Source organism: Erigeron canadensis, chromosome 5 (assembly GCF_010389155.1).
Source record: "Erigeron canadensis isolate Cc75 chromosome 5, C_canadensis_v1, whole genome shotgun sequence".
Classification (NCBI taxonomy): Eukaryota; Viridiplantae; Streptophyta; class Magnoliopsida; order Asterales; family Asteraceae; genus Erigeron; species Erigeron canadensis.
In genome coordinates, this window is record NC_057765.1 from 14245236 (window position 1) to 14317324 (window position 72089).

The window sequence follows — 72089 nt, forward strand, 5'->3', positions numbered from 1 at the left end:
CGTTCAATGTAATCCATGAACCTTTTCTTCCAAAGTCCATAATTACCACGGTAAAGAACTGGTGGTCTTGTATCAGTACCCAGAGACAATGCTTCACGAGTAGTCATTTGAATTTGATTTGAATTGAGAATTGAATTGTTTTTGAAGAAATTAGAAAATTATGAAACGATCTAATTTGGAATGAAATGTAACGATCTGAATTTGAAAAGAAAAAAAAAACGATTTGATTTGGTGTAAGTATGAAACGATCTGAATTGGAGTGAAAATGAAACGATCTAAATTGAATGAAAAATGAAACGATTTGCTTTGGAGTAAGAATGAGACGATCTAATCTAGGATTAAAACGAAACGATCTGAACTAGGATTAAAATGAAACGATCTATTTTGAAGTAAGAATGAAACGATCTGATCGTAAAACGATTTTCAGTAGAAGGAAAAATTCTAAGTATTCTGAAATGATTTGGGCAGAGTTTTGGTATGAACTGGAATGTAATGAATTGAGCAAAATCAATCACGAAGATCAGTTACCCAAAAGTAGTATGATTTCCAAACACAACTCTCCAGGAATTACTTCAAACCAAAAAAATTCAGTTGATACTTGAAACGATCTAAAAGAGATCGTTCTAGTTTCTAAGAGAACTGAAACGATCTAAAAGAGATCGTTTTGGATTCTCTTCAGAATTTTTTTTTTTTTTTAATAACTTGTTTATCTTTCAAGAATTGAATTGACCAAAACCAATCCAAAGGATCAGTTAGCCACAATCAACTTTTATCTCACCAACCACACTTGTCAAAATGATCAAAATTTGAATCGTTTGACACTCCACAATACTGATATGAAAGTATGAAGAAAAGAAAAACTGAAACGATCTAATTAAGATCGTTTTAGCTTTACACAGTCGTCTTCAACCTCTGAACATGAACAACTCCATTGACGATATTTAAAACTTCAATATCTTTTGATTTTCTGAGAATTTGAACATGAAACCACTTGCAAACAGTTTGTTTTCACCTCAGCAATGATCCAATTAATAAAACTTAGCTTATAACACAACAGAATCAAATCCCAAATTTTAGCGCCAAAAAACTCAAAATCTGAACTTTTGATCCAGATTGAATTAGAACATGAAACTTGAGAGGATTATGTTATTAACTATGAGGAATCGAACGGTGAACAAACATCTGTGATTTTATGTGATTTTAGAGGTTAATTTCTGGATTTTCAGTGAGAAAAAAAAACGACGAACAGAAACAGAAAACAAACAGAATTAAAGGTGATTTGTGATGAGATGTGATTGAATTCAGTTATGGATCGAGATCAGAACGATGTTTTGCTCTGATACCAAATGTAATCAACACGATTTTATCAACCGAATTCACATCAACAATGGTGTTTGGTTAGTGTGTGTGTTCTTGGTGTTTGTGTGTGTATTGAGAGAGAATTGTAATCAAGAGTGTAATATTCAGGTGTAATGGTTGTTAATATATTAAAAGTTATAATTTCTAAGGAATTGAGGGCTATTTATAGTCTAAACTATCTAACTATGCTAATTAACACTATTAGCCCCTCAATCTTAGAAATTATCAACTCATGACTTAACAACAAATAAGTCCATAACTAAAAATACAATGTATCACTATTTTTGGATTTCTAACATGCTCCCAGTTTGGGTCTTTGGTATCCCAAAGGCTCAGGCTTAGATCTAATGGGTTATTCAGATTCAGATCATGTAGGTTGTCAGATAGACAGGAAATCCACTACTGGTGGATGTCATTTCCTTGGTGGCAAACTGGTGAGCTGGACCAATAAGAAGCAAACATCTGTCTCTCTATCCACTGCTGAAGCAGAATATGTGTTCGCAGCTAGTTGTTGTGCTCAGATATTCTCGATGAAGAATCAGTTGCTTGATTATGGTGTTAAGTATTCAAAGACCCCTATTTTCTGTGATAATACTAGTACCATTGCTATCTCAAACAATCCAGTCATGCATTCCAAGACGAATCACATTGATGTCAGGTATCATTTCATTCGTGATCATGTTATGAAAAATGATGTTGAAATCCACTTCATCCCCACTGACAAACAACTCGCTGACATATTTACAAAACCTTTGGATGAGAAAACTTTTCAATATCTTGTCAGTGAGTTGGGAATGCTGAACCCTTAATCTGGAACCTTGTTATGAACGCCTTTATGACACTGGCAGGGTTCTTTGATTCCAGATTTATAAATCTATACCAGTAAAGCTATCAAACGCCTTTGTGATACTATCTTTACACTGATAGATTTATGGATCACCATTCCAGGGGGAAAGACTCAGACCACATTTTTTTTTATCTAAGTTTCAGGGAGAATTTATTAATTTATTTTCTCACTAGACAAATTTTTTCTGGAAAATGTTTCTAGTACCTTGTAAATGTGTCCCTCTCATTAATACTGGATAAGTTGACGTGCATGTTTGAAGTGACTTCAGTCATTTTGTAAATGTGTCTCTCTCATTGGTCTATATTAGTTGATGTACGTGTTTGAGGATTACAGGAATGGTCTAATTTGGGTATGTACTGGAGTGTCCCTCAGGGTACCATCAGTGCATATTCTACTGGCCTAATCCACCAGTGAAACTGGAATGTCCAGTCAACCTCCAGATGCATTGAAATGAGTCTTGGTGTGTCAAGTCATAATATTTTAATACTTGATGCTAGTGCGTGCCATCCATACAAACTTTTTATCTGGACAGTTACTGTTCACCTTACGTGGCATGACTTTTTCAACTTAAAATGATGGTTTTGTTACCTTGGGAAGACAAAAAGTGCAAATTGGTAATTTTTGTGGGCTGTCAACCGTCATACATTTATGTGTGATGGGAAACATTAAATGCGGATGCCAAAACCGATCAAAACTGTTTTGAAAATTTTCAAACTTACCGTTTTGAATTCCATTTTCTCTTTCCTCTATAAATACCGATACTAATCTCACTTTTCAGTTTTATCTCGAAAATCATTTAGTCCCAAAATCTTCAAATTCTTTCATTTATTTCCTTCTTCATTTACTCTCCAATCACCATCATCTCTCTTCTTAAATATTTTCCTTATCAATTCTAAATTCTTTCAATTTCATCATCATAAATCTCAATGGCTCCCAAACCATCTCCTAAAAATCTTCAAGCTACTAATTATGCTCCCGTAGACACTGTTAAAAAGGCAAATCACATCTCTCTCACTTCCGACGCCATCAGAATCAACATGAATAACTGGATGGCTAAACTCTCAACCAATCATTTGGCAACATCCATTATTGGCAGGTTAAATACCTTCTTCTTGAGCAGTCCTTTATATAGTGCCCTAACCTTGAATGTGGGCAAGATGTACCATGACTATTTATGTGAGTTTTGGTACACTGTCGTGTATGTAGAAAGTGATGAATCCATCCACTAGACACTTAAACAAGGCACTAAGAAGTTCACTATTACTGTTGATTCTCTCAGAGATTCCCTGAGAATGAACTATTTTGATGAGAATGAGATGCCTATTGAAATTCCTTCTGGCATCAATACCAGGGAAGTGTGCAGGTAGATGGGGCACACTAAAATTGTAGATGAGAATTGTCAGCTGCTCAGGAAGGGCACTATTTATATGAGCAGGCTTACTGATTCTTGGAGATACTTCTTCACACATCTTGTTGAATGCTTGGGTGGCAATTCTGGAGGCTTAGAACAGATAAATCAAACGCAGCTCCATATTGCCTATTGTTTTTAGCATGGGTATAGGGTGGATTTTGCCCAGATATTCTTTAATGATTTGGTGCACAGGTTGAAGGTTAAGAGCAGGAAAGCCTTCATTCCCTTTATTCGATTTTTGTCTATTATATTCAGAAGGGCTTTGAAAAATGAGTATACTGTAAATACAACTCATTTTTCATTATGTGAATATCTGAGGAATCTCAATCAATTGACCTCATCTCCTACTGAGGTTGACATTCCATCGATGATGATGTACCAATTCAGAATACAAGAAGAAGAAGCCAATGCATCATCACCAGATGAAGAGGCTGCAGGTGAGCCTCAAAACAATGAAGAATCCGTTGAAGTTGTTGCTGCTGAAAGGGTGCTACCCATTACTCAAGTAGCCCCTAATCCCACTAGACCAAGGAATAAAACTCGTCGTCTTAGGAGAGATAGAGTTTTGGTCTCATCTCTTCCAGACTCTTCTCAACAGGATTCTGAAGATATTGATCAGCAAATTCCACAAGCAACCACTTCCAGAGTCCTTGTAGAAAGAAGTGGTGAAGAAGAAAGAGGGTCAGGCTCACCTCTAATTATACCAGTCTCAACTTTTGGAAGTGGGGACATCATGACTGCTGATGGGTCGTTAATTGTTGAAGGAGTTGAGGGGGAACAAGCTGAGCAGGTTGAAAAAGAGAATCTGGAGAAAGGTGCTGAGATTGACTTGAATAGATTGGTTGAAAATGTACAAGTAGAGGACCAAGCAGGTGGAACCGGCCCAGATTGGGATATGGTTGCTTCTCCACTGTCTGAAGACAATGATTTTTTGATGTAAACATGAGTTTTCTGGGAGAAGAAGAAGTTAATCGCACTATCCATTCTGTCTCCTAGTCAATTCTTTCAGAAATGCCTCCTCCACCTCCAGAAAATACAACAACACCAACAATTTCTGAATCACCTTCTGCACCAGAGAGTCAACCACTTCAAACTTCTGAACCACTGGTAGTCACCCAATCAGCTGAAAATATCACAAGGGTGTTGCCAGTATCTTTTATCACCAGAATCACCAATACTTCCAGTGGTCTTTCCTCTTCTTCTTCAACCGAGATCCAAGGCCTTTTTAATATGGTGGCGGACCTGGAGAGATCACTCCAGTCTTCTTCTCAAGTTATTTCTGATTTTAAATCTCTAATTTACAATAATCTTAAGTCAGAAATGAACATGTTTGCTGGTAATGAGAAGATGGTCTTTGAGAAGCTATATGAACTTGTTGTGGCAACAAATAAAAACACTGAATTTATACAAGTTGCAGTCTAGGGATTAAAGGAGGATATGGTGACATCTGTTCAAACTGCCATCAAAGTCGAAGGTTTTCAACCTTTGGCGACTCTGACTGGTGAGGTTTAGAATTTGACCACCAGAATAAGCTCTCTGGAAAGCAGGCCAACTCTTGAGAAGAACTCTGTTGTCAGCACCCTCAGTGATGAAGTTGTTAGAATATTTAGGGGGGATATGTTGAAGGAAATAACTGAAAAAGTTTTTGAAACACTCCTCATAAATCTTCGTGATGGGTTGCTGCCTGAAGTAATGAAGATGATTGACAACCAGTTACCTCGCCACTTTCCCCAGGACCTTGAGATTATCAAAAAGGAAGTGATGCAGTTGAGGAAAACCGTGAACAATATTGCTCCAGTGTCTAGTAGAACCTTTGATTCTTCTGACAGACATAAGTTGGACCAGGTGTGGAATCATCTTCAGTCTGGAGATGCTTCCAAGGGGGAAAGTTCTGGAAAAGAAAGTGCTGGTGATCTTCAAAAGAAAGTTGAAATGTGGAAGAAGATTGTTGGAACAAATGTCACTGTTACTGACGCCAGTGGTCAGGTTGAAGAAGAGGCTGTTGGTACTGATGCGGTGAGCCAATGTTTGTAAAAGAAAGTCTGAATTTTCGACGGAAGCCGGCTCGAAATATTTGATCTTAGGTGCATTTTCCTCAGGAATCTTATTGTTTAGGTACGACCGGATAACTACCGATATCCATTGACGTTGAGAAGTGCATTGATTGACTAGTTGAAAACACCAATAACGGGTAGCTAAAGAATAACAGCCTCACATTTAAGGCCCTTTCAGGTAGTTTTCTTTGTAAGTTAGCGGGGATTTACCTATTCGTCAAGAGTGGACTGAAGGAGGGAAAGAGAATGAACTAGAACAAAGCAGATTTTTTTTCATTCCAGCACTACAAGCATTTTGTTACATGGGAGTACATCCAAGAATTTCGAGACATCCCAACCACAATGAAAAAGATCAAGAGAAAGCATGTGGTGTCTGGTGAAGTAACAGGAGAAGCAGAAGAAGAATATGTATCTGCTGATGAGGCCAAGGCAAAAAGACTGGAGCAAGAGTGCATCATGATTGAAATTTTCAAGAAAAATATAAAGGATGACTTAATTGCTCACAAGTTAGATATGGCCGGGCATGGGACTCTAGATTCTTATAACGCTGGCAGGTTGGGCGTTCAAATTGAAGTTTTTAAAAAGATGAAGGATGATCCCAAGCTTAAGAAATGTCTGGATGCCTTGGATGATGTCTATATTCGATCCATGTATGCTCAAGATGAATAAGTTTATGATTCTGAAATTTATGGTGTAAGCATACTGGATCTCATTGCCCAGAGAAAAGAAGAATTGAAAGATCTCCAGAATCAAGGAGTAATGCTACTACTCTGGAGAATGAATATAGAAAGAAGATCAAAGGTTTGCCCAAGGCACCAGCCAGAAAATCAAAAGCTGCCAGAGATGCAGATCTTAGCACCTTCATTCCCTTGAACACTTAAGAAAGAATTAACAAAGCAAAATTTCAACAAGCTACTAAGCAAAGAAAGGTGTCCAGGGAAGTTGATATGGTAAAGAAGGCTCAGACAAAAGAAAAGTACGAGCATTTGTCAAAATTCAGAGCTGATGTCCGACCAATACTGGGTGCTGAGATCCATCTAGCAGAAAATCATGATAATTTCTCAAAGTTCCATGTCAAACTCTTCAGATAAGGGAACTTTACTGATGAAAGAAAAGATACGTCAATCAAGGCATTTAGATGGTCAGAACTTAGAGAGATTGGCCTTTCCTACAAAGGTAAAGATGTTTTATGAAGAGGATTGGCAAGGAATGGATGAGGAAGGAACTGATGGAGACGGAGCTGGCTTAAGGACTACACTAAGTTCATCATCATCTCTAGGTTCAAAGAGGAAGGCCACAGAAGAGCCATCTGGGCATGCTGAAAAGAGAAGGGCCTGAATCTGATATTGTACTTGTATTTATTTTTATGTTGATAAAATTGTAACTTTCCATCAGTTCATGTGTGTAAATAGAAGTTCCAATTCTTATTTTTTTACATGTACTTATCCAGATTAAGTCTAGAAATTAAATTGTATAAACTGGAAACACTGATGATCTATAAAGAAGCTCTCCAGTAATTCAAATTAGACTTTGTCAAATTTTCAAGAATTTTTCAAGCACAAACTTGTATAGATAAAAGCTTGAAAATCCTTGCATAATTTCTAAACAAATAAGGGGAATTTGTTAGGTCCAGATTTACTGGACTCGCTCCAGACATGACTACTGGAGCCTTCTAAAGATTTGTCCAGAAATTATGTGAAGATCAGTGAACAACTTACTTGTATAGGAATCTGGATTCCACCAGATCTGTTCACTGGACTTCACTACAATCAAGATCTTTCCACTGAAGTCGAAGATTGAAGTCTGCAGAAAGAAGTCTGACAAATAGCGGAGCTCACTGGCAGACTTACCAGATCTCCTGACTGGAGTCCTTGACAGTGTTCTAGACCTTACAAGTCTGAACACTGATTACGTGGAATTGACTTTATACCTTTACATGCTTTTACCCGGACAATCCATTTGTCCTTTGTTAAAAGCTTTACACGCATGTAAAGGTGGTTGGTTAATTAGAAGACAAGTCACTATTAAGTGACTTTATTCTTGTACTTTAATCAATGCATTAAGGAATTAAAGTAATTTCCTTAAATGCATATAACCATATTTGTACGGCAAAAAGAATATTATATTTGTTCTTTTTTCCTATAAATACCAAGTCACTTCCCTCATCCAAATTACACTTTTGCAATTTGGTGCTGTTGCTCAAATACTCTCGATCTAAACATTTATACTTCACAATTTTAAGTATTTCGATCAAGGAGTTTATTTAGCAATATTAGATCACTTGTAATTCATAGGTTGTTTAGATACTTACTTTGTAATATCTTGTTTCGCAACAACCTTGTATTTTATTTAACATCAATAAATAAAATACACTTGAAAAACTACATTTTGTCTCACCACGCAACAACCTTGTATTCACTTCACTATATATATATACTCTTGCATTTATATTTATTGTAATACTAGTCCAATCTAGTGCTTACTTGACTTGTCGCATTCATACTAGACCTATCTAGTGCTTACTTGACTTGTTGTATTCTACACTTGTGAGTTAAACCATTAAGTGAGGGACTTTACACTTCTGATTGTGTATCCCATTCATAAGTACCATCTAGATTTTGGACAACAACGGCCCTGGACTCCATGAATGGTGAAGAACCTGGCTGTTGTGGAGTAGCAGGATATGTAATAATTGCTTGGGTCTTATTATTATTTGGAGGAGTAATACCGCCTTGATTGTAATTTTGATGACCATCAACGGTATTATCTATCCTTTTAGGTCGTTGACACTCTCTTGCAAAGTGACCAAATCCATCGCAATTGTAACATTTCACCTTGGATTTGTCAAAGCCTTTCGTGCCATTACCTATAGGTCTTCTAGTTCTCTGGGTGAATCTTCTGACCTTATTGGTAATCATAGCTAGCTGCCACTGTAGATCCATTTCTTCTAAATCATCAGGATCTATTTGATTGTAGTCCTCATCGATCAATGCAGGATCAGTTCCTTTCCTCCAATAAATGATTCATGAGCAGTACAAAAGCTGATTAAACACTCGTTCTACCTTCTGCAGAACTCATACTCATTGGCATAGAATGGAAAGATTGTGCATTGCTCTTGACATTCGAATTTGTATTGTCATAAGCAACACATCCAGCGAAATGTTCTGCATCTACTATTGGTGTAGCTTCAGCACTACTTAGAAATGCATTATTCCCTGAGCTAGTGCTTGCCAAGTGAACAGAATTGGCATAATATAGAGACGGATCTTGAGAAAAATCTTAGTGAGTATCCTTAATTTATCTCTTCATATCTCTGTTCTTAAGTTTGGATACTACCATTTCAAAATCCCACGAACTATTCCTTATCATCTTGTAGATGATGAACATAATCAGTCCATGTTTTAGGTAGTGAGTCCAAAAACTTATCAACTAACTCAGTATGAGGATAGAATCGAGTAATAATCTTATCAAGAGATTCTCCTTTCAATCCATTGAAGGCTTCATATTGGCGCTTCATAAGTTTGGTATGATTTTTCTTCAAAGTTGCATCACCCTCACAATATCTTTCGAGGGCGTCCCATAAGTCCTTTGAAATAGTGTGCTTCTTAAACAGATGCACACTTTCCTGAGGTAAGGCCATAGTAAGAGTGGACAATGTCTTTCCCTCAATAGCGTATCTCTTCCTTTCTTCAATTGGCATATCGGTATAAGTATATCTACCGATTACTCCATTCTTCTCATAAGTAGGCCAATCAAAACCTTGAGTTATCACTAGCTACATGTCCATGTCATTAAGACGAATGTAATCTTCAAAACGTCTTTTCCACATCCAATAGTTTTCCATACGGAAAAGCTTTGGAGGTGTATTTCTATGACCAACCTCATGACCGTGCATGATCATCTGGCTGATGAGTAGGGCATTTGGAGAATTCGCAGCAGCTGGTATGGTAGTCATTTCGAGTCTTTTATGAACAAATCACACGAAATAACAAGTAGGTCGTGTGGCATGAAGTCACACCAGGAGCACATTACACGAAGTGGCACACGAAGGACACTTGTCATGATCTAAAGCACGAAAAGCAATTCGCACTAAAGTGGCACGAAGTGGACACGAAGTCTGTTGGGTGACGTAAGCACGAACACGAAGATCACCTCGTGCTGACGAAAGCACAAGGTCACGTGAAGTAAAACACGAACTTAAAGATAATCACGAATTTCAAATTGATTTTGCAATCAATAGCAAATCAAACGATCTTACACTTTCTAGTAATCAACCTTAGGGCTCTGATACCACTTGTAAGTTCCTATGGTTGCGTGGATCGTAGTAAGACGTGATTCGTTATGTCAAGAGTGTGGAATCCTCTTGAGATACCTAGATTGCTATTGCCTTTTGTCGATTAACAAGTAATTAACCAACCTAAGGTGTTGCATGAAGTAGTGATTCGTGTAGAAGAGCACACGAACAACAATTCGACTTAAATTCGTAATTTGTAAAACGTTCATTAACCAAACGTTTACCTAATTTTGTAGATTAGGTGTGTATTTATACTAGTAGGGTATTGGTTCGTGTGGGCTTAGGCCTTAATCGAAGTAATTAAACCCGATTAATCAACCAACCGATCTGCCTCGTGCTGATGATGTCAGCACGAGGTTTATCCCTTTGGTTCTCGTTTGACTTTGTTTGACCTGTACATAACATCCAACCATCTTTTAAGTATTCTACAACACTTATAAACCTTTGTTCTATGTTCTTGTACCTGCAAAAGAATATATAACACACAAACACAATATAAAACATAAACATATATAATATTGAAGTTCAAACGTAATCATTAAATACCAACAAGAGTTCTTATTTATATGATTACAAACATAGTTCCCAAAACATAAATGATAATCAAATTTATGTTGCTATTGTCACACAAATATGCATCTACAGGTAGGCATAATCCATCATGTATATGCAGCAGCAAGAGGTCCCATGCACATAGAGTGTGTTTTAGTTACCTGAGAATACATGCTAAAATATATTAACATAAAGTTGATGAGTTCCATAAGTTTTATTTTGAAAATATAGATGCTCAAAATATCAGACTTTAGAGTGACCATTGCCTTACCGCAATGTCAGGTGGTTATGATACAATATAAAGTAAGGAGTATCATATTTTTTTTATATAAAACTATGGAGTATGAACCACAAGATTTCCAAGTGCGACCATTGTCTTTCCACAATGTCGTATAGCCATTTGATCAAACGCAATATATCAAATATAATGTAAGAGTAGATCCTGTATACATCAAGTTCTAAGCTCATGAACCGATACTAGACAAGTGTGTGTTTGTTTGCCTCTAAGTAGGTACCTTGTTCAGGGTACCCTAAGTTTTCTAGATATATATGCATCCGTTTATTTGGTTGGCATGACTAACCCGGATGGGGGTGCCTACCCCAATAGTACTATTCAATATACCCACGTTTATATTTCCTTAATTAATCGTTCATGATAGAGAGGACTTTGGGTGAACAGAGTAACTTAGAATCAACCATGTATACATTTCTAGTATTATTGTGTTCATCAAAAAAGTAAAGAGTTTGTATTTTACCCCAACGGTAAAACAAAGTGTAGTTACAAAATATATAATATAATATATAATTTTGTAAATATACATATAAGTAAATTACATATAATATGACTTTGCAAATATACATATAAGTATAACAAGTAGTTTTTATGCATGTATCTTAGTCCCCAAATAAGTGTATAAATAACTGAAAAGGGCAATATGGAAATTCACCTTAAAGTATAGCAAATTCAAGTAGTAGTACCGGTACACGCATTAATAAATTCACACGTGATTCAACGTTCAGGTTTAATCCAACCTTATAAGTGCGCTTAATCAAAAGGTATGATCAAAGATGATTTAATCAAGATTCACTGAAATTCCCAGCCTTCTATTCCAGCCTTGTAATTCCACTTTTAGACAACTTTGGATAAATTCATCGGTTGAAAATGTTGGTCTATTTGTTAGGAAACGACTATCAAAAAACCATATTGATCCGACGGTTCTATCTCCGGGAATCGTTTTTTTTTGTCTAGGCTGTTGTAATGAAAAATGGAATTTGAGTTGTTTTGGTATTTTTCTTCACAAAATCACTTATGGCTTATCAATGATTATGAACTGGATTTTACTTGTTGTGTGTGAATTTGTATGTGTTTATGTGTGTTAAGATTGTTCAAAGTTTGTATGTTATTTATATCACAAATTCAATGATTGTGGCTTCATAGTGGATCACGGATGAAGTTTATTAATCATCATAATGAAAGTTAGGCCACATAATTAATACAGAATGCATTTAGTAAACCAACTACATTCATTTTGTCAACTTTTTCTTTGTCTAGAATACTTTATATTAAATAATATATGTAATGTTTCTTTTTAATCATAAAAGGAGAAAGACAAAGTTTAAGATAGTTAGTACTGAACCATTGTATGCCGACACTAGCTAAAATATTATGACTGGCTAAGTGGTGAAATATTTAGGTATGTATCTAATATTATATATATATAGATATATTTTACGTAATATAAAATTAACTATGATGATAAATTTTAGTATTGTAACTAAGAGCATATAGTTAATAAATAATATATTAATATTATAAATATGCGAAGTAGTAGTTGAATTAGAAGATCTACTAAAGTTTAAGTTAATGAAATTTTCTTACTTGGATCTATTTATATATCATTTGAAATTTTCATAAAGCATGCTAAAATTAAATGTCATTTTATGTTGGAATTTTCTAGGCTACCAACCATTATACTTAGTATGGATCAACTGCATAGCTATTATGATATTACAAATAATAACATAAATATCTAGTTTTCTCAAAAATAATATTATCCATTCTTTTATTGTCAATCTTTATTATCACCTATTTATTTAGCTAGTTTAGTCTTGTATTATAACTTAAACACAAAGTGTTTCATATAAGCAATTATAATAATTGATCTTTGACAGTCCACATATTGCACAACTTGTATTATAATTAAGCTAGACAAAAAAATAAATAAGAAGGTAATCAACAAGAACAATAACAAGTTAAAATGTAACACATATAGGCAAGTATAATCATATGTACCATTGATTAAACGATGAATATTTGGTCGATATTACAAACTTGACTTACAAGAATACAAATGAACAAGGTAATTACTAAGTCTAGACACACTACAAACTTATACAATTACAAGAAAAGTGGCACACACTTTTTAAAGGCGACTAACATGCTTTCTATTTTGCGGTTGTGTTGCCTTTATAGAGGAGAATTAGGGCAACACAACCTTACACTGATAGTGACTCAATGGTGGTTGTCGGCGTTCCATTGGCTTGAAGTACTTGCAAACATGAGCCTTTGTCTTTTTTACCAAATCGAGTATGAAAGAGAGAACCCTTGAACTGGTCCCAACTATTGCCAGTTCATTGTTTTGTATTTTAGTGGCTGCAGCAGTGTTATCTTCTTTTTCTTCAAGTACCTTGTCAGCTAAGGCTTTGTTAACTGCCTCAGTGACAAGGTTCAGGATGGCAACATCTACTTTCAACCTCCATTGTTGCTGTTGGAGTTGCCTGTTGCTGAAGAAGTTGGGACAGCATATGCTTAATTTCCCCAACCTCTTGTGCTAACTTCTCTTGGCGCTTACTATCTTCCTCACTGAATGATGCTTAACGAGGAGGAATACTGGCCAATTGAGTTTCCAAGGCATTTATGGCCTTGGTGTTGCTTTCAACCTGGGAGATGAGAGGAGAAACCAGGTCAGCAACCTTCTTGACTTCAGCAGCAGCAGAGTCAATGCTGGTGGCTACTTTCTTCGCTGAGTAGCGAATACTGTTTCCAATTTTGCACAGTGATCGAGTGAAACCTCGGATGGCCTGCTGATCTCTTTTGATGACATTAGTGTAAGTGCGCAGCTTATCATGATCAGCAACCATCGAAACTGATTTTTCTTTAAGTGTCTCGATGCTGGCAGTGTTGTCATTCTACTTTTTATACCAGCTTTCTAATATCTTCACCAAGCTGTCATTTTCATGATTTTTGATTTGAACAACAAGTGTGGCAGCCTTGGTGAGATCATTTAGTTGGTTTTCCACCCTGGCCAGCCTATCAGAAGAGTGAGTGGCGTAAGAGATACCCAGCTCTTTGGCAGTTTGAGGTTCGATAGGCATGGCAGCAGATGAGCAGCCAGGAACACTTAGGAAGGAACAGGGCATGCTAAGGGAAAGCATAGTGTTCACTGGTTGCGTGGGTGGAGTTTGAGGTCTTGTAAGAAGAGTCAGCACCTCAGGTTCTTCAACATTTGATGTTGCATTAATATCAGGAGTTGTTTCTTCAATATTTTCACTGATGGCTGCTGCATTTTCATCACCAGCAGCAGCCTCTTCTCCAGCATCGACCTCCATATTAGTCGCTTCAAGTTCATCAGCCTAGTTGGAGGAATCCAGCTGGAATTCATCAGCCATAAAATCACCTAACTCCAGGTCACTCTCCTCATCAACAACACCAACATCAATACCAACACTTTCCACCAAGCTTTTTTATGCGACAACCTCAGCACCTTCACTTTCAATACCCATCCTTTCCTCCATTGAGAAATTTAAAGGGGTAGGGGAACCGGGTGCCTCAGCTTCAGTGTGTTGTGTCACTAAAGCATCATTGGCTGTAGACTTTGTTGTCTCTAGCATCACCTGTGATATGGCTGCTGACAACGACTCAGAGGGTTGAGAAGAAGAAGAGGGAAGTATTTGTGGGGTTGACTCAACTCTAATGGGTTGGGGTGGCCCTTGATCTTCACCAACCTCGCCTACAGAAGATTGAGGAGACTACTGATGGGCTAGCTGGGTTTCTACTGTCCTTGGTCAGTGAGAACTTCTTAACCTTAATGGGTTAACCCTTTGGTACTCGCTGCTGCTGTTTTGGGTCAGCAGCAGGAGGTTGTAACACCCCAACTAAGGTGGAACAATGAGATATACAGAAAGTCGAGTATTCAAAACAAAGGATTATAAATAACATTCACCATAGCTTTATTTGACAAAAAGAGTTTACAAATGTACAAGCATGTGAACCAATATCCAAGTACAAATGAGTCCACCATACTTGGATACTAAGTTCACGAAACAAATAAAAAGCACATAAAATAGTATACTACAATGATCAAGACGGATTCTATTGCCCATCACAAGGTTTGATCTTAGACTCCAAAGTGCAATGCAAACAATCATGATGCATATAATTCCTCAAAGCTTATGCTAATTCCTGAAAAACATGAAGAAAAAGTGTAAACTACGAAAACGTAGTTGGTTAGCACATAGGTTTTTAAGTAAATCTTGTTGCATAACCATTTTAAACACTTAGAAACATAATATTAGATATTAACATACCCAAACCATATGTACGAAAAAATTTTCATCTCCAAATATCAAGTTTTCCAAATACCATAATGTCATTTCAAGACTTGGAAAAATCCATGGTAATTGTAAAGTTCTCATTTAACAAATCATCTTGAGAGTAAAATGTATCCAACGATTAATCATATATCATACTAAAATTATTCGGTTATCAATATTTCAATATAACCAATTTCAATAACTTTCAAGATTCCATATAGGGTCCAATACCCAAACCATAGGTTCAAAGCATAATATCCATCCATATACAATATCAATATGATTTAGCCAAAGGCATAATAAGATGAGTTTGTGCTTGAGCCACTACTAACACCCTTTCACGTCCAAATCATGATAATAATAACTTGCCCCGATAGATTATGATATAAAGGCACATGCTGTCAATCATGTGCAATAATTAATAATAAAGGAGTCATGCCATGGAGACGACTAAATAATTAGATTAGAGCACCCCACGACCGACACCGTTGAAGGCGGCCATGTAGGCGGCCAAACAACCTGTCGCCGCTGATGTGAGTGAGGGGACGAATCCTAGTTGCGCAACTCTCTAACTACAGGCCTCAATGAGTTAATGGTAGTGTAGCGGGGACTAGACTTTGACAGTACTCAAGCTCATCATATAACATAGATCACATTGAACATACAACATATATTCCTTATCATAAACATCCTTTCAAAATATCATTTCATAAAAGAAAACAATTTTATTTATCATGCTTTTCACCGCGAAAGTAAAACATATAAAAGAGTTTGAAAGGGGGCTATGACTCACCTTGAAAGGGGGCTTTTCACCCCGCATATTATATTTTCTTATCCAAAATGGGTACTTCCCATCAATAGCTTTCTTGACCATATATCCATTATGTTCCTCCATCATATTTCAAGCCAAGACTATCCCTACGATAGGACTAATATACGTAAGTTCCTATCTTAAGCCATCACTTAGAAATGCCATTTTCATTATGTTGCTATCAATTGTGGGATCCAAGTATATTGGTAACACTCGCATCGTTTTGGTTGTAGAGATCGATGGTGTAAAAGGTCACTTTCATTACATGCGTAGTTATAAGTTGTTACATTTTCGGAAACTTGGATTCATTTGTGGTTTCACTTGATATATTAGGTTATCATATTGAAAAGCCATATTGAGTTATGTTATCCTTATTCATCATTTGTTGTGTAACCGATTTTAGTGCGAATTAGCATTTGTGATATCAATATATAGCTTGGTTAACATAATTACTTATGTCTATCTATAGATGCAGATTCAGTGTTACAATCGCAACATTGATTTGATTATCGTTTAAGTTTTGAGGAACTTGTTTGTAATCATTTAAATAAGAACTTGTGTTGATATTTAATGATTACGTTTGAACTTTAATATTATATCTGTTTATATTTTGTATTGTGTTTGTGTGTTATATATTGTTTTGCAGGTACAAGAACATAGAATCAAGGTTTATAAGTGTCGTAGAACACTTAAACGGTGATTGGATGTTATGTACAAGTCAAACAAAGTCAAACAAAGAACTAAAGGTCGTCCCTCGTGCTGACGTCATCAGTATGAAGGATGGACCTCGTGCTGACGTCAGCACGAGGTAGAACGATTAGTTATTGTTCGGGCCTAATTACGCAATTAAGGCCTAAGCCCACACGAACCCAATATCAATTAGTATAAATACAAGACCTAATCTACGGAATTAGGTTAATCGTTTTGGATAATTGACAAATTCTTGAGAGTTATTCACGAATTAACGATCTAAGGTTATTTGTTCCTTCGTGTGATCTCTTACACGAACCACAAGCCTTGTGCATCTCCTTGGGTTGGTTAATTGCTCATTAATCAACGAAAGGCAATCGTAATCTAGTTATCTCAAGAGGATTCCACACTCTTGACATAACGAATCACGTCTTATTACGATCTACGCAACAATAGGGCACCTTACAAGTGGTATCAGAGCCAGGTTGATTACCAAAAGGCTTAAGATCGTTTGATTGGCTATTGATTGCAATTTCGTTCGGAATTCGTGTTAATTCGCTTCTTCGTGCTCTCCTTCGTGTGTTACTTCGTGCTTACGTCAGCACGAGGTATACTTCGTGTTCGTGCTTACGTCATCCAGTAACTTCGTGTTTACTTCGTGCCACGTCTGCACGAACCGCTCTTCGTACCACATCAACACAAACTACCCTTCGTGACTTAGGTCGTGACGTGTGTACTTCGTGTTTCACTTCGTGTGTAGTGTGGTTCGTGTTTCACTTCGTGTGTAGTGTGGTTCGTGTTTTACTTCGTGCTTCGTGCCACGTGTACTTCGTCTCACACGAACTTAGTGTTATTTCGTTTAATTTGTTTTTCAAAAGATTCGAAATGACTACTTTACCAACTGCCGCAAACTCACCTAATGCCTTACTTATCAGCCAGATAATCATGCATGATCATGAGGTTGGTCGGGGTAATACACCTCCAAAGCTTTTCCGTATGGAGAATTATTGGATGTGGGAGAGACGTTTTGAAGACTACATTCGTCTCACTGACATGGAAATGTGGCTAGTAATAACTCAAGGTTTGGATTGGCCTTCATATGAGAAGAACGGAGTAATCAGTAGGTATACTTATGCTGATATGCCTATTGAAGAACGTAAAAGAGACGCTGTTGAAGGGAAGGCTTTGTCAACTGTAACTATGGCATTGCCTCAAGATAGTGTACATCTATTTAAAAAATACACTACTTCAAAGGATTTATGGGATGCTCTTGAAAGATATTGTGAGGGCGATGTAACTTTGAAGAAGAACCGTATCAAGCTTCTCAAGTGCCAATATGAAGCCTTTAATGGACTGAAAGGGGAATCTCTTGATGAGATTATTATTCGATTCAGTCATCTAACCACTGAATTGTCATACTTTGAAGTTGTTTATCCTCAAACTGAGCTAGTTGATAAGTTTCTGGATTCACTGCCTAAAACTTGGACTGATTATGTTCATCAACTTCAAGATGATCAGGAATACAGTACATAAGATTTTAAGAAGGTAGTCTCCAAGCTAAAGAACAGAGATAAGAAGAGAAGGATTAAGGACACTCACTCAGATTTTACACAAGATCCATCCTTATATCATGCTAAGCCTGTTCATTTAGCAAGTTCCAGCTCAGGAAATAATGCATTTCTAAGTGGTGCAGAAGCTACACCAATAGTAGATGCTGATGGTATTACCGGATATGTTGCTTATGACAATACCAATTCAAATGTTAAGAGCAATGCACAATCTTTCCATTCTATGACAATGAGTAGGAGTTCTGCAGAAGGAAGGTCTAAGAGGATTTGATAATACTGTTGCTGGTCATCAAAATTATAATCAAGGCGGTGTTACACCAAATAATCATAAGACGCAAGCGATGATTACATATCCTGTTACTCCACAGCAGCCAGTTTTGTCACCATTTTCGGAGTCAAAGGCTGTTGTTGTTCAAAATCTAGATGGTACTTATCAATGGGATACACAATCGGATGATACCTCGAATCATGCCTATATGGTAGAATTATATGATGAGGTAGCCGCAACGATTGATTATGCTGTGTACTCAAGTGAAGAATATGTGTAATGTTGCTGAGACAGTAAGATCTGAAAGTGAACAAATGACTGCAGTAAAAGCATTTGAAGAAAAGAAAGAGTCATCAAATCCTGTTGATGACATGCAGAGCATTGAAGAACAGATGAAGAACTTTAAGATACCTGAAGGTATGACAACTGAAGACTTCGTTGCATACATGGCAGACTGCAAGGCTGCAGATCAGAAGGTATCATGTTCTTTATCTTCTATAATTGATGTATGTAGAATGGTGTCAGATTTAAAACAAGAAATATTGAAACTAAAAGAAAATTCAACTACTTTAATTGATGAAAATGTTATCCGTGAAAAGGAAGGTAATGAGTCTAAAGATTCCGATTTACTTCTACAAGATCACCAACAAACTAAATTCGTTTTTAATCCAGATGAAGTAGTATACTATACTTTGAAAGACTGTGATACAGTTTTTTATAATAAAGAAGTATCTATAAATAGGATTGAACCTAAAACAATAATTGATAAAGTTTGGTGTGTAGAAAATAAAGAAGAATGGTTAGCCGAACAAATTCCATATAAGGATAGACATTATGCTCCTTTTAAACCAATAACAAATATGGAAGAAGCAATACAGACGCTTGATACCATAAATGAAATGAAGAAGTATGGTATACCAATCCCTGATATAGAGAATGGTCAATCTAGAAAACAACAAGTAAAGAAATGCTATACTTGTCGTGAGAAAGGCCATATAGCTATTGAATGTCCAAATAGGAAGGTCAAGAATTCTAAGAATGACAGTCAAGTCAAGTCAAGGGATGTTAATGATATTCCTAATACTAAAGGGAAGGGTAAACTAGTTGAACAAGTAGCTTCACCAAAGTTTATGAGTGCATATAAAAAGGATTATTATGAGGAGTATGCAAAGAGACATCCTGATAATAAAAATGCACAAAATTATGTTAAGTTACTTAGAAATGTTTCATATGGAGAGTCTATTGTTACAAATCAAAGGAAAAGTGTTAATAGGTCTAAGACTCCAAAATGACATGGACCTTCACAGAATACTATTTTTAGTAGTGGAAGTCCGAGTCGTTCTCGTACACCACAAAGGAGTAATTCACCTAGGAAGATGGCTCAACAAAATCGATCTCCTACTGTTAGAATTAATAGTTCGTCTAAATTCTATGATCGATTAGGGAGCCAACCTAGATTTAGTACTCTCTCACCAAGGAATTCACCTCCTAAGACTCGTTTCACCTCACCTAAGAAACAGTCGGTGACACCATTTTCATCCAAGGCTCCATTAAAGAGCGATGGATATTGGACCGAATTAATCATTAGAGATGAATTCGGCAAACCTAAACCTCAAAAGGTTGGGGTTCCCTTTAGAAACTAACCATCTTATTGTCTGGTGTGTAGGGAGAACCAAGGAAGCCTATTAGTCTTTGGTATGTTGATAGTGGATGCTCTCGGCACATGACAGGGGACAATAACGTTTTGTCCAATTATGAAGATGTAAATGGTTCGTACGTTAGTTTCGCAAGTCCCAAGGGCGGCAACATTTCGGGCCAAGGTGATGTTGTCAATGGGAAGATTACGCTAGAGAAAGTCAATTATGTGGAACAGTTATCACATAATTTATTAAGTGTTTCTCAGATTTGTGACAAGGGTAATACTGTCCATTTTAATGAGAAAGAAGCACTTATATTGAAACCAAGATATGTTATTCCTGAAGACTGGATCCTGCTGAAAGCTCCTAGGAAGAGAGACATCTATGGCCTTGTGTTAGGTGTTGATAATCCAGAGGAGTATGTTTGCTTGTTATCAAAAGCAAACGAATCTGAATCGTTACTATGGCATAGAAGAATGGGACATATCAATTTCCGAAAGATGAATGACATAGTCAAACATGGTTTGGTTGACGGCGTTCCCATGAAACGGTTTGGAATGGAAGACAAATGTGTACCTTGTCTAAAAGGTAAACAGCAAAAGTCTGCACATAAACCGAAACAAGTAAATTCTATCGCCAATCCTTTCGAGTTACTTCACATGGATTTATTTGGTCCAGTAAATGTAAGAAGTATCGGTGGGATGTATTACTGTTTGGTGGTTACTGATGATTATTATTTTCTTTTTCTTATCTGATTTTTCAGATTTTTATTTTGTTTTTATGACTCTATATGACACACAATACGACACGACACATTTTACAAAGTTCTTGTTGAGAGACACTGTCACTATAGATTTCTCATTCCAATCAATTGGACTAGCAACTTGAAACTGTTAGAAATCCAAAAATAGTGATAAATTGTAATTTAAGTAAGTGGACGTTGTTGTTGTTAAGACATAGTGAAATGATTTCTAAGGTTGAGGGACTAGGAGTGTCAATTAGCTTAATTGTAGATTTAGACTAAAAATACTTTCAACTCCTTAGAAATCATAAGCCATTGATCCATTTTTACATACAACTTAATCCAGATCGTTTCTCTCTCTCTCTCTCTCTAGAAATCACACACACTAAACACACCAAGAACACACACACTTGAACCGCCATTGTTGAGATCGAATCAAGAGCAGAAATCGTGTTATTACATGTGATATCAGAGCATAAAATCACTTTGATATCGATCCATAACTGATTTTGATCTCAATTTTCATCACATTTCATATCAAAAACCATTTTTCATACCGTCACTGTTTCATCATTTTTCACCGGAAAAATCACATAAAATCATCGTTTTTTGTTCACCATTAGATTCCTGATAGTTTTAAACATAATCCTGTCAAGTTTCAAGTTCCAATTCGATCTAGAACTCGAAATTGAATTTTGAGTTTTTGGCGCTCAAATTTCGGGATTTGATTCTGTTTTTTTTTTTTTTGCTGAATTTTGTTCAAGGATTTGTTGCGGACGTAATTACAAACGTTTTGCAAGTGGTTTCAGGTTCTAACTCCAAGTAAATCCAAAGATATTGAAGCTTTAAAAGTCATCAATGGAGTTTGTTCATACTGATTTGATGAAGAAGACGATATCAGAACGATTCTCACTAGGACGATCCTCTGCAGTTTGTCTTAGTGCTTGAATTTTCATTCATTCATACTTTCTGTGTTGTGGCTTGTAGGACGATCCTCACAAGATCGTTCTAGCAAGTGGTTGTGGTGTGAAGTATTGATTGTGGCTAACTAATCCGAAAGGATCGGTTTTGGTCAATTCAAAGTTTTATACTTTGAAAATTTTGGCAGGATACTAAGACGATCTTGCCAAGATCGTCTCAGTTACTTGACTCTAGGACGATCTTGATCAAGATCGTCTCAGTGTCTGTTGTAAGTTGGTGTGGTTTGGTTCATACTTTGAAGTTGTTGTGATTGGGAATCACACACTTCCTGAGTAACTGATCATTCTTGATTGGTTTTGCTCAATTTCATTCCTGCCAATTCATAACTAAACTCTGTCCAAATTTTCTTAAAATTCTTAGAAAATTTCTCAGTCTTACAAGACGATCTTATACAAGACCGTCTCATTTTCTTCTTCAAAATTCCAAGACGATCTTCCACAAGATCGTTTCATTTCCAATTCTTTCAGTTTCAATTTTCAACTTTCAATCACTTTCTTTCAGTTTCAGTTTCCAATTCCAAAAGACAAAATCATCATTCAATTTCACTTTTCATTCCATACTTAATCCAATTTCATTCAAGGTTCTTCAAGATGATCTTCCTTGAATCGTCTCATTTTTTAAAAAAAAAAACCTAAGACAATCTGTTTCAATTCATCTTACTTCATTCTTCTAGGACGATCTTCTTCCAAACAATCTTATCCTAGGACGATCTTCTTCAAGATCGTTTCAACTTCAAATATTTTCAACTTTCATTCTAATTCAAGTTCCAAATCAAATCTATTTCAAATGGCTTCGCGTGAAGCTTTGGCATTTGGTTCTGACACAAGACCTCCAGTTCTCTACCGTGGTTCTTATGGACTATGGAAGAAAAGATTCATGGATTATGTGGAATGTCAACCAAATGGTCACCTTTTTAAAGATTCCATTCTTAATGGACTTGCAGTTCATCGTCATCCCACTACTGGTGCAATACTCACTCTTGATCTTTTGAATGCTGAACAAAAAGATCGAACAGCTGCAGATAACAGAGCTAGACCATGCTTAAACAAAGCACTACCAGATGAAATCTATGGTTCTGTTGATTCTTATGATATAGCCAAGGAGATATGGGATGAGGTGGCAAGACAAATGGAAGGATCTGACCTAACTTCAACAATTAGATTGACAAATGTGTTGACTGAGTTTGACAACTTCAGCAAATTGCCAAATGAATCTTTAGAGGCTATCTACTGTAGATTCTGCAATGTCATAAATGAACTCAGGAAGAACAATGTCAAGAAATCAGAGATTGAGTTAAACATCAAATTCATCAAAGCTCTTGGTCCTGAGTGGGAAGATCATCAAAATCTGGCCAAGTTCTTCATCCATAATCTTCATGAATCCTTCAAACTCAATGAACATCAAATCCTAAACAAAGCTTCATCGAACAAAATGCCAGAAGTTGTATCTTCTGATCCTTTAGCATTAATGGTTGAAAAGAAGGTTTCTGAAGCTCTTAAAAGGCAAATGGTAGTTGTTTCTTCGTCTGATGAGGAGGGAGATGATATGTTGGCTCCAAGAGATGGTGTTTCTGACGAATTATATCAAGCTCTTGCCGCAGTTACCAAGCAATTCAAGAAAAAGTACTACAAAGCGAGGCCAACAAACAACAATCTCCGCACTTCTTCCACAAGTGCATTTCCCAAGAAAGAACACTATCATTCAAAGAATAATGGTCAAGGTGAATCAAGTGGATCCAAGCATGTTGAAAAGAAAGTTGAAGGTTATGACAAACAAGTTGTTGAGAAGGGTAAAGCTTCTGATAAAAAGTGCTACAGTTGTGGAAATCCTGGTCATTTTGCAATTGATTGCAAGCAACCTCGTAAGCGGAACTATGAGTACTACAAGCAAAAGATGTTGTTGGCAAAGTAAGTGGAAGCCGGTCATGCATTGCTTGTTGAAGATGACAAATGGCTGTTTCTCTCGGATGATGAAGATGAAGATCTCTCTGCAAATGTGTGCTTCATGGCAAGGTTGGCCAAGAACAAAGCTTTTGAGGCTGAAAGCACTGATGATGAGGTAAATCTACACTTTGCTTTTTCAATAGTTAAAGATAAAGAGTCGTTTGATTTAGCTTTATCAAATTTGACAACTCATATCACATCTTTAACCAACAAAAATAAGAAGTTGAAAAATAGTATTTCATTTTCTAAAAGTGAATTTTCAAAACTTTTTGAAGAATATTCAAAATTGCTTTTTGATTATGATACTATTAAACAAGATTTTCAAACATACAAAGATCAAATGTTGGTTAAAGAATGTGAGTTGAATGCCTCTCCTGATTCTAAGTTATTACATAAATGTCACAATCTTGAAAAGACCATTCATGATCTTGAAAAACCCAATCAAGATCTTGAAATTCAAAAGACCAATGAGTGGCTTCGAACAAATGCTAGACAAATGGATGTTGATATTCTTAATAAAAAGCTTCAAAAATCCAAACCAAACAATGTTGAACTAGAAAGAAAGATTTTCGATTTAAATCATACTTGTTTTTTGAAAGGTGTTGAGATTGAAAATCTTAAAAACCAAATTGAGGAATTAAAAAAGAATATACTTTTCTATCAAGAGAAGTTATATAAAGTTAAACAAAACCCTCTTTTGGATTTTACCGCCTATTTCAACAAGTCAAAAATTGACAAATCGGAACTTCTTCATGGGTTGGGATTTGAGAATATCACTCCATTACAAAAGGCAAAAGACCAAATTGAACCTCTGTATGATGAAAAATTTCTTCGCCTTGGTATGGTACAACAATTTATTCGTCCACTGGATGACGAATTTGAGACTGATGATGTTGAGAAAATACGTCAAACTAAATTTTTGGTCAACTATGATGCTATAAATGTTTCATGTAATTTTAAAGAATCTTCAATTTTCAAATTAGAAGAAATAGCATTAAATTTTCAAAACCAAGAGTCAATTGGTATTTCACCTAAACCTACTAAAATGTATGTTCCATCCACATTTTTGGAAAAACAAATAGAAGGTTTACAACAAAAGGTGAATTCTCAACAAGTCATTGATCATCTCAAGTCTCAAAATCAAAGTTCAAAGAATGAATTAATTGATGTAAACACCAAGAAAGTTTGTGTGAATGTTTCTAGTCAAACTTATCTAAGTGCTGAGGTAGACCATTCCACTCAGACTACATGTGTTTCATCTACTGATTCCTCCACCTAGACCTTGACTGATTCTCTTGAGTGTTCATATCAAACTGCTGCTGCTATAGCTGATGATTATGTGCAAACTGATTTATCGAATGACGAACTTGCACATAGTTTAGTTTTGATATGGTACTACTACAGGTTTTTCACTTGTGATTATCTTGAAAAGTTAGTTGTTCACCCTAAGCTTAGTGCTAGTATAGGTGTTGATACTTCTACTCTAATTTCTTGTGAAACCAAAGATGTGTTAGTTCAAGTTGTTCTAATTCCTGAGACTACCCATAGTGTGAAGTTGGATACCAAGATTCCTGATTTTTCAAAAATCTCTCCGGTTAAACCTTTCACAAAAGATGATTTTGATAAATTCATGGAGGGAGAATATGCTTTTGATTATGAAACTGAGAAAACGATTGAATCTACCAAAATCAAAGTTGAATCAAAAGATGAATCTCCAAAATAGTTTACCAAAGATCCAACTTCATATTATTCAGAGAAACGAGTTATTCCAAAACTTGTCAAGACTGAACCAAAGACTGTCAAAAAACCAAGAATCAATAAGTTAAAAACAAAGTGTCCTACCCCGGAAAACCATGTCAAAACCAAGCAAGTTGAGACCATTCCCAAAATCAAATACAACAAAGTGAAGCTTCTGGAAATCAATTCAAATGTTTCTTCATCTAACTCTCAATCTAGTTCATTACCTAAAGTATCAAAATCTAGCTCAGTTTTGCTAACTAGGGATGCTTCAAATGGTGCAACTAGGTATAGGGATAGATATGGCTGGTTTTCTCATGATAAACCTAAGAAACAAGAAGTTTCCGCACCTCCAAAAGAGTCTAAAAAGATAAAAGTTCTTCAAAACTCTCGTTCTAATCTTCTTAGTGTCAATCCAACAGGTGGAAAGAGCTTGATTAGTGAGTTTAAATGGGTAGCTAAGTCTTTAGTACCTAAGATCACTAAAGTTGAGAAAAGGAAGAAAAGGCAAAGGAGAAAAGCGGGTAGTAAGAAGAAGCTTGTTTCTGATGTGTCAAACAATTTATCTTTTAAATCCTCTTTGAAAAACAATGTTAATGGTGCCAAGGCTAAGCCTTGTGATGTTGTAAACAATGTTAATTATCGTTTGTATGATTTAAATGGTGGTAGACATGTTACTTTTGATTCGTGTGTTAATGTTTGTTGGTTTAATCCAAATGTGCTTGTTGATAATGTGCTTGTTAATGCCTATGTTGATACTAAAGCATGTTTGTATGCGTATCCTAAGTTATATACCCTGCCTGTTTTAACTAACCACAAAGGACCCGTCTTCAAGTAGGTACCTAAAGTCGGTTAATTTTATTTGATTGTAGGAAATAACCATCTGTGTTTGGATACTCGATTCCGGGTGTTAAAAACACATGACTGGCAATAAAGCATTGCTCAAGAACTTTATCGAACGATTCATGGGAACTGTTCGATTTGGTAACAACAATTTCGCTCCTATCTTAGGCTATGGTGATATTGAACGCAATGGAATTGTCATTAAGAAAGTTCACTATGTTGAAGGATTAAGTCATAACTTGTTCAGTGTTGGACAATTCTGTGACAACAATCTTCAAGTTCTTTTTCGACAATCTCTTTGCAAAGTTCAAACTCTAGATGGAGTTGACATGTTATATGGCGACCGCGATGATAACCTTTTTACCGTTAATCTTGATGATAACCAACCACTTGATAATATTTGTCTCATTTCGAAAGCTACATCAAAGAATTCTTGGTTGTGGCATAGAAGGCTTTCTCACCTAAACTTTCCTACCATCAATACTTTGGTCAACAAGCATCTTGTTGAAGGATTGCCAGAATATAAGTATGAAAGTGAGCATGTGTGTCCTTCTTGTGATGGTGGGAAGATTAAACGAGCTTCTCATAAACCAAAGAAATCTCCTAATTCATTAGCACCTCTTCATTTGATTCACATGGATCTTTGTGGGCTGATGAAAGTACAAAGCCGAAATGGGAAGAGATATATCTTGGTTATTGTTGATGATTATTCAAGATATACTCGGGTCAAGTTTCTTGCCTCTAAAGATGAAACAACTCAAACTTTGATCGATTTCATCATGTCTACTCAAGTAAATCTTCAACTTCCAGTCCGTTACATCCGTTCGGATAACGAAACTGAGTTCAAAAATGCCGTGTTTGATGAATTTTGTAAATCCAAAGGAATTACTCACCAATTCTCTGAGGTTTGTAGCCCACAAAAAAATGGTGTCGTTGAAAGGAGAAATCGAACGCTTGTGGAAGCTGTAAGAACCATGCTTGCTTATTCTAAGTTACCTTCCAATATGTGGGCTGAAGCTGTTGATACTGCTTGTCACACTCAAATCAGCGTTTTGAGAAGACTCCTTATGAGGTTGTTAACAAACGGAAACCCAACATCAACTATTTTCATATCTTTGGGTGTGTTTGTTATACTCTGAATGATTGGGAAAATCTTGGAAAGTTCGAGAAGAAAGGTGATGAAGGTTACTTTGTTGGTTATTCCAAGACATCGATTGCCTACCGAATCTACAATCGCCGAACAAATACGATTCAAGAAACAATGAATGTTTGGTTTGATGAGATGTCAGGCATGATCTTTGAGCAAGAAAGTTTGCTACCAACAAGTAATGATCCAAGTGCTTCAAGTACTTCATCAAGAACTTCTACTTTAGCATCTAAATTCAAGAAGTTTCCAGCTCCAACAAGTGATAAGTTAGATATTCTTTTTGAAGAATTCTACAATTCTAAACCGATTCACGATGAAGAACCTCAAGTCATCGTTGAACCAGTTTCTAACAATGATCCAGTTCCTGACAACCATCATGAATCATCATCAAGTTCTTCTGAGCAAAGTGCTACTTCTTCAAGTAGTAGTTCTTCATCCTCTTCTAATGATTCTTCTTCTCAATCCTCTCTTGATAATTCTTCTCCAGTGAATGTTCAGGAACAACCTACCCAATTTACTCAGACTACCAATCTGATAAATACTCCAAATGTATATGTGCCTCTTGATTTCGATCATCCATCCTACGAGGAAGCTGTTCTACCAAGCTATGATTCCATATCTCAACAAAACTCTGGTTTTAATGATGATGATGTTGATGTCAATCAACAAGATCCTCTTCTTCATGATCGCAAATGGTCACATATGCGAAAAGATCATCCTACAGATCAAATTATTGGAGATCCACAAGCTGGAGTAACTACTCGTACTTCAGTGAATGAGTGTCTTGTTGCACTTTCTCTTAGCAACATTGAACCCAAAACTGTTTTTGAAGCTCTTCGAGATCCAGAATGGGTTAAAGCTATGCAAGACGAACTCGCTCAGTTTGAAAGACTGAAAGTATGGAGATTAGTTCCAAATCCAAGAAAAGATGAACCTATTGGCACAAAGTGGATTTTCAAGAACAAGAAGGATGAGAATGGAGTGGTAGTAAGGAACAAAGCTCGATTAGTTGCAAAGGGTTATTGCCAGCAACCTGGTGTTGACTTTGACGAAACTTTTGCTCCAGTTGCAAGAATGGAAGCCATTCGGATTTTCTTAGCTTATGATGCATTCAGAAACTTCACTGTGTTTCAAATGGATGTGAAGACAGCTTTCTTGAATGGTGATCTCAAAGAAGAAGTTTACGTTGAACAACCAGAAGGTTTTGTTGATCCCAAAAGACCAAACCATGTCTACAGGTTAGACAAGGCTCTCTACGGTCTTAAGCAAGCACCCCGAGCATGGTATGATTCCTTATCTACTATCTTGATTAGAGGTGGCTTTACCAAAGGCACAATTGACCCTACCCTATTCATTCACAAACAAAGTAAGCATGTTCTTCTTGTCCAAATATATGTTGATGACATTATCTTTGGGCCAACCAGTCAAACATTTTGCCGAAAAGTTTCATCTCTAATGGTTAATCATTTTGAAATGAGCATGATTGGGGAAATGAACTACTTTTTGGGTCTTCAAATCAAACAACTACCAAATGGTATTTTCATATCACAAGGTAAGTATATTCATGACATGTTGAAAAAGTTTAATATGACTACTTGTTCTTCAATTTCAACTCGAATGGCTGCTCGTACAAGTATTAATGCTAATAAAAATGGGAAACCATTTGACCAAAAGAGATGTACAAGTATGATTGGTTCATTGTTTTATCTTACAGCATCTCGCCCAGATATAATGTTTGCAACATGTATGTGTGCTAGGTATCAAGCTGCTCCAACTGATTTACTTTTTCAAGCTGTGAAACGAATATTTCGATATCTGAAAGGTACACCCAATTTAGGTCTCTGGTATCCAAGGGATACTGGATTCAATTTAACTGCCTATTCAAATGCAGATCATGCAGGTTGTAAACTTGATCGCAAGAGCACTTCTGGATTTACAATTTTTGGGTGATAAAATTGTGAGTTGGTCTTCCAAGAAACAAAACTGTGTGTCACTATCAACAGCCGAAGCTGAATATGTGGTTGCAGCTAGTTGTTGTGCTCAAGTATTATGGATGAAAACTCAACTTACTGATTATGGTCTGAAATATGATCATATTCCCATCTATTGTGATTCTCAAAGTGCCATTGCATATTGCAGTCAACTCAGTAAATCACTCTCGGTCAAAGCATATAGATGTAAGATATCATTTTCTCAAAGATCATATTGAGAAAGGTGACATCGAACTCTACTTTGTGGGAACCGAATACCAACTTGCAGATTTGTTCACTAAACCATTCGATGAGAAAAGGTTTAACTTTCTGATCTCTAACTTGGCATGTTAAATCTTGAACCAAACTTATTTTGCTCTTGATACATTCTTGAAAACCAAAATACAAAATTTGAAAAGACAAAAATCAAATACAAAAATATAAAATTTTGAAAAATAACAAAAAGATTTTCTTTATTTTTTTCTTCTTTTATATCTTAGTGGCTTACCCGGACTTTATAGTGTTATTGATATCTTAATGGTTTACATATACATTGTATGTAATCCGTGCTTAAACGATTTATTTATTTAAAGATGGATTATACATACTCTGTGTATAACCCGTTCTTAAAAAGTTTTATTTATTTTCAAAAGAATTATTTTTCTTTTCAAAAGATTTTGTTACTCTCAATTGTTGATATGAGAAGCGACGGATTGAACGCCTTTGTGTACTCCCTAGTTGTCTCATCTTGAACAATTGATTGAGTTAAATTTGTGCTTAAATGTTTTATTTGCATCCAACTTGTTGATGTAAGATGCGAAGGATTGAACGCCTTTGTATACTCCTTAGTAGTCTTACTATGAACATTGTTGTTGACGCAAAACTTTGTGTTTCTTAAAATCTTGTTCACTTTTAGACTCTCAAATTTTTTTTCCATGTATATATTACAACAAAGATTTTACTCTATTTGACTTCACAAAAAACCAATTTTTGCTCTACCTTTCTATGAAAAACTTTTTAAAATCTACCTTTGCATAGATTAAGGGGGAGTTTGTAATTTCAAAAAGTTCAAAACTTCAAATGTGTTTTCAAATCATTTTCTTATACACATTTGATGATTTTCAAATGATTTTCATCAAATGAAGTTCGGTGTTTAGTTTGCACATGAGCGATTCATTCACTCCATGAACTTCATCATCTCTAATGAGTTTTAACCCCAGAATATTCAATTCTTTCATTAGATTGTAAGGGTATTTTGAGTGATGATGGTTTCATGCAAATAGGATGGAGGGAGTAAAGTCAAAAAGTGAGAGGTTATGGTGATATGTTGTGAGAAAAAGGGTTAAAAGAAATAAAAACCTTTCCTAAAATTCTCAAATCGCCGGGTACAACACATTTCTATCAGATGTCATTTGTTGATATCTTGATAAAGACTTCATGGACCCAATGAAGCGATGCACATCTTTACCTAACCACTCAAGTGTTTCTTAACAAATACTTGTTTCATTTCTCACGGAGATTTTTCACATTTCTATTGACTTTTCATTTGGAAGATATTGATATTGAAAAAGGGAGACATTCTGCTCCAGTCCCCGACTTCTTTTGATCACGTTGTGTCTAGAGCTATCTTGCTTGATCATTATTTTGATCCTTATTCATTTTTCTTAAGACACATTTGAGTCATCTTTGTGATATTATTGCATATCTATGTGATATAGCCGGAACATTTGTAGTGATATCTTAATTGATATTCCACAATGATCAAATGGAAATCCTACCAATGCTAACATATTTTCCAACGTTGAATGTACGTCTCATAATTACATTTATGTGATTATTGAGTGAACGAGAAGTATATCAGTGACCTCGGATGTTTCCTAAAAAGTCTTTAAGGATAATAGATTGTGGTTATTGACCGCCTTAGGTGACACTGACCATGATCTCTATTCTTTGAAGCAATCTCGTAGTTGAAAAGCTACAAGACCGAACTATGTTAGAAAATTGCTTTGTGCATAATTCAATGATACATAGGAAATCCGAAAAATGTCATACATTTCTTTCGGTCATTTCATTAATCATTTTGATTTTTGAACATGTTAACGGATCATCCTTATCCGGTTTTTCCATTTCTCATCTCACAAACACAAAAACCACCAATATCATACTATAACATTTGTATCAACAACTTCAACCTTACATTTTAGTTACCCTTAGGATTCTTTCGGTTAGGACTATTGAATTGGGTTGATGTGTTGCTGTTTGATACTTCTCTGTGCAAATCTAGTTTTAACTTGTGATATTTCTTTTCGTATTCGTTCAATCAATGTTTGCATAATGACATTGGTTCCCAACTTTGTCATTATGAAGGGGAGAAAAAGATTATGATTGATTGAGAAAGAAAATTTTTGAGCTTGATTTATGCAAACATAGAGTTAGTAAGAAGGTTGTAGTGAGTGTATGGAGGTTACGGATAAAAGATAAGAGAGAATATTTAGTGTATGAGATTGATGGGAAAATTTGCAATTAATAGAAATTCAGTCAATTGAGCTCAGATTTTCAGATTTGAGTTGTTCATTTTCAGAATTGAGTTCTTGACTTGGAAAAAGGATAATTACAAAGATAAGGATATGATGTTCAAAGATGCTCCAAAATGCTACAAAGTTTACTCTCCAAAGTGTCTAAGTCAAAATGACAAAGATCAAAGCTACAAAAGTTGAAAGATTGATTGGAAGATTCAAGACAAAGAAGTAAAACTTCTAAAGAGTCTTCATCAACACATTTCATTCAAGATCTTCAAAGTCATATAATAATACTTGATCAAGAAGCTTCAATGCATATATCAAGGGGGAGAGTTTAAGTTTTTGATACTTCATTCCAAGGAAATAAATTTTCATTCAAGAATCAAAGATTGAAGAACCAAAGCCAAGTTTATACCTTCCGCACTTCAAAAGACAACTCTGATTCATGGTTCAACAATTTTCAAAGATTCTAGACTCATTCATTGTATTCTCTGTTCAAAAAGAACATTGAGAATTTCATCATGTTTTAACTACAAGAAGTCTAAGACCAAGATTGATTCAAGTTCTCCAGAGACAATGAGAAAGCTTTGAAGACTTGTTTCATCATACCAATTGTCTTCACCATCGGGCTCATCAACTTAATTCCTACAAGACAAAATAACACGTACTTCATTCTTTACAATATATCACTAAGGGGGAGAATGTTAGAAATCCAAAAATAGTGATAAATTGTAATTTAAGTTAGTGGACGTTGTTGTTGTTAAGACATGGTGAAATGATTTCTAAGGTTGAGGGACTAGGAGTGTCAATTAGCTTAATTGTAGATTTAGACTATAAATACCCTCAACTCCTTAGAAATCATAAGCCTTTGATCCATTTTTACATACAACTTAATCCAGATCGTTTCTCTCCCTCTCTCTCTAGAAATCACACACACTAAACACACCAAGAACACACATACTTGAATCGCCATTGTTGAGATCGAATCAAGAGCAGAAATCGTGTTATTACAAAAACGAGTTCGGTCGAAAGCCTTAGTGAACAGATCAGCTAAATTAAAGTCACTTTCTGATAGAATAAGGATTTTAAAACTTTAAGTCAATTGTGCTTAACAGGAATAGATATGGTAGATAAGGTGTCCTTTTTTATGAGAGTATAAAAGGAATTTGTCACCGTAATCCTCTAAGCCTGTGAACAAGCATTCACTTGTTGTAATGTATTCCAAGACATCTCCTAAGATTGACATTCACTCATGTCTATTTCCTTAACAGCACCAGTTTCTTCATCCATGTGATTAAACTACTGCAATTCTGGAACAGACATAAAACATATCTAATAACAGACAGACACAACAAGATAAAATATGTACTATAGATCATCATCTAGAAATGATCTTTTATAGTAAATTATCTATGACAAACTTTAAAGAACATAACAAATAATAAAACTAATTAGAGCATGTTTTCTTGAAGCAATGATCATCAGTTTCACGGAGTTTTCTTTTTCGTCCATCTAACCAATCTTCAAAGTCCTTCACAACTTGTTCATGAGATTTGCATATCTCTTCTTGTTCAGGAGTTACCACAAGAGGTACAATTCTAGGATGAGCACGATTGCGATCCTCTTTGCTAACCTCAACACTCCACACTTTGTCAATCAAAACCCGAGGAAAATAGTCTTTTGAAAATTCTCTCTCGGTAAAATCTCGATCACTACCCTTTGGTGTATAATGCGTAAGATAGACTTTTTCCTTTTCTAAGTCCTTCTCTGATATCCGTACACCTGGTAAAGAGTCTTGATCATGTTTTTCAACAAAATTAACATGGTCAATTAAGATACTTCCTTTAATAACACTTTCAACCCTGGAAATATTTCCGCCTTTGGAATCAGCAAAATAGACATACGATCCTTTGACAGGAGTAAACTCTGTCACTAGACCCTTGTCTTCCATAATGTGCCTGGAGCCTCCGCTATTGACAAACCATAAACCTGCGGTCTTTCCTTAGTAGCTTCTGCACATTCACAAACATATTAGTTTCTCAAGGGACCCCTAGCCTTGTTGGCTTTGGATCTTTCATTTTCTTCATCAGAAACCATATCAGCATGCAACCATGCCTTCACAGCTTTAGGTTTATCATTTTCATTAAGTACGAAGTCAGTCCAGTAGCCTTCTTGGGACATGTTTGCTTTATGTAAGATCCTAGACAGATGTTCTTCCTTAGGTTGACTCGAAGATCTTACATTTAGTCCAACTAACCAATTCAGTTTCTCAAGAGCTTCCTTCTGCTATAGATATACTCAAAAGATCTTGCATATTTATTCAGATTACAAATCTTTTCCTCGACAAACCAAATCTTATCTACTCTGGACTCAAGTAGAACACCTGTTCCTGCTAAATCCAGTTCTGAGAAGATACTATCACTACCGAAAAGAGTGAAGTAGATAACTTGAACAGAGTCCTTTTCAAGGTGAGTATTAAAGTATCTGGAACTGACCGCATCATTTAAACAGACCTTTGTGAAGTCAATTTCCCGTTTAAGCACTGTATTTTTATCTGACAAATCTTTGTTATACTTACATATGGATATGAGAGTGTGCAAGGATAGACTTACCTGCTGCTCTGATGCTTCAAGTATTTCACAAGCTCACATGTATTCAGATTATCAGGTATTTCGATCTTCACATCTTCATTTTCTTTCTTATCTTCCATAAGAGCATAATCATCAGTTGATGTATCTACAATACTCACATTGTCGATTTTGATCTTCCCATTGATGACATTCCCAATTCCAGAAATATTGCCACCCTTGGGACCAGCAAAACTGACATAAGAACCTCTAACAGGAGTGAATTCAGTTAACAAATTCTTATCTCCTGTCAAATGTCTTGAACATCCACTATCGACAAACCACATCCCTGTAGTTTTCCTTAGTGATTCCGGTTGTTCAATGACTTTCAAGTGTGCCATGAACCCTATCTCAGCAAAACTGTTATTTGCACTTACTGGTTCTGGTTCCTCTTCTACCTTCTGATGAAAACCATCATGATCATTCGTGCTGGCATACAATGTATAGTCGAATGAATTATCAACTAGATTGTTCATCCCTCCATCAAAGTCTTGAATATCTGCCATGAATGCCTGATTCTGATCATCAGCACCAGTTGAACCCCAATTATATGTACCATCAGACTGAACCACCAATGATCTTGAGTTGTCAACATCTCCTGAGCTGCGGTTCCTAGTATTAGCATGTGGACGTCCAGAATTCTGACCAGCAATAGAACCACTTTGATTGAAGTTCTGACGGCCTGTAGCTGAATTGTTGTCACGTCTTGGCCAATCACACTCACGTGCAAAATGTCCAAAGCCATCACATCTTAAACACTTCACCTTCGTTTTGTCAAACCCTACCTTGCCGTCAATCAACTTCCTTCCTGTTCTATCAGTGAAACGCTGAACTCTCAAAGTTAACATAGCCAATTGCCAGTTCAGGTCTATTTCTTCCAGATCATCTGGATCAACTTGCTTGTAATCCCCCCTAACCAGTTCAGGATCAGTCAGTTTTCCTCCAATTAGCTTTTCATGAGCCGACACAACAGAATTGAGCATGCCCAGATGTCCCTCTGCAGATCTTATGCTCATCAGCATACCTATTAAACCCGAGCTTGGAGAACTACTATTTTGATTACCATTATGCACAACAATCGTTGATTTTGGAGAACTTACATACAACAAGTTGTTGTCAGAATCCATCGTCCTTTTCATTTTCTCATCATCTCCACTGTAGAAGGCTGTAATCCCTCCACTTGAAGATCTTAATGAATGAATGCTTGTCTTGCTATGATAGAGTTCAGGACGCTGAACAAAATCACTGCTGCCTGCTTCTTTCGACTTTCTTTTCATATCTTGGCTTCTCAGCTTTCGAATAATCTGTTCCAGAGTCCACTTACTGAAGCCCGGATTTTGTTGGATAGAAGTGATAAATCCTTCTCATTTTATAGGAAGTGCTTCCAACAACTTCTTGATCACGTCTTCTGAATCTGGATTGTACCCAAAGTAGCTAAGCTCAACCAGCAGATGACTGCAACGAACCAGTGTCTCATCAAAAGTTTCATCTTTGAAGCTAGTGAACACATAATACTACTTCTTCAACATGTCTTTCCTACTCTTCTTTAGATCGTCTTCACCTTCACAATGCTCTTTGAGTGAATCCCATAAGCCATTTGCTGTATCATACTTTTCAAACAGATGAAGAACTTCCCCTTAGAGAGCCATTCGAAGCGAGCCTAATGCCTTGCTTTCAGCTTCATAATCTTTCTTCTTATCGACATCCATTTGCTCGTATGAAGCAAGTCTAGCACCGCTCGAACTTGAAGTATCACCTGGTACTGTTGGAGGAGTATAACCCTTAGTAATACACATCCACATCCTCACATCCATTAGCCTACAGTATGACTCGAATCAGCCCTTCCAATTAAACTATCTGTCAAGGCTTATCAACTTTGGTGGTGAGTTGGCCTTTCTGGTTTCATGATCCATCAGAATCATTTGATTTAGCAAAGCCTGATAATTTGCGGGTAACTATGACGTCATTTTCTTGAAGCTGGTAAAGTTCACGAACTGCTTAAAAATAAACAAGGTTGTAAAGTTCACGAGGTCCAAGAATACGAGGTCGCAATTAGAACTCGAGGTCGAAAATTGAACTGTGAGGTCGTAATTGAGCTCACAAGGTCGCAAACGATATACGAGGTCGCAATTGAACTAGCGAGGTCGTAATTGAACTACAAGGTCGTAATTAGCTACCCAAGTCGAAATACGAGTTGGATGAGGTAATACGAGCCCGCGAGGTCGTAAACGATGTTGGTCCGATGATTCTCTTGAATTCGAAACCCTAAAAGACAAAAACACTCTTTCGACGGCTACAAACACCAAGATATACCTCAAACAAGATTTCCGGTCGTAAAGTCGTGAAAGAATCACGTCTAAACGACCCTAAATCAATGTTATCTATCACCAACAAACTATAACCTTCCGGTATGAAACCAAGAGGCTCTGATACCACTAGTTAGTCCCCTTGACGCGGGTCGTTAATAGTTTGATCCCGTTATCCAGAGGTGCGGAATCCCTCTCTATAACGTGGTGATTCACAACGAAAGCCCCTAGATCACCTGCTGCCTCGCAGGTCTTCTTCGGGCTAGCGGAACGACCTTTGACCTATTAACCTGCACAAATATGCTTGACAATTCGACAAATGTTCGACCCTAATCTCTGTTAGGGTTCTGGTATTTATAGGGAAACTCGACATGGGCTTCAGCGAGTCGACCTCGCATTTCCTGCCCAGCTCGACATAATTACAAGGGCGTAATTGATACCCTGCCTCGTATTTGACCCTGCAAATACGAGTTCGTATTTCCTATATCCACCTCGTAATTGACCCTGCAATTACGAGGTCGTATTTCTTACTTAGCAGAATTAATTACACATTCAATACTTAAACTTAATTTAGTATTCTATGCATAATACAAAGTTAATTAATGACAATCACATGACAAAGACATTAAAATATAAGTCCAAACAATCTAGTCTGCTATTGACATAGACGTGCACTTACACTTCTTAACCCATTAAATACATCATACAGATGCTTTAGAAGGACTTTTCTATTCTTTTTAAGTGTTTCATCCCCTTCACAGTGATTTTTTAATGCTAACCAAAGTTCTTTTGATGTATTAAATCGATTAAATAAATGCAATATATCTTGTGGCAATGACATTTTTAAACATGAAAGTGCCTTTTTCTCCGCCTCATATAATTTTTTATTGGATTTAGTCATATCTTGATAAGCATATACTTTGGTAATACCACTGTCCTCATATGTTGGGGCTTTATATCCTTCTGTCATACAAGTTCACATTCTAATATCGGTGAATTGCATAAAGGAATCAAATCGACCGTTCCAAGAAAAGTATTGGTCAATGATCATCAGTTTGGGTGGGGAATTACCCTTACCGGTCTCATGGTCCATTAGTATTAATTGGTTAAGATAGTTTGATACCATTGTGTATGTGGTTTAACTTATAAACACGCAACTGACACAAGAACACGCAAACTGGGAACACTCAAATGAAACACGCAAGAGTGTAGGAACACGCAAAATCCAGGAACACGCAAAGTCCAGGAGAAACACGCAAAATTCAAGAAACAAACAAAGTTCAAAAAACACACAAAATCTCAAGAACTCTCAAAGTTTCAAGAACAAGCAAAACACAGAAACACTCCAACGCCTTGATAATAACGAAACGCGCAAAAAAGGTACTATGCAAGAACACGCGTATAGTACACTTTTTCAAGAACACACAAAACACCACTTTCACACAATTTCTTAGATCCCGAGCCCGATATTGCTTAAGGATACACAAGATTATGAGAAAATGTTACTAGGATATAGATTAATCAATATTTGGCAACAAGTTTGAACCTTCATTTCAAAAACGTGCCGAAAGATTAATTTTCACCTTAATCACGCAAACAAAGGGATACCACAAAACCGTTGTCAATCTCTAACCAAGGTTATGAAAACCTGTGGCTCTAGATACCAGTTATAAGTCCCTCGGGTCTTTACAAAACCTCTCGATGAGAAAATTTTTAAACATCTTATCAGTGAATTGGGGATGCTAAATACTTGAAACTGGAGAATTTGTTATGAACGCACTAGTGACACTGATGAAGTTCTCCACTTAAGGAGGTCGAGATGATCTTTGCTCGTCAGGCTATCAAACGCCTTTGTGATACTATTCTGGCACTAATTGACATCTGGGTCATCATTCTAGGGGAAAAAGACTCAATATATTTTTCTGACTAAATTTGTTTTTGTTTGAAAAATTGCAACTAGAGAGCTCTCCAATTGAAACTGGCACTTAACTAATCCTCCAGTATACATGTTTGGTCTTGTCTTAAAACTGGAGGTCAACCAGATTTTGATAACGGTAAGCATACTTGGTCAATTTTTGTGACACATGATGGTACTCGAGTGTTTTAACTATTAGGTCGAAAATCGACTAAGTATAATTTGTTCAAAATAGTTGAAGCTCAGAAGAAAGCTTGCTCAGGATTCTGAAATCATTCAGAATATAGCTCATTGAAGCTTCACTTCAGATTTAGAATCAACCAACACTGAAGACGTTCGGACGAAAGTCAAAGACTGAAGACTTAGGAAGAAGATCATCTCAGAAGCAGAGCTCAGAGAAGATCTTACCTGAAGTTGAATCTGAAGAGGCTCAGTGAAAAAGTACTTACAACACTTTTTCACTGATTACGAGGAAAATCTTTTTGCAGCTTTAACTACCTTTACCCGGTTAATTACTATCAACCTGGGATTGGGAAAGTTTTAGCAAAAAGGTTGGGAATAAAGTATGTCAAGTCACATCAAGAAACTGACATACTTTACCTTAAACAAGCGTGTTATGGATTTGTCCTACAAATCCATCCAACCATATTTAGTACGGCATTTTGCCATGTCATCAAGACAAGTTTTGCCTATACATATAAGACTTCTCACACTTGCAAAACAGCTTGGAACTTTGGCAATTGCAACGTGTGATATTACTCTAAGTATTCTTATGAGTAATTCCTCGTCACATAGATCATTTGTATTTCTGGGTTGTTTAGATACTTTCACAAGTGTGATTATCTTTGTTCCGCAACAACTCTTGTATTTTATTTATAAGCAATAAATAAAATACATTGAAAAATACATCTTGACTCATTGCCATAATACTTGATTATATTTAGTAATTTATATAGTTTCAAGCAATTATACTTTATTACTCTTATCCATTATCTGGATCGTAATTCTAACTAGTCCCATGTAGTTTCGATTTACTTGCCAATCGGGTTACTTGATATAACTTGTGATTATTATTGTCTAACTTTATATCTTGTTATATCTTGATCTCGTGCACATTTTGTTAGATGGACTTACATTTGGTATCAGAGCTTCCCAGGTTAAATCATTAAGTTGTTATACCTGTTTTGATCCTACAAGATGTCTGGAACCGAAAAACCAAACCCTAACCCAAATGTCAATATGAATCAAAATCCACCACCTCCACCACTAGCTCAACCCAGTGTTCATGTTCACTTTCCAAATAATCCGGTACCTAAATTTAATGGAAATAGTGACACATTCATTACTTGGAAGGCATGTATGCTCAAGTACATCGCTGGTGTTGAAAGACACTTGACCACCATTCTTGTTGAAGGTCCTTATGTTCCCATGAATGCTTCAACTGTTGTCTTTAATCAAGATGGGACCCCTAGGTTAACACCCAAAGAGAAAGATCATTGGTCAGAAGAAGATCATCGTTTGGCTGACCTAGACTCTAAATTACAAAACATGATTCTCTTTGCTGTCCCATAAAGTTTAAAACCTACTATTGTTTTACTTGACAATTCTAAGTTGATGTGGGAAGAATTGCTAACACAATTTGAAGGAAAAAAGGAAACTGTCACTACAAGAAAAGTTTCTTTAAATAAAAAATATGAAGCATTTTTTGCATTACCAAATGAGTCTTTAACTGAAACATATCTTAGATTTACAAATTTGGTCAATCAATTAAAAGCTCTTGGTGTCACAAAAGACAAAGAAATTTTGCTTGAAAAATTTTGTGATATTTTACCTTCAAAATGGGAAAATTTGATCATGGTGTTAAGACAAGGAAACACTCTTCACAGCCACACTCTGGCCTCTCTATATGGTACTTTTAGATTCACTGAGGAAAATAAAGCAGAGAGAGCTGTGGCTGAGCAAGATGCAAAGAATCATTCATCTACCAAGTCAGCTCTGGTTCATTATTCTGAACCTCAAGATACTGCCCTACTATCTTCTGAGAGTGATCAGTCTGACTCAATGAAGAAGATAGTAGCTGAATTGATGAAAGTTGGTATTTCTGATTATGCATCACATGAATGTGATGAGGATGATGATGATGATCTAATTGCTATGATTGCCAAAATCTTTAATCGTTTTAAATTTAAAAACAAAAGAAATGGCAAACAATTTTCATCAAACAACACTGTTGATAAATCCAATCTTGAATGTTTTAAATGTGGAAAGAAAGGACATTTTATGAAGGAATGTAGATCATCACAACCTTCCTCGTCACCCACTGCCCCTAACCACTCTATCTTTCAGAAGCCAGATGATGGGTACAAAGCTAAGTACAAAAAGCTGAAAGCCCACATGGCAATGATGGCACAAAAAGAATCCAACAAAAATAGCTGCATGGTAGCCAATACTGAAAAATGGGAGGATTCTGATGAGTCATCTGATGATGAAGAAGAAGTAAGGGATATGTGTTTCATGGCTCGTGAAGATCAAAGTCATGTTGTTAAATCTGATGTGGAATCTGGTCGTTGGGTGGATATTATCATGAAAAAGGTTAGTGAATTTGGTTTTGAGAATGATGAAGGACTAAAACTGGATCTTTTAGTTCGAATTGAGGCTGACATATCATATGTTGAGACTGTGCGTTCAGAAGGTATTAAAAATTTTGAAATGAATTCTTCTGAACTGAACGCCAGTCAGGCCAGATTAAAAGAACTGAAAGATGTTCAGTTGACCCTGAAAAGTTATCAGTCAATGGTTTCAAAATTAGAATTGGAAAAGGAAGAATTGAAAACCATTTTAGAAAAAGAACAAAAAATAATAAAATCTTGGATGAAATCACCTTTTCCAGAAGCTGCCATAAAGAAAACTTTTGAAAACCAAAGAATCGCTTATGGCACTGGTGATCTTCATCTTGCTTCTGTAATAACTGATTTTGATGCTCTTCCAAAAGAAATGAGACCAGAAATTGTTTTTAAAGATCTTGGAAAATCAAAACTGATAACTAATCAAGCCCTGGAACAACCTGAGGGCAAATCTGAAGCATGTCAGACCAGTGCTTCAGACAAGAAGGCTAAATCCAAGAAGCCCTCCCCTCAATCTTCAAATCAGGTTTCCAAAAACCAGAAAAAGAAGAAGAATGTCATCCCTGCTGAGCCTTCTACCTCAGATTCTGGTAGAGCTCAGGTGTCTGATCATGAATCTATTTTGTTAAGGATTGAAAGTCAATTTCAAAATTTGGCTAGGCAAGTGCAAAGCTGTAATGCAAGATTGAAGAATGTTGAAATCACTCCACAAAATCTCAAACAAAATCCAAAACCTTTTTCAAAGAAAATCAAACAAGAAAAGCAAAAATCTGAGAAGAAAAAGGTTTCTGAGATCATTAAACCAACGGTTTTTGTGTCATCAGAAGTTATGACTGAAATTCCTTTTGATCCATCAGTTCCCCACATACTAAAGAAATCTGAGACTGTTCAGGGAAAGTCCAGTGAACCCATCAAAAGATGGGTTCCCAAAAAGAACTAATTTTTGTGTATGTGCAGGGTGACCGCAAAAAGAATACTTGGTTTCTTGACAGTGCTGCTGGCAGAACCATGACTGGTCACAAATCCCTGCTGGAGGAATATAGGGTGCAAGAGGGGCCCTCAATAACTTTTGGTAATGATGATCATGGACAAACTGAAGGATATGGTATTGTGAATAATGGTCAGGTCAAATTCACAAAAGTTGCATATGTGAATGGTTTGAAATATAACCTGATCAGTGTCAGCCAACTTTGTGATGATGGCTTTAAGGTTTTATTTGATATTTCACAAGGTACCATATTCAACAGAGATTGGAAGGTAGTAATGATTGCTCCCAGAAAAGGAAACATTTATGTAGTAGACATGAACAGTGCTACTTCTGAACAATGTTTCTATACAAAGGCTGATGAGGACACCAATTGGTTGTGGCACAAAAGGCTATCCCATCTCAATTTCAAAAATATAAATAAATTGTCAAGAAAACAACTTGCTGATGGGATACCAGACATGTCTTTCAATAAAGACAAGCCATGTCCAGGGTGTGAAATGGGAAAGAAGAAACGAGCATCTTTCAAAACCAAGCAAAATTTCAGCATCACTGAACTACTTCACATGTTACACATGGATCTCTTTGGTCCTGTGAATGTTCAGACAAAAGCCAGGAAGAAGTACACCTTCGTTGTAGTTGATGAATATTCAAGATATTGTTGGGTAATCTTCCTCAGAAATAAAAGTGAAGCTGCTGCTGAAATTATTTCCCTTATCAAACAAATTGAACTCAAGCACAAGCGAAAAGTATGTCAGCTCAGAAGTGACAATGGCACTGAATTCAGAAATTCCACTCTGGAAACTTTCTGTACTGACACTGGCATATCTCAGAACTTCTCCTCGGCACATACTCCAGAGCAAAATGGTGTTGTAGAAAGAAAGAATAGAACACTGATTGAAGCTGCCAGAAGTATGTTGAATGAATCAGGTCTTCCAAAATGTTTTTGGGCTGAAGCTGTTGCAACTGCTTGCTACACTCAGAATCGTTCCATTTATGTCAAAAGACATAAAAAGACTGCCTATGAAGTACTCAGAAATAGAAAGCCTAATATTGGATATTGTCATGTCTTTGGATGTCCAGTATACATTCTGAATGATTCCAGCAAATTGGCCAAATTTGATGCCAAAGCTGATGAAGGATATTTCCTAGGTTATTCAACAATTCGCAAGGCCTTTAGAGTCTATAACAAAAGACTTGAAAAGGTTGATGAGTCAGTTCATGTTTCTGAACAAATCAGATCAGTCACCTGAACATGTTTCTGTTCAATCCAGTTCAGAACCAATTTCAAATCAGCAAAGTAACATTCCATTCTATCCTTCAGTCACATTCAAACTACCTCCTGAATGGACTATTGGATCAGATGTGCGTGCTACTCCTCAGATATCAGTTTCCCCTGAAATACCTCAGAATGAAGAATTTCATGATGCAAATCGTGATTTACAAGATGATGAAGATGATGAAACTGAAATAGTTTATTCCGATCCATCTTCTGAAGTAGGACAGAGAAGTTCTTGCACTAATATCATTGTTCATCCTGGTCATTACTCTAAATGGACTCGCTCACATCCAATTGATCAAGTGATTGGCGATCCAAGTAGAGGGGTTCAGACCAGAAGAGCCACAAGCGATCAATGCTTATTCGTCAGCTTCTTGTCACTGATAGAACCGAAGAAGATTGACAAGGCTTTGAAAGATCCAAGTTGGGTTCAAGCCATGCAATAAGAGCTCAACCAATTTGAAAGGAATAGTGTTTGGGAGCTTGTTCCATGTCCCTCCAATCTAAAGAAAGAACCAATTGGGACAAGATGGGTCTTTCGCAACAAGGTAGATGAAGATGGCCATGTAATCAGAAACAAGGCCAGACTTGTTGCAAAGGGTTATGTACAAGAAGAAGGAATTGATTTTGATGAGACTTTTGCACCAGTGGTAAGACTAGAAGCTATCAGAATTTTCTTAGCATTTGCAGCTCATCATGAGTTCAAAGTCTACCAAATGGATGTTAAAAGTGCATTCTTGAATGGAGAGCTAGAAGAAGTTGTGTATGTATATTAACCTCCAGGATTTGAAAGCAAAGATAAACCTCACTGGGTGTATTGACTGAACAAAGCATTGTATGGTCTGAGACAAGCACCTAGAGCCTGGTATGATACTCTAAGTCGACATCTTTTAGATAATGGTTTTCATAGAGGTGCTATAGATAACACTTTATTCATCTTGCATGAGAAAAGTGATATCTTACTTGTACAAGTATATGTTGATGATATTGTGTTTGGATCTACAAATATAAAATTGTGTGACAAGTTTTCAAAAATTATGTCTTCTGAGTATGAAATGAGTATGATGGGTGAATTGACATATTTTCTGGGTCTTCAAGTAAAACAAACCAGTGATGGTATTTTTATTAATCAAGAAAAATATGTCAAAGATTTATTAAAGAAATATCAATTTGATTCAGTTTCATCTAAAGATACTCCAATTTCTGCACCATTAACTTTGGACTCAGATCCTAATGGAAAACCTGTCGATCCCACAAAATATCGTGGTATGGTGGGATCGTTGATGTACTTAACTGCAAGTAGACCAGACATAATGTTTGCAACATGTCTTTGTGCACGATTTCAATCTGATCCCAGAGAAGCACACCAGAATGCAGTAAAAAGAATTTTTCGATATCTGAAAGGTGTCCCCAGACTAGGTCTTTGGTATCCCAAAGGCTCAAGTCTAGATCTCATGGGTTATTCAGATTCTGATAATGCAGGTTGTAAGATAGATAGGAAAAGTACCACAGGTGGGTGTCATTTTCTTGGTGGCAAATTAGTTAGTTGGACAAGCAAGAAGCAGACTGCAGTATCATTATCAACTGCTGATGCTGAGTACATTTCTGCTGCAAGTTGTTGTGCTCAGATTTTATGGATGAAGAACCAACTAACTAATTATGGTGTTAAGTACACAAGAACGCCAATATTTTGTGATAACACACGTGCCATTGCAATATCTCACAATCCTGTAATGCACTCTAAAACCAAGCATATTGATCTCAGGTACCATTTCATTCGTGATCATATTTTAAAAGGTGACATTGAAATTCATTTCATTCCCACTGATAAACAATTGGCTGACGTGTTCACAAAACCTTTAGATGTCAAAACTTTTAAACATCTCATTAGTGAATTAGGAATGCTAAATCCTGTGTAGCATTTCAGGGGGAATTGGCAAAAATGTTTTTACAAGAGAAGGAAACTTTCTTTCTGAGGGGGAATTTTTACCTCGGAAAACATTTTGTCTGAAATGTTTCAGAAACTGAAGGACTTCAGAATGTCTAAAATATGAGAAAGTTCAGATTGCACTTCCTTAACCTCTCTCAGAAATTTAATATTATTAAATCTGAAGTCCATCAAAACCTTTTATTATACAATGGATACCTAGCTGGCAAGTGGACACATGACTTTTACTGTTCCAAGATACTTTTTTACTGACGTGTCATACCACTTGCGCCGTAAAGGAAAATGATCATTGCTTTTGCATTAAAAATGGTTGAATTTTTCTCGAAAAGGTGGGGTCATGCCCGTTGTAGCATTTAATGCGGACGTGTCGCCTAAAATTATTTCGGACTTCAAACCCGATCAAAATTACCATCAATAAAATATCATTATTTTCTTTGAGTTTGAATTCCAAAATTCTTTTCATCTATTTTCAACTAAAAATCCTTTGAATTTCCTTGAAAATATATAAACCTTTTTCCAAAATCATTCTTTCATTTACTTCATTTTTCATTTACTCCCAATCATATTTCTCTCTCATTCTCTCAAACATTCAATTCATTCTCTCAAGTATTCAATTTTCATTTCATCCTCTTTGATAACTTCCAACCCTAAAATTTCTTAACACATTTTCATCTCCTTTTCTTCATTTCATTCTATCTCTTTTTAAATGGCTTCCTCATCCTCCGTTAAAGAACCCAGAACCCTCATTGCTTTTGAATATTCTCCACCTAAATCTGTTGTTAAGCCCAACTCTCAATGGCCAAAAGACTTTGAGTCTAAAACCATTCGTTTCAACATGAACAACTTTAAAGCTACCCTTAACGCCAAATCTGAAGGGCTTATGGGCAGATTAAATACTTTTCTTCAACACTGTCCCCTTTCATACGCTCTTACTGCTGACCCAGAGCGTTTATACCATCGATATTTGTTGGAGTTTTGGTATACGGCCGAAGTTGCCAAAGATGAGAAGTCAATAGCCTTCACACTAAAGGAGGGTACGGTGAAGTGCGTATTGACGCTTGACAGTTTTAGGGAGGCGCTGAGGCTGAACTATTTGCCTCCCAACACCTCGTACACAAAAAGACAAAAAGGGGTGAACTTCAGGGAAGTTTTGCTGGTTACTGGCCACAACCAGATCGTTGATGATGATGGCAATTTGAAGACATCGGGCCACATCTTCATTGCCGGTTTTAAGGGGTGCTGGAGATACTTCTGGACACAAATTGTAGAGTGTCTAGGAGGGAATAGTGGAGGACTGGATCAAATCTGTTTGATTCAGGTCGAGATGGACTACTACTTGTGGCATGGGATGAAGGTGGATTTTGCTGAGATGTTGTTTGCTCAGCTATTGACTAAGTTGAAGGGGAAGAGGAGCATTTATATTGCCTTTCCCAGATTTTTGAGCATTTGTTTTTTGGCGATTCTAGGAGAGGGTTATGCTGACGTCCTTCTAGAGAGTTCTCAGACTGAATTTTGCAAGGACCTCTCCAAGATGACCGAGTCTGAGGACGAACCTGAACTGTCCCCTTCTATGTTTCAGGTACTTAGTAACAATGTTAAAACTGACACAGCACGACCGGCTGGCTCAGAAAGATCACTGGGCGGGTCATAAAAGAATGTGAGACCCACCAGTCGATCTAGTGGCACTACGCTACACTTGTTTAAACCCAAAACAAGTTCTAACCTGCCACTTTCATCTTCCACTGACCAACCTGAGGATCTCTCAAAAGACTCCTCAGGATTTCCAAAGGGTTTATTAACACTGCGTCCTTTTAGGCCATCCTTACAACCCAAGGATATTAGTACCCAAGCTCAGCCTTCTGAAACCTCAAAACAGGTTTCAGAAGAAGGTCAAATGGGAAACCCACAAGCAGCCATCTCCAAAACTTCTTTAGGAGGAGATGGTGAAGATATTGGTGTGTCAGCCCAACACACATTAGAAGTTGTGTCTGCACATGCACTCCCTGTAACTTCACAAATCTTACACTCTTTGCTTGCACAAACTTTTGATATTTCTCAGTGATACCCAGAGGAATGGAGGGTTCAAAGTCTGCGGCCGATGATGAGACTCTTGGATCCAGCACAAGAGTTACTGAGGCACAACTGGTATCGTCTGAAGCAGTTCCATCTCTGACCAGTAACGATGCACCTGCTGAAGCAGCTGCTGAACTGGGTGCTGGTCTGGATTCTGGGAATCTAGACCAGAGCATATCTGACCAGGATGTAAATGTCTGGGATGAAGATGAGCTACCCGAGGGAAACCTCGAAGACTTCGTCTTTGATGAAGAATTACTGGGGGAGAATCTTTCAGATTCTGAGCCAACCCTCACTCATTTTGAAGAACCATCATCACAACAACAACAACAACAACAACAACAACAACAATTCATCGATCTCGATCCACCTTATCAACCACCACCAATTTCTCATCAACACCCTCTATTTCCTCAAGGCACAACTCCTGCCTATGTCACTTCTGTTGTCTTTCAGCCACCTCTTCAATTCCTTCACCCACAAATCCATGATGTTCCACCAAGGAAGACGTATGATCTGCCAGGAGAGCAAGAAAAAGATTTGGATTCTGAGACCGAGTCTGATGGTCCTTCAGAAAGAATCCTGGAGAAATCTCTGGCGAGCATCGGGACTACTCCCTTTGTTGCTTCAGCTTCCACTTCAACTGCTGCACCTTTTAGCATGGAAGCTCAGCTAGAAAAGTCACAAACTGCAGTCCAAAACCTTCTCATTCAGGTTGAGGGCTTATCAAAATCTCTAGCTGCCAACACTAAGTCTCTAGCAGATTTGAAGGATGCCCGGGATGTTATGGGTACTGAATTCACAAGGATAGCAGTTAATGAGGGCTTAGTGGTTGGGAAGTTGCATGATATGGTGTCATCTTGCAATGGGTTGAGTAGGGCGATTGGTGAAGCCTTTAAGTTGACCAAGAGGGATGTGCAGAGTTCAGTAGTTGCGAATCTGCAATCCTGGTTATTAATGATTCAAAATTCTTTCTTGGCACTTGAAAAGGAAGTAGGTGAGTTGGGAAAGAAGCCAAGTGTTGATGCAGAGTCTCTTGGTGCCTCAGTTGGTGATAAAGATTCTGTGACACTGAAATCTATATTTTCTGAAGAACTCATTTCTCAGATTTCAGTGTCAGTGGCTGACAAAGTTGAAGAGAGGGTCAAGGTGCTGGTTTCTGAAGTATCTAAAGCAACAAATGACAAGGTTGACAGGGCTGTAACTGAAATGAAAAACTCTGTGTCAACTCTTGATAAACAAGTTCAGAACCAGTCAAAGCAACTGGATGAAATCCTGGCCCTGCTCAAGAAAACTTCTGAAGTTGTTACTCCTCCTCCCTCTGGTATGTTATCTGAAGAAGACAAGGGGTTACTGAAAGAAGTCCTAGAGCATGAGAAGCTAAATCTGAACTCTACTTTCAGATTAAGAGCTCAGTTTGCAACTATGTCAAAGGGAATTTCTGATAGTATCTCCCAGCAGAATTGGGAACCTCTGCAGGGCATGCAACAGGCTATCGACTTATATGCAAGGATGCCTGCAGAGATTCCCAAAAGGGGAAGTGATGTGCCAATTGGGTTGCTGGCCAGCTCTCAAGAACTTATTGAAGCAACCAAAAGGACATCTGGAACTGAGGGGGAACAACCAAGGGTACAATCTGAACCTCAACCATCTGAACCATCAAGGAAAGATAAAGGCAAAGCAAAGATGGTTGAGGAGCCAAAGAAAAAGGGGGCCAAGGACTCTGGATTTGTGGTTGGTGAAAATGTGGATGAGCATGGTTATCCATTGCCAGACTTGGAAGCTGATCAGAAAAAGTTGGAAGCCCTTCAAAAAGAAGTCTCCAATCAATTCATTATGTGGAGAGAGACTCAAGAAAGAGAAAGGGCCTAACACTTGGCAATGGGTACCATTGATCTGGTGGATGTTGCAGCTCTTGGTCTTACTAAAGAAAGATATCAGAAGATCAAGCATGACGCAAGAGTGCAGAAAGCTTTGGTGGATATGGCAGAATATGAATATGGGATGAAGTATTCTCCCTTGGAACAGAAGTTGGACCATCTCACTTTCAAGATATCTATTGAAGACTTGATAAAGAATAGAAAGAAAGAGATGGAGATTAAAAAGAAAGAAATAATGTCTAGTGTTCTGAAAGCTGAAAAGGAAATTTGCAGGCCACCCCAGAAGCCCAAACTTACTGGCCCAAGGACTTCAAGAAAAACTGCTCGAGATGCTGACCTCTCTACATTCATACCCATTTCCAAAGAAGTTGCTCAGGTAAAGGATAAACATGAGAAGGATCAGTATGATTACTACATGAAACACAGGTGTCATCCTGCAAAGATCCTGGATGTGCAAATTCTGAAGGAAGATGGTCTTAAGCTGTTTAATCTGACTGTGAAAAGAGAAGGTAGAGCTGAAGAAGAGTATGAGCAAGTGTCGGTGCATAAGTTTGGGTATTTTGAGCATAAGGAGATGATCAATGCGCTGAAGGGAAAACTGAAGTCTCATCTGAATGGCGCCTGGATGCTGAAGATCCAACAGAAAATGAAGGCCAAGGTTGAGATGGAGGAAAGGTTATTTGGAAAGATCAGCTCTCCTAAGAGAAAAGCTACTGAAGCACCTTCTGGCTCAAGGCCTGCGAAGAAGTAGTGTATCTCTTTGTAAATATTTGTACTTATAAATATTTTCATTTCATTTCATTTCTGTACTTGTAACTGAACAATCATCTCAGTATCTTCTATATAGTTGCAAGTTACATCATATTATTAGAAAATAGTTTAAGTTAGAAAAACAAACTAGAAAACTTTCTTAAGGCATCGTGATCTATGAGATGTCCTTAGAAATATTTTTACAACTTAAACAAAAACTTGTATTTTTAGACTTACAAACTTGTATAGATAGAAGTCTAAAATACATGAACTATTTTAGAACAAATAGGGGGAATTTGTTAGGTCGAAAATCGACTAAGTATTATTTGTTCAAAATAGTTGAAGCTCAAAAGAAAGCTTGCTCAGGATTCTGAAATCATTCAGAATATAGCTCACTGAAGCTTCACTTCAGATTTAGAATCAACCAACACTGAAGACGTTCAGACGAAAGTCAAAGACTGAAGACTGAGGAAGAAGATCATCTCAGAAGCAGAGCTCAGAGAAGATCTTACCTGAAGTTGAATCTGAAGAGGCTCATTGAAAAAGTACTTACAACACTTTTTCATTGATTACGAGGAAAGTCTTTTTGCAGCTTTAACTACCTTTACCCGGTTAATTACTATCAACCTGGGATTGGGAAAGTTTTAGCAAAAAGGTTGGGAATAAAGTATGTCAAGTCACATCAAGAAACTGACATACTTTACCTTAAACAAGCGTGTTATGGATTTGTCCTACAAATCCATCCAACCATATTTAGTACGGCATTTTGACATGTCATCAAGACATGCTTTGCCTATAAATATAAGACTTCTCACACTTGCAAAACAGCTTGGAACTTTGGCAATTACAACGTGTGATAGTACTCTAAGTATTCTTATGAGTAATTCCTCGTCACATAGATCATTTGTATTTCTGGGTTGTTTAGATACTTTCACAAGTGTGATTATCTTTGTTCCGCAAGAACTCTTGTATTTTATTTATAAGCAATAAATAAAATACATTGAAAAATACATCTTGACTCATTGCCATAATACTTGATTATATTTAGTAATTTATATAGTTTCAAGCAATTATACTTTATTACTCTTATCCATTATCTGGATCGTAACTCTAACTAGTCCCATCTAGTTTCGATTTACTTGCCAGTCGGGTTACTTGATATAACTTGTGATTATTATTGTCTAACCTTATATCTTGTTATATCTTGATCTCGTGCACATTTTGTTAGGTGGACTTACATTAACCCACTCACATCTGTCATATGACGTGTCATCACCATGGTATAAAAAGATGCACTTTTATGGGGATTGTGAAAAATTAGTGGACGAGTGGGTATACAAGCCGTCGTAGCATTTAATGCTGACACCAAGAATTAAATTTTTGCTTCAAATTTCAAAGTAATATTTATAAATGTCTTTTAATTTTTGAGTTTTAGCAATTAAATATTCTTGGTTATTCTTTGGGATTGTAAATCCAACTTATAAATACCCATTGTTCTCATTTCACATTCCTTCATTCAGTTTCAATCATCAACAATCGCTTCCTTTCTCTCTCTGCTCAATAAATCAAGAACCTTAATCCCAAAATTCTCAATTTCTACTTCAGATCATTCTTTCATGGCTCCTAAATCTTCTCGCAGTAGAGACATTAATCTTCTCACTGTTATATACAATCCATCCCCTAATGTCAAACGTACCCATGGTGCCCCAAATCCAAAATTATTTAAATTAAATCCCAATAATCCCATGGCAAGTTTGAAAGGGACTCAAGCTGCCAATACTCTTATTGGGAGAATCCAATAGTTTCTTTGTGATTCTCCCATTGGCGAGACTTTTTCAATCAATCCACACAAGATGTACCACGATTACTTGTGTGAGTTCTGGTACACTGCCCAACTTTCCAACGACTGTTCCTCCATTTCTTTCACTCTTAAAAATAGGACAGTCGAGTATGCCATAACAGTGGATACTATAAGGGACACTCTTCACCTTATCTACTGGAGATAGGATGAGTCCCTAGTTGTCATCTCCCAAAGTTTAAACTTTCGCCAGGTCCTTCTTGATATGGGTAACCAGGAGTGTTTCGAAGGTGGAGTATTAAAGACAAAGGGTGTGATGACCTTGAAGGCCCTCTCACCATCCTGGAGGTATTTCTTCATTCACCTGATGGAAAGTATGGGAGGGAGTTCTGGTGGTTTGGACCAGATAAACTCATTCCAGGCAGAGATGGCATACTGCCTGTGGAATGGCTTGAGGGTAGATTTTGCTAATATCTTATTTAGAAGCCTTGTATTTAAGTTGAAAGGCACCAGGGTGATAAAAAGAAAAGATTTGAGGGATCAGAATTTGTCATCATTTCCCATAATACGAGATTGCGTCTGGGGCAGAAATTCAAGAATCATTGCATTGATAGCATTTCCATTTTTAGAGCATAAAGTGCATGTATAAATAGATTGCTATTGTAACCCTTAAAATATAACGAAACATAAAGTTCTTTAACATGGAATCAGAGCTATCAGTATTCCTGACCTCATCCTTTGCCCGTTAAAATTTCCGTCATACTTACCACCAACCCTAAGCCACCATGGCAGAAGCTGGCGGCTCAGACATAAATTCTGAATTAGCAATTCAAATAGCCAACCTGTTACAAAATAACACAAATCACCCATCACAAAACCTGAAATTATCGGATAATCTATAAATCAACCTTAAACTCAATAGCCAAATTTATGCCTTATGGACCCAGATGATCCGTGTGGCCATAGGCGGAAAATCAAAAGCTTTGTTAAATCATTTAACTGAAACCCCACCCGAAAAACTATTAGCCGAAAAGCATAAAATCTGGGAGCAAGAAGATCTTATAGTTTTTTCTTGGCTCATTCAAAACATTGAACCAAACATAGCCGGAAATCTGACCGAATTTTCTGTTGGGTTATATAACTATTTATCAAATCAAATCACAAAGCACACAACGGAATAAAATCTATGTAGTTAATTAATTAACCAAGAAAGAAAACCTCTTACACTGTAACAACCCTCAATTTCGACTAGGACAACTTACTTATATTTATCTAGGTATCTATCCCTAGAGATTTATTAAGAGAATTAACCTTCTAGATATTGAAGGCATAGTGATATTTGCCCTCTAGTTCGATGAAATATCATAGATGACGAGTTGCCTTAGAAATGCCATAAACAAAAACTATAGGCATCCAAGAAAATCTCATAGTATAATTAGTTCTAATTGAACTTCATGAAATGTCAACGAACCAAAATTTTAATCTCAAAGAGTAAATCATAAAAATAACTATGCAAAACTCACAAGATGAGATAACAACCAAAAATTTGTTATGAATATCCAACAATTCAAACACCAAGTTAATTAAAGTACATTTGAACATAAATTACAATGACCATCTTAAAAGTATATTTATAAAACTATGAGGTACATAAAAGTGCTTGAACAATAATAAGTATATCTAGATAAGTGTAAAATAAATACAAGTTTATAAACCAAGAACTAAATAACAAGTTGTAACACAAAAATTATATATACACATATATGCATACAATCATGTCCTAAATTACAAAATAACTAGTAAATAAACCCTCATACATGAACCTATACTAAATAATACTTACACTTTAAACAACTAACTAATTTAAATAATTACACTACACACATATATATGTATTCATACATGAATCTAGACCAAAATACAACCATATACACCCTAAAAATTCAAATTCACACAACACATACCTTGCCTAACCAATGGGCTTCAAGCCACCACTCAACTAGACCAATTAGCACTCCCCCAACTCCTTTTCTCCTCCTCCATCACGTGGGTATGCCCCCTCCCCCTCTCATTTTCTGAGTTTTCTCTCAAACCAACACATACACATGCAACTACACTCTCTCCAACTCTCTCAAAAATTCTGCACTCTTTCTTCTTCATTTTCGGTTTCACCAAGGCAAAATGGAGCTTGAATCTAACTAATCTAATGTAATAATAAGTTCCATTGATCATCTAACAACTAGAGTCCTGTATGGTGTAAGCATGGAGTTGATTTGGAGGCAACAAGATCACGAAATCAGCCCCCAAAGAGGCTGATCAGACAGCAGTAAAAACAGGAGGAAAACATCTCCAATCTTCTTCTTTTCTTTTGATTCTTGACCATCAAAGGGTACCCAACATGTTCCTTTATTTGTTCTTCATATTTTCCGTCCTTTTGTAGCTTATTTTCCCTTCTTCTCAAGCTTCTTTCAGCCATGAAACACCTCAAGAACAGCCATGGAATGGAGACCCAACAACACCCTCAATCTTGTTCTTTTCATCTTCAAAGGTTGACAACTTGAACTCTTTTGATTATCACATTCTTTATCATTCATTTTATCACAAAATACACATAGATCTTCACATGCATGCATATTTAAAAGATTGATCTAGAAGAAATAATTATGAATGCAAGAGATAATAATGGATTTAGAGTATGCATGATAAGATTTGAATTAGTTTAGGTCTATTTTGATTTGGGATTTGAGATGGATCTTTTGATTGATGAGTTTATGTATATATGAATGTTAAAATACATGTTAATAATCTGGGATTTATGAAGTTAGTACAAGAAATAAGGATTTTATAAGAATTCAAGACAAAACTATGCATAAAAATTACTAACCGAAATCACAAGAACACAAATATAAATTCATCACATGATTTGTCCACAAAATATGAAATAAAATCTGTATAAAACACTAATGAAAGACTTAGAGATGAAATAGGATGAACAAAATGTATTGGGTTTGCCAAAATAAGTATTGGGTGAAGCCATAAAGTAAAGGCATGCATTGGGCAAACAAAGTAAGCTGACAGAATCCATCTTCTGTCTTTGAACGGGAAAACTGGGCATGTGAGGGCATTTTCAAGCAAAACTATCAAAATAAAAGTTGTAGAGAAATAAGTTACGATTAACCTCCAACTGGAATTACTCAAAAATACTGAACCAAATGAAAGATATGATTTTTCTACTGAAACTGATCAAACTGTTATTTTGTCTGAATATTTTATAAACTTTAAAAATTTTTATCTCCTAATTCATAAGGTTCCAGGAGGTCATACTTTGTGGAAAGTAATTTCAATGTGTCGTGTATTTAAAATAAAATCATGGGATTTTTCTAACAATCAGAACATCAAGAACTTTTATAAAACTAGATAAGGTTCCAGGAGGTCATACTTTCTGATGTCGCAAGCAGTGCCCATTCGGGACAGTTTGTGTTTGGATAATTTTTAAGGACACCAAACATCATCTAAAAATCCACCAAAAATTCACAAAAATACTAGATACATATAAGTCACTGTGTAAAAATCATGAAGGTCCAAATAGTTCGGCTTGACCCCAAAATAGTAGCCAACATTTCATAAATATGTGAAGTAAAAATAGAAAATTTTGAAAGAAGCTAATCATTAGTGTAATGGGCTAAAACATGCACTAAAGACCATAATGGGCTAACCCGGCCCAAATACTAAACCCATAGAACCATAGATCAGTAGGCCCAACAAACCATATAGTCCAATAACCAATATAACCCATTAAACACATAACCCAAATAAGGTTAAGCCCAATAACTAAATTAAGCCCAAGTCACTTAAAAACCCATCACATTTTGGCCCAATTGATAATCACCCATAACACTTAAACTAATTTCATGAGATAAGTGTAATCAAAATAAAACAAAGATAATTAAGTGTGATAGGCATAAGTAATTATGTTAACCAAGCTATATATTGATATCACAAATGCTAATTCGCGCTAAAATCGATTACACAACAAATGATGAATAAGGATAACATAACTTAATATGACATTTCTATATGATAACCTAAGATGCCAAGTGAAACTACAAATGAAGCCAAGTTACCAAAAATCTAACAACTTATAACTACGCATGTAATTAAAGTAACCTTTTACACCATCAATCTCAACAACCAAAACGATGCGAATGTTAGTAATATACTTGATCCCACAATTGATAGCAACATAATGAAAGTGGCATTTCTAAGTGATGGCTTAAGATAGGAACTTACATGTATTAGTCCTATCATAGGGATAGTCTTGGCTTTGAAATGTGATTGAGAAACGTGACGGATGTATGATGGAGCGATTGATGGGAAGTACCCATTTTGGATAAGTGAATATAATATGCGGCATATCAAGGTGAGTCATAGCCCCCTTTCAAGCTATTTTATGTGTTTAACTATCGGGGTGAAAAGCATAATATATAAATGAAATTGCTTTCTATATATTTATGAAATGATTCTTAATACTATGATTATGAAATGAAGCTATATCGTATGTTCAATGTGATAAATGTTTTATGATGAGCTTGAGTTCTGTCAACCCGTTTTCTTTCGGTACACTACTATTTACTCCGAAAGTGGAGGCCTGTAGTTAGATAGTTGCGCAACTAGGATTCGTCCACCCACCCAACGTGTAACGGTGGGATGTTTGGTTGCCTTTGTGACGGCCATCATTCCCAGTCCGACCACGCGGTGTTCTAGCTACCTTAAATTTGAATGGTCGTCTCCATGGCACGACCCTATTATTTATTAATACGGCACTTGATTGACAGCTTGTGCCATGAAATGAATTATATATATTGTGGGACTTGATAAGATGGTAGTAGTAGTGGCTCAAGCATCTACTCATCAAAATTATGTAAATTATGCCTTTGTGGCTAAATGAAATTGATATTGAATTATGCCCTTGTGGCTAAGTGAAATTGATATTAATATTGTTGATAATTGGAAATTGTTTGAACATATGGATTGGGTATCGTCCCTCATATGATATCTTGAAAGACGTTGAAATTGGTGATATTGAAATGATTTTGGTAACCGAATGATTTTGGTATGATATACGATTAATCGATTTATATACTTTTTCTCTCATGATGATTTGACAAATGAGAACCTGAAATTTTACTATGGATTTTACCAAGTCTTGATATGACATTATGGTATTTGGAAACTTGATAACATGATATGAAAATTTTGTCGATCATATGGTTTGGATATTTCGAAATGTAATAGTAATCGGTTTTCTAAGTATTAAAACGGTGATGTACCAAGATTTATATAAAAACCTATGCACTCACCAACTACGTTTTCGTAGTTGACACTTTTTCTTCATGCTTTTCAGGAAATAAGCTTAAGCATTGAGGATTTATATGCTTCATGATTATTTGCATTGCACCTTGGAGTCAAAGATCAAACCTTGTGATGGGCAATGGAATCCGCCTTGATCATTGTAGTTTGCTATTTCATGTGCTTGTTATTTGTTTCGTGGACTTAATATCCAAGTATGGTGGACGCATTTGTACTTGGAAATTGGTTCACATGCTTGTACATGTGTAAATTATTTTTATCAAATAAAGCTATGGTGAATGTTATTTATAATCCTTTGTTTTGAATACTCGACTTTCTGTACATCTCATTTATCTGCCTTAGTTGGGGTGTTACACACACACAACGTTAGAATGTATGCCTGCTAGCACTTGATCACGAACCGAACAACCCTTTGTTAATACCCTTTTATCTGAACTAACCAAAACCCAAAACCCTTTTGTTTGGTAGAATCGGCCGAAGTCAAGAGAGAGGGAGAAGGAGAAATTTTTAGGGTTTTAGAAAACCTTAAGATTTGTGTGTCAAAATCAATTAACTTAGGCCTCTATTTATAGGATTAGATTTACTTGCTGACCAAGTTTAGGGTTTGTGAAACCCACTCCTTCTCCTATTCGTCCCCCCCCTAGAATATTCTAGAGGGTTTCCTAATTGTTTCCTAATTACAACTCTCCTTCGTTAAGTCCGTTAATTAAGTACCATTAACTATTAACCTTTTAACGGACAATCGTTAGTTTTTCGTGATCTAGTTAATTAATAAATTACATTTAATATATTAATTAATTATAGTTACATTCGTGTTGAACGTGTGACCCTGTAGGCTTATATACTTCTCGGACATACGTTCATTTTACGTGATCATATTCTAACATTTTCCACGTCAAAGGAATTGTGGGATGCTTTGGTAACCACTTACAGTAGCATCAAAGATAAGCTACAAGCCTTTAATTCCATGTTAAGGCCAATGAACTTAAACAACACGATAAGTCCCTCGAAGATTTTTGGATTTCTCTCCAAGGTGTTTGGGGAGAGATAGATCGAATGCACCCAAATCCGATGAAGTGTTCGGATGACATGAAGTGTTCGGATGACATTAAAGCATATGCAAAAGTTAGATCCGACCAGAAACTGTTTCAATTTTTGAATGGACTGGATCGGAGATTCGATTTCGTAAAAAGGGAAGTGCTTCTTGTCGACCCACTTCCAACAGCAGAAGCCGTCTACGCCTCTGTTCTCAAAGAAGCTGCTCACCAGAATATTCTGGGAGCAACTTCATCTGAACCATAGGTCATAGCCGCTGGCAAGAAAAGGCTTCCGCCGCAATAATATCAAGAAAAGGCCAGACATCAGAGATGATAAATCTCATCTTACTTGTGATGAATGCGGTATGGAAAGGCATACAAAAGACCAGTGTTTCCATTTTTTTGGTTACCCAGAATGGTCGTTCGAAAATAAAAAAGGTATCAGGTACAGGGGTGTCTCGATCGAGAAAGGGAAGCTTCGTACCACCAATGATAACCCCAACAAAGCAAGTGATGGCCGAAAATCAGAAAGCAGTGGCTTCGGCGGAGTAGCGGCAGCCGGAAAAAATGGGGAAGGGGAAAGATTGTGGCGGCAGGTAAAAGAGAGAAAGGGATTATTTCTGATTTCTCTCTCTTTAAAAATGTTTCTTACTTTCCATATTATAAGTCTGATGGTACGTATATATCATCTAGATATAGTTCTATGCCTAAGAGTAATATAGTAAGTAACAACACTTGGTCAGGCCCATTTACTAGTAACTGGTCAGGCTCATGTAGATCTAATGATACCGCTTGTGTGGCCCAAAGTAAAAGGCAAAATGGATCATGGATTTTTTATTGTGGGGCAATAGATACCATGACATACGAGTTATCCGATTTTAAAGAAAAATCTAGACCAAGAAAAACACACACCCGAGCTGCAAATAAAGCAAAAATGGATGTAAAGACTAGAGGAATAATTGAAATTTCTCCGAGCATTAAACTGTCTAATTGTCTTCATGTTCCTTCTTTGTCACATAAACTCTTATCAATAAGTCATGTGACAAAAGAATTAAAATGCTCAGTACTCATGAATCCAACTTTTTGTCTTTTACAGGATATCAGGACGGGACGGATTATTGGGCGTGACATTGAGAGAGATGGACTGTATTATGTAGATGAAGTGACTTCAAGTGGAAGTGTGATGTTAGCTCATGGAACAAATGAAAGAGAGGCTTGGTTGTGGCATAGAAGACTAGGAAACCCATCCGTTAGTTATTTGCATAATTTATTTCCTAAACTTTTTCCTTCTAATAAAAACAATTTCTTGTGAAACTTGAATACTAGCTAAGAGCCATAGACAAACCTTTAAACCAAGTAATACTACAGTTAAAGTTTCTTTCTCATTAATTCAATCAGATGTGTGGGGCCCTGCCCCTGTCATTGGGGGTCAAAATTTCCAGTATTATGTAATATTTGTTGATGATTGCACCCGGATGACTTAGATTTATTTTTAAAAAAATAAAGTTGAAGTTTATGATAGATTCACTGCATTTTATGCCATGATTCAAACCCAATTCCAATAATCTATTCAAGTTCTTCAGTCAGATAATGGTAGAGAATATATAAAATCTATCTAAAGGAATTGTCTACCAAACCACCTGCCCCCATACCCCAGAATAAAATGGTGTCGCTGAAAGGAAAAATAGACTTTTGTTAGAAATGACTAGAGCTCTAATAGTTGAGTCTCATGTTCCAAGAAGTTTTTGGCCAAAAGCTCTAGCCACTGCCACATACTTAATTAACCGGCTCCCTACAAAAGTCCTACAAATGAAAACCCCCCTAGATACCTTCACTGAACAGCATACACTTCTGCAAGCACTTACCGTTCAACCTAAAGTGTTTGAATGTACTGTATTTGTTCATATTTCAAAATCATATCATGATAAACTTGATCCGTGTGCTGAAAAATGTGTTTTTGTGAGATATGGGAAGGGTATAGGTGTTATAATCCAAAAACTCGTTGCATGTTCACAACAATGAATTATGATTTTTTTGAATACAAATACTTTTACTCCCTGCAACACAATGGTTAGGGGGAGGAACAAAGTGACACACTGAGTTGGCTTCACTATTCATCAGATTTTCAGACCACTACCTCGTCAGAAATTCAGAGTCTAGATAAAGATTTACAGTCCTCCTCTCAAAGTGACAACCCAAGTCCAGACCTGATATCCGAGGTAAGTAGTTCTTAACCAAGCCATACTTTGAATGATATGGATATTCCAGCTAATGAAGTGAAGGAAAATGTTAATGGAGAGTTAGAAAATATAGAAGAAATAACCCCTCCAGAAAATGCTCCAGAAAGTGCTCCAGAAAGATATATTCTCCCACCGAGGTCTACCAGAGGAATTCCTGCAAAGCGATATTCTCCAGAAAAGAGTTCTCGATCTACTAAGTATCTGGTAGACAGCTTTGCGAATATTGCAGAAGGTTTTTTCTCCAAAGAAGCAAAAGCATTTGCAGCAAAACTATATTCAGAAGAGCTCCCGTCCGATGTAGAGCATGCCTTGAAGTTATAAAACTGGAAGGATGCTATGGATAGTGAAATGAAGGCTCTTATGAAAAATGATACATAGGAGAAGTGTACTCTTCCAAAAGGAAAGAATCCAGTAGGGTGCAGGTGGATATATACCATCAAAAATAGATTAAAATGGGGATGTAGAAAGATATAAAGCAAGACTTGTTGCCAAAGGGTACACTCAGACCTATGGCATTGACTATTCAGAAACTTTTTCTTCAGTGGCAAAGCTGGATATAGTAAGGGTACAATAGCAGCAAATCAGGGGTGGTCTCTTCATCAGTTTGATGTGAAGAATGCTCTTTCGCACGTAGATTTAAAACAGGAAGTGTATATGGATCCTTCTCCACATTTTTCCCATAATTTTAATCATGGGGAAGTTTGTAGGTTGAAGAAATCCTTGTATGAACTTAAACAGTCACCTAGAGCTTGATTTGGAAGATTCACTCTTGCTATGAAGAAGTATGGATATCAACAAAGCAATTACGATCACACATTGTTCCTTCGTCATAGAGGGAATCTAGTAACATGTCTAATAATTTATGTTGATGACATGATTATCACCGGAAATGATGAAACGGAGATTGATCAACTAAAAATAGCTTTGTTTGCATAATTTGAAATGAAAGATTTGGGAGATCTGGAATATTTTCTTGGAATAGAAGTTTCAAGGTCTAAACGTGGAACTTTTATTTGTCAGAAGAAGTATATATTGGATCTTTTAGCTAAATTAGGAATGATTGATTGCAAGCCAGCAGACACACCCATGGTCATTAATCAGAAGTTGTTTATAAAGACAGATGCTAAAGCCACTAATAAAGATAGATATCAAAGGTTGGTAGGGAAACTTATCTATTTGGCTCATACTCGTCCAGACATAGCATATGCTGTTGTAGTGGTTAGTCAATTTATGCACCAACCTCAGGAAGATCATATGGATGCAGTTCAGTGAATTATCAGATATCTTAAAAGGGACATCAGGTCATGGGGTATTGTTTAAAGCTAATGGTCATTTCAAGATTCACATATATATCGATGCAGATTGGGCAGGAGACAAAGGTAATCGAAGGTCAACTTCTGGATATTTTTCAATGGTAGGTGATAATTTGGTTACATGGAAAAGTAAAAAACAAAAAGTTGTCTCCTTGTCGAGCGTTGAAGCTGAGTTTAGAGGTATAGCTAGAGGATTAGCAGAAGCATTGTGGTTGAGAAAGCTTGTGTCTGAAATAAATTTGGTTCCCAAAGGAAGCATTCGAATCATGAGTGATAATGAAGCTGCTATCCAGATTTCAGAGAATCCAGCTCAACATGATAGAACCAAGATGTGGAAGTTGATCGTCATTTTATTAAAAAAAAATTGCAGAGTGGAATCATCAAGTTACCTTTTGTTAAGTCTGAAGAACAGCTTGCTGATATTCTAACAAAAGCCGTGGGAACATCTATGTTTCATAAGTGTCTAAGCAAGTTGAATTTCGTTAATCCCGATATTCAACTTGAGGGAGAGTAATAAAAAGAAAAGATTTGAAGGATCATAATTTGTCATCATTTCCCAGAATATGAGATTGTGTCTTAGGCAGAAATTCAAGAATCATTGGATTGATAGCATTTCCATTTTTAGAGCATAAAGTTCATGTATAAATAGATTGCTATTGTAACCCTCAAAATATAACGAAACATAAAGTTCTTTTATCAATTCATCTCTTTAACACAAGGGACCTTGTATCCCATTTTCGCAATTTCTATGTTCATGTTTTAAGTTAATTTTGGACAGAGAAGATTACAAGAATACACAATCACTTTACTCTGTGTCGTTGTTACTTTAGAATTTGGATACTTTGGTGTCTGATGTAAATGAAGTCGAAATTCCCTAACGAATGTTGCTGGCATTCACAAAAATTGAAGTGCCAGTCCAAGGTGATTCAGAAAGACAGCTGGGCGGGCCTCAAAATAGTAAGGGACCCCCAATTCGTCCGCTGCTACTGTGACAGTTGTCGAACCTAGGCAACAGTCTTTCCCCACCAGTTCCAGCTTGTTAGTTCTTCCACCTATTTACCCTGGAGACCTCCCAACAGGTGTCCAGGTGAATCCAAAAGCAAAGCGTACAACAAAGAAGCGCCTTAGGAAATAGTCAGAACTTGCCACTGATGTTAGTACCCCAGCCAGCCTTCCAATTTCTTCCCAGCAAGAAACTGGAGATAGTCAAAGGGATGAACAACAGGCAACCACTTCCGAAATTGTTGTAGGTGGAAGTGGTGAAGATAATATTGGGTCAGCCCAACCCAACTTAGAGTTCGTGTCAGCACTTAACTTGCAGAGCCATATATCTGACACTCTTGAAGCACGAACTGACAAAGTTTCTGGCAAGTCACAGCCAGAGATCGAGGTTCCAGACTTAAACCTGAAAAGTTAATAAACTTACAAAAAAAATTTAGCTTTTCCATGATCAATCTTTCCAAAACAATCTCGAACTTGAGCTTTCCCGAGATATAAACACTCAGCAAAAAATTAAAAGTTATAAAATTAATTCATCATTCTTATACCTCCCTCTCAATTTTATGACCAGGGTGTATAACTATGACTAATCATTATAGAAACAATTATTCTTATGTACTCCCCTCACTTTATGACTGAGATACATAACTATGACTAATAAAGATAACAATAATCATTCTTATGTACTCCTCCTCAATTTATGATTGGGATACATAACTATGATTTAACAAAAGTATTCAAAAAATCTTATGAACATAAACGCTCATTATGTCATATCAATTTCAAATATTTCACAATATTGATTAAGCACTTCATATCTCCATGAACCATGATCAAAGTCTTCAGATCAAACATATAAAATTCAGCTTCTTGTGCTCACACCTGCACATTCAAGCTCATAACAAAATCAAGATAATAATGTCATTCTCCATTTTGTGATCACTACAATACATGATAGCAATGACTTAATTTAAAACTACATTTTTTATTTTCTTCTCCAAATTTAGTTATTCTTCACCACCATAAGTCATAAAAACCTATATGACATTATCCTAGTCTAGAACTATAATATAATTAACAAACTTTGAGAACACTGTCTCATTGTTCAACATAAATGACCTACAAACCTATTGTTTGTTCGTCGACTAAAATAAATCTAGAACCTTAACATATTATCTAGATCTCAAGGTTCTAAGAATCGACCTAATCTATATGATTTCGTCGTATTTGTGAGACCAGATGTAAATACTCATATGATTCCCTCATCAAACTAGTATACATCTTAATCAAACTTGGAATGACTTATGTTATCTGCAGTTGTCTTCCTTACGCATTCGAGAAAATAACACAAATCTTGCTCTATAATGGGTAGATTTGTAGGTTATCCAGCACAATCTGCTCATCTTTATAAAAAAAAATCAAATCTTTTCAAAGTAATAAAATACAATCTGGAGAATTCTATGAATTTGCAGGATAAAATAAATATACTTAACAGTCTATTATAAACCTAGATAACTTTAATGTCAAATAATTCATTGTATGCACTTTTAGACTTAAACAAAATCATTTTAAATAACCTTTTCAATCATGAAACAGAAAATTCAAATCTTTTTAATTCAAACAAAAGTCCTTTAACGATTAAATTCAAAATATGAACAACTCTGGGTAGATTTGTAGGTTGTCCTACACAATCTGCTCAACTTTACAAAAAAAAAAAAAAAAAATCTTCTCAAAGTAAGAAAATACAATCTGGAGAATTCTATGAATTTGCAGGATAAAATAAAGTCTATTATAAACCTAGATAACTTTAAGGTCAAATAATTCACTATATGCACTTTCAGACTTAAACAAAATCATTTTAAATAACCTTTTCAAATCTTTGTAATTCAAACAAAAGTCCTTTAAAGATCAAATTCAAATTATGAACAACTCTGTGTTCATTCTACTGAAAATCTTCTTTATAAAAATCAATGAAATAGGCATTAACTCAATATTTGTCTACTAAAATCAACAACTCTGTGTTCTTTTCCTTAAACTCATATTTTGTTATTTATGACACACTTTCTTTTAGCTTTTGATCACCACACTATTGCTTAACTACCCTACTTGTTTATTCAGTCTTCCACAGTACGTAATTGAGCCCCCTTGGAAACTAGATTCTTTCCTGGCTTTATCTCTCGTGCAATAAGAACTTTTATTTAACCAATACAATAAATAAAAATCAAACATTTCACGAAAAACATAATGCACACACATACGCTGAACATAAACAAAAAAAATAGTTACAAGAGCTAAAGCTACTGCAGATTAGATCAGCTTAGCATGCTACATAGGCCTACATATGAGAAATGATTCTTTTATTATTAGTTACGAGAATGGTACCCGCGCGTTGGAGTTAGCGGCGTTGAGATGGTGGGGGTGATAGGTCATAGAGTGTGATAGGTCATAAGAGATGATAGGTCATAGAGTGTGATAGCCAATTGTCTTAGTCGTACGGGCTCCGTTCTCAGATTTAAAAATTTGTCAAAAGTATATCGAATGACATCTCTAATGAAAGAACATGAAATTTTAAGAACACCCTTATAATTATTATGATTTATCGATGTAAGGTTTTTGAGATAAAAGATTTTTTGAATAAATTAGATGAATAAAATCATTTATGGAAGAGAGAAGAAAAAATGAGTGCTTGATATTTTAGGAGAGAGATGAAAATGAAAGATTAAAGTTGTGGGATATTAATGTATGGTACATCATGCATTATCATGTGTACATTGTTGAAATTGAAAGTTAAATTTTAAAACCTTATTTGCTTTATAATATGATATAGATGAATAGTGATCCATCAATGATTACCAATATGTTTGTCCTCTTAAGCACTCGGTACTTTCAGTTTCCTTTTGGTTGTAACACTTTCAGCATACCCTGGCCAATGACAGTCACCATGTAACCTGAGTAGCCTAATATGCCACTTAATCAAGTTTGCGAACTTAAGTGACCCACATTCAGATATACTCCCACAATTGACACAAGCACTAAGATTAAGACATTTGGTGAGTATAGGAAGAAAGCCTTTAAGAATCAAGTCGGTGATAGGTCGGTGATTTCTAACACGCAAAGCAACATAACTTGACTTACGTACAAAATTATACCCAACATTGCATAATGTTAAGTACTTGCATATTTGTGTCATCATTTTAAAACGCTTATGAAAACCCGTGACTTTCGATGAGACTCGTGTAGCAAACTTTCTAACAACCTATCCCAAGTTGCAAGCTTTAGGTAGGCTAGATATACAAAGACACCCTAAGGATTTACTTGTTCGAATCTCTAAGGTCACATAGCTCTATAATTTTCAAAAGATTAGTAAGATATTAGATATCTTGTCACAAATATACATCGATAAGAAATACATACACATGTATGTATCCGAGACCTTCTATATAGAGACCAAATATACAAAATTACAATGCAAGATCTTTCGTAAGATTTAAGGACCGGACTCAATACATATCCATGAAGAGCAGGCACTCTCAGCCATATATCAAAATATGTTTCCCATAGTTCAGATTATAAGTAAACCTTGGTACTTTGTGCCTACCGATACATCATATAATGGTCTGACTGAACTAAGCAATTTAAAGTACAATTAAGTAGGCTTAAAAGCTAAAGTATTGACCTTATTCTATTTATCATTTTCTTTTTCTTTTCTGATTTTTCTGGTTTTTATTTTGTTTTTCTGACACTATATGACGCACATGAACGACACAAACACAGACACATTTTACAAAGTTCCTTTTGAGAGACAATATCACTATAGATTTCTCATTGCAATCAGTTGGACTAGCAACTCAAAACGAGTTCGGTCGAGAGGCTTAGTGAATAGATTAGCTAAATTAAAGTCACTCGACACCTTTTTTAGGACTATTAATTTCTCTTCAGCACAATCACGAATATAATGAAACCTTATATCTATGTGCTTAGTCCTACTGTGCTTAACAAGATTATTGGTAATGGAAATAATGGATTCATTGTCTATCTTTATGGGGGTACAACGGAAATTCTGACCGTAATCACATAGTTGTTGCTAAATCCATAGAACCTATGAACAACATCCACCAGCTACCATGTATTCCGCTTCGCAAGACGAGATTGCAATAGAACTCTGCTTTTTACATTGCCAAGACACCAGTTTCCCCCTAGGAACTGACATCCACCTGAAGTCGATTTCCTATCAAAGTTGCAGCCGCCATAGTCAGCATCTGTATAAGCGACGAACTCAAACTCTCCCCCAATCAAATACCAAAGACCAAGCACTGGTTGCCCTTTGAGGTAACGAAGAATCCGCTTAACAGTTTTCATATGGCTTTCACTGGGATAGGACTGATAACGAGCACACAAACAAACCGCAAACATGATATCCGGTCTTGATGATGTAAGATACATCAAGGAACCTATCATGGCCTTGTAACGAGTAGGATCAACTTCTGGATCATTAAGAGAAAACATCCCAAGTTGATGGTTCTTTTGTATAGAAGTATCCATCGGTCAAGTATCTTCCATTCCAAATCGCTTCAAAATGTCTTGAGCATACTTCGTCTGATGAAAGAAGAATCTGTCCTTAGTCTGTTCAACCTACAAACCCAAAAAGAAGTTCATCACTCCCATAACACTCATTTCAAATGTCCCTTTCATAATCTTCTTTCCTTTTTGTAAACAACGTACTATCGATCAATCCTCTTTCAAATCCTTTCTCAAGAAGATGCTTTGACAGCTTGTCGTACCATGCGCTGGGTGCTTCATGTAATCCGTATAATGCCTTATTCAGTCGATAAACTCTATCATGATAATCTGGATCTTCAAACCCTGGCGGTTGAGTAACATACACTAATTCATGGACGGTACCGTATAAGAAGGCAGCAAATGCTAGAAACAAACGAATAGCCTCTAACCTAGCAATCGGTGCAAACACCTCAGTGTAGTCCAGCCCTTCCTGTTGAGCAAAACCTTGAACAACTAACCAAGCCTTATTTCGTGTCACAATGCCCTATTCATCCTTCTTGCACCTAAAAACCCATCTGGTGCCGAAAGGATATTCTCCCAAAGGTAAATCAACTAACTCTCATGCCTGAAGTTTATCAAACTGGAATAGTTCATGCTTGCATTGCTTTAACCCAAGATGGATCTTTTAAATCCATTTGAATGTTACTTGGCGCTTCTTGAGAAACAAAACAGCCGAACTTACATTCATCAACTATACCGGTTTCTTTCATCTCTGCGAATAAACCAACAGGTTTGTTAATCAGTGCTCTTCTCTAAACCCTTGAACTTGGTTCACCAATGATATCCTCAACTGGATGATACTTGTTGACTTTGTGCTGTGTCACATTGTTAACTTGAAGATTGACACCTAAACTCGAACCTATTTCTCCATCACTGTTTGAACTTTGAGGTAGTGGAGTAACTAGTTCCGATTCTCGTGTAATTGCATCTTCAGTATCCTTTGATAAACCATCTGCACTGTTATTACTAGAATTCGACTGAAGCTCTGGTGACTTAATTGCATTACTAACGTCTTTTATATTCTGTTCATTTACCTTTGATGATGTAGCAGTAGAAGTCTCTGAAGCGGTCACTGGGTTAGTACCAATGTTTTCATCACAGAGCAGAACAACATCGTCTACTTCTGAACTACCTACACCAAAAGAAATAGGATCATTAAAGGACGTAAAAACATCATCATAGTTAAACAAGATAGGAGACCCTTGATGTAGAGGGGCATGATAGCTAGAAATTATGACATTATAACAAACGTCGATTTTTTTAGTTTAACATTGTAGTTTTGTAGATGTATACAATTTAGTGTCAAGGTTTTTATATTTTTTTTCTTAATTAATTTGGTTAAAAAGTTAGTGAATGAATGATTCACAAAATTAGTTAACATTATAAGTTTCAATGCATGGGATTAAAATAAAATAGATCAACTCCTCTACAATTATTGTATAAATTATAACAAATTGGAGTAAACAATATGAACACAAATTTGATTTTGTAAATAAACATGTTCAACCACTAAAATTATATTCAAAGAAGCCACCTTTAAAATTTATAAACAGTTGAGTTATTTAAATCCATTCAATCCTCAAACACATGTAATTTTCAACGTGAGTTAGATCAATTCTTTAAAAAAACAAACATTTTTCTATCAAAACCTACATAATGAAATAACAAAGTAAATCAAATCTAAAAAGATATATAATAAAAAATTTTGTATTAACGGTTTTCCCAAAGAACATATGTAAAATAGAGTTTAAAGGTAACCTGGAGAGCTTGATAGGAGTTTTTTTTTTCTTTTTCTAATTTGTATATGGCGATTACAATTCCAAAAAGTAAGAATATATATATATAAAATGAAAAAGAAAAATTTAACTAAAAGAGATTTAGAATTCTAAATATTAAAATGATATCATCCAAGAACTTTTTATTAGTTTTACTTGATATATAGATTTTATTAGAAATATAATGTTGTACCGCCACCTTTTAGTCACAATTATGATAGTTTTCGGAAGTTAACCTTAGAAGAAACAAACAAAACTGATTCAGAAAATGTGCTGAAGACTACCCTTGCAGAGACTAATCTAGTAATGTTCCTATTCCTGGGACATCTAAGTCAGAGGAATCTGAGAACAAGACTAGTGAGGCTAAGGCTCACTCAGACCCAAGTGAAGCCAAATGGACAATGGATAACAAGTTAAAAGATGTTGAAAAAGGAGTTAAATTTGAAACAATTGTCTATTACACTTTAAAAGATAATGACAAAGTGTTTTTAGCAAAAGAGTAAGATCTAAATGGTAAATATCCTAGAAACATTGATCAAATCTGGAGTATTAAAGAACTACTAAAATCTAACTACTTGCCAAAACCATGCAAGGATTTTAAATGGTAAGATCTAAATGGTAAATATCCTAGAAACATTGATCAAATTTGGAGTATTGAAGAACCACTAAAATCTGACTACTTGCCAAAACCATGCAAGGATTTTAAAGATAAAATTTTCAAAAAGGGTTTTGTTCAAACTTCTACAATTAATGCAGAAGGTTCAAGTGTACAATCTGAAACACCTGAACAATTTGTTGAACAAAAAATTAAGGAAATCTTGTCCATTGATCTAGAGCCTCAAGTTGTTAAACGATATGCACATCCTATTCAAGCTCATACTACTTGGGAAGTGTCATATGCAACTCTTGAGTATATTGATGAGCTAAGAGGTCATGGTGTCCCTGTACCTGAGATAGTTCATGGTGATTTATCAAAGAAGGCTTCTAAAAGGTCATGTTTTAAATGTCGTGAGGTAGGTCATATTTTAAGCTGTTGTCCTTATAAGAAGAATAAATCTAGGATGTCACCTGAAAAATCTAGAGGTAGTATAGATTCTGGTGAAAACAATGGGTCCTTGCATAGCATATCTGTTAGGTCGAAAATCGACTAAGTATGATTTATTCAAAATAGTTGAAGTTCAGTGAATGAAGCTTGCTCAGGATTCTAAAGTCATTAAGAATAAAGCTCACTGAAGCTTCACTTCAGTTTCAGAATCAACCAACACTGAAGACGTTCAGACTGAAGTCAAAGACTGAAGACTGAAGAAGAAGATCATTTCAGAAGTAGAGCTCAGAAAAGATCTTATCTGAAGACGAAACTGAAGAGGCTCAGTGTAAAAGTATTTTTGCAGGCTTTAAACTACCTTTACCCGGTTAATACCTTTATACCTGGGATTGGGACAGTTTTAGCAAAAGGTTGGGAATAAAGTATGTCAAGTCACATCAAAGAAACTTACATACCTTACCTTAAACAAACATGTTATGGATTTGTCCAACAAATCCATAAATGCACCCAACCATATTTGTACGGCATTTGCCATGTCATAAAGACATATTTGCCTATAAATATAAGACTTCTCACATTTGCAAAAATGTTTGGAACTTTGGCAATTGCAACGTGTGATATTTACGCTAAGTATTCTTACGAGTAACTCCTCGTTGATTAGATCATTTGTATTTCTAGGTTGTTTAGATATTTTTACAAGTGTGATTATCTTTGTTCCGCAACAACCTTTGAATTTTGTTTATTGCAATAAATAAAATACTTGGAAAAATACATCTCGACTCATTGTCATAATACTAGATTATACTTAGTATTTATATAGTTTCAAGCAATTGTTCTTATTTATCTTACTTGTTCATATCCATATTTGGATCGTAATCTAAACTAGTCTTTATCTAGATTAGTATTACTTGCCAGTCGGGTTACTTGATATATTTGTTATCATTGTAATACATTTGTTATATCTTGTACTCGTTTAACATATTGTGTAGGTGGACTTACATTTGGTATCAGGGACAAATTTTTCAGGTTTATTCATTAAGTTGTTATACCTGTTTTGATCCTACAAGATGTCTGGAACCGAACAACCAAACCCAAACCTTAATGGTAACCCTAACCCAAATGTCAATATGGATCAAAGTCCACCACCACCACTACCAGCACAACCCAGTGTACACGTTCACTTTCCTAACAACCCTGTCCCTAAGTTCAATGGGGATAGTGACTCATTCATCACATGGAAAGCTTGTATGCTCAAGTATATCGCTGGGGTTGTGAGACACTTGACCTCTATTCTCCTAGAAGGTCCTTATGTACCAATGAATGCTTCAACTGTTGTTTTTAACCAAGATGGGACCCCTAGGTTAACACCCAAAGAGAAAGATCATTGGTCAGAGGAAAACCACAGATTGGCTGACCTAGACTCTAAATTGCAAAATATGATTCTCTTTACTGTCCCAGAAAGTTTAAAACCCACTCTTGTTTTACTTGACAATTCAAAATTAATGTGGGAAGACTTATTAACTCAGTTTGAAGGTGCAAAGGAAACCATTGTCACAAGAAAAGTTTCTTTAAATAAAAAGTATGAAGCCTTCTTTGCTT

The 72089-nt window shown here is 36.2% G+C and overlaps 1 protein-coding gene and 1 long non-coding RNA gene across 2 annotated transcripts; both read right to left on the reverse strand.

The window, feature by feature from the left end:
* Window positions 1-10503: 10503 nt before the first annotated feature.
* Window positions 10504-12017, reverse strand: LOC122602091. Its single transcript, XR_006324155.1, has 2 exons — window positions 11465-12017; window positions 10504-10678 (listed from the first exon to the last, which is right to left on the reverse strand). It is a non-coding gene; the product is annotated as an uncharacterized LOC122602091 (long non-coding RNA).
* Window positions 12018-67229: 55212 nt separating this feature from the next.
* Window positions 67230-67652, reverse strand: LOC122601222 (uncharacterized mitochondrial protein AtMg00240-like). The gene has a single exon (XM_043773986.1). It carries the CDS (start codon window positions 67650-67652, stop codon window positions 67230-67232), a length of 423 nt encoding a protein of 140 aa, XP_043629921.1.
* Window positions 67653-72089: the final 4437 nt, after the last annotated feature.

Coding starts and splice junctions, on each gene's coding strand:
- LOC122601222 (XM_043773986.1), bottom strand. CDS start 67,652: ATGGATACTTCTATACAAAAGAACCATCAACTTGGGATGTTTTCTCTT.